Source organism: Dryobates pubescens, chromosome Z (assembly GCF_014839835.1).
Source record: "Dryobates pubescens isolate bDryPub1 chromosome Z, bDryPub1.pri, whole genome shotgun sequence".
Classification (NCBI taxonomy): Eukaryota; Metazoa; Chordata; class Aves; order Piciformes; family Picidae; genus Dryobates; species Dryobates pubescens.
Window position 1 is genome coordinate 14,036,112 of NC_071657.1, and position 69,481 is coordinate 14,105,592.

The 69,481-nt window shown below is 49.4% G+C and overlaps 3 protein-coding genes and 1 long non-coding RNA gene across 5 annotated transcripts; all 4 read right to left on the minus strand.

Annotated features, from left to right (window-relative positions):
• Positions 1-6,782: 6,782 nt before the first annotated feature.
• LOC128899500 (uncharacterized) lies at positions 6,783-8,651 on the minus strand. Of its 2 annotated transcripts, XR_008463112.1 has the most exons (4): positions 8,573-8,651; positions 8,050-8,093; positions 7,368-7,513; positions 6,783-6,902 (listed from the first exon to the last, which is right to left on the minus strand). It is a non-coding gene; the product is annotated as an uncharacterized LOC128899500 (long non-coding RNA). The 2 variants fall into 2 exon arrangements; XR_008463111.1 differs by lacking the exon at positions 8,573-8,651 and having other exon boundaries at positions 8,050-8,172.
• A 12,282-nt stretch (positions 8,652-20,933) lies between these two features.
• Positions 20,934-29,971, minus strand: LOC128899520 (inositol 1,4,5-trisphosphate receptor-interacting protein-like 1). The gene is made up of 4 exons (XM_054178989.1): positions 29,676-29,971; positions 28,970-29,360; positions 22,774-24,352; positions 20,934-21,082 (listed from the first exon to the last, which is right to left on the minus strand). Exons 1-4 carry the CDS (start codon positions 29,969-29,971, stop codon positions 20,934-20,936), a joined length of 2,415 nt encoding a protein of 804 aa, XP_054034964.1.
• Positions 29,972-30,398: 427 nt separating this feature from the next.
• On the minus strand, positions 30,399-38,963 carry LOC128899521 (inositol 1,4,5-trisphosphate receptor-interacting protein-like 1). Its single transcript, XM_054178990.1, has 5 exons — positions 38,668-38,963; positions 38,126-38,353; positions 35,698-35,719; positions 32,240-33,818; positions 30,399-30,547 (listed from the first exon to the last, which is right to left on the minus strand). The coding sequence occupies exons 1-5, from the start codon at positions 38,961-38,963 to the stop codon at positions 30,399-30,401; spliced, it is 2,274 nt and encodes a 757-aa protein (XP_054034965.1).
• Positions 38,964-39,576: 613 nt separating this feature from the next.
• Positions 39,577-43,001, minus strand: LOC128899522 (inositol 1,4,5-trisphosphate receptor-interacting protein-like 1). Its single transcript, XM_054178996.1, has 2 exons — positions 41,426-43,001; positions 39,577-39,725 (listed from the first exon to the last, which is right to left on the minus strand). The coding sequence occupies exons 1-2, from the start codon at positions 42,999-43,001 to the stop codon at positions 39,577-39,579; spliced, it is 1,725 nt and encodes a 574-aa protein (XP_054034971.1).
• Positions 43,002-69,481: the final 26,480 nt, after the last annotated feature.

Genomic DNA, 69,481 nt, shown 5'->3' on the forward strand with positions numbered 1-69,481 from the left:
AGTGTGGCCACAGCTACCAGTGCAGCCACGGGGGCCCAAACAAGGGAAGCCTTAAAACAATGCTTCAGTGTCTTGCCTATGCCTGAGTGTATCCAGAGTGACAAGGGATCACACTTCACTGCGGGCACAGTACAAGGTTGGGCTCCAGTGGAAGGGATTAAATGGGTGTTCATTTAAAAGGGTTGAATGGGTGTTACCCACAGGCAAATGGTAGTGTTGAAAGGACAAATGGCCTCATCAAGAAACATGCAAATGTCTCCCAGAACATCTGGGGCACGCCCTTGGCCCAGGCAGTTTTTATCATCAATAACCGGTGGGGAAGTCATGGAAGCCCCAAAAGCAAAGCCTTTTGTCCTACTGAACCGGTAATAGATATCAATCATGTACCAAACGGGCCAAAGGATAAATCCCTATCCCAGATACAGGTGGGCCAACGTGTACTGGTGAAGAGGTCATCCATTGGCATTGCGGCCATGACTCTGGCCAAACCCAGAGGCTTATATGCATGGGAGGCTTTGGATGGGAATGGGAAGGCACCACATCAGTGTGCAGTGGATAGTCCCCGGTTATTAACTGCCCAGCCCAGTTTCTTTTCACCACAGCCACTTTTGTCTCCTTAGCAGATTGAGACTATATTGAAGACATGGCCCCAGTGAAGCCACTAGCTCCCAGAAGAATGAAGAACACACACCAGTAGGGTGGCATAAGAGCCTCAAGAAAAGGACTCAGGGCAATTGATGCTCCATTTCCAAAAAGGACTCAAAGCCATGAATTTGATGCTCTATTACTGAACTCGATTCAGAGCAATTGATGCTCTACTAGCAGGCTTGAGCCAGAGCAATTGCTGCTCTACTACCAGACTGATTCAGAGCAATCGATGTTCTTGACCTGGACTCAACTCGGAGCAATCATTGCTCGGCTGGGATTGCCCTGGTCATACAGAATTCTTGTTACGTTGTTGTATGTAACGTCCACTGTCTCATCATAGAGCGATTTCATTGTATGTATTGCACACAGAGACCCAGGTTAAATGTGCTTATTTGGTCTATACTGGAAAATAGATCATCCATGAGGAGCACAAACAAGCCCTACTAACCCACAGCTGCTTTTAACTTTGGAGGCAAGAGGCACTTGTCCACCACTCCAAGGGGCCGTGGCCAATGTTGTGTCCAAATGCCAACAGGGTGGAATGGGGAATCTGGTGATGCATCCAAAACTTCCCCCCACTTTGTCACCCCCATGGAGTCAGGGTGGGGGTGAAGATGAGAAATATGGAAAAAGGGGTAAGGAGGAAGGCACCTCCTGGTGTTTCAAGGCTGTCTCAGCTGAAACCTGGGCCCCTTTCCCCAAGTCACATGTCAGGGGCAGACCCCAGGGCCAGCACAAACCTAGACAATGCAGACCCTGACACTGATCAGTTTCCTGCCCTCTTATGGCCCGTGAAATAGGATCTGTGGCATTTGTGACAGGGGACATTTAAGCCCTGAGCTGATAGAAAATGGGGCTGCTAGAAAGCACTAGAGACTCTTCTTGGGATTTTCTCCCCTGCACATGTGGATCACACATCACAGTCCAGAAGGATTCCTCAAAAAAACAGAGACACCAAGAGGACAACTCACAACTGGAACCTGCCTAAGCCTCCAGGGAATACCTTTTCTTGTTAGTAGGGGCAATATACTGCTCTTGGATTCTATCACTTTTCAAATAGCGATCTTTAACCATTTGTACCTGCTCCTGTACTCTGGGAGGTATTGTGCAAGCAAGGAACCTAAAAATTCTCTTGTTCTACATGTGTACATAAGTTACATGGGTAGCGGGACTGCTACATTAATACATAATTCATAGCTTTTATTAATTCCCTGCCTGCACCCCTTTGTTGGCAACACCTTGGTGAAATAGCATTTGTCAAGTTCCAAGTCAAAGACTTCTAGAAACCTGCACTTCCTCAAATTATGTACTGGGCTACACATTCCAGCTATTTGCTCATGTGAATGAGGTTTGAAAAGGATTTCTTGCCTCTGCTTCAAGTGGTGACACCTCTGCACTACTCACAAGTTGGAGGGTTTTCAAAAAAGGAGAGTGGACTTGTGGAATGAAATCTCTTTTTACTAAGTTGATAAACAGGACTTAAAACATCACTGCATTTACATTAGACTTTCTGTGAAGCTTCAGCAATTACTCCATTATTCCTAAACTTTCCATCTCCACACACGTTTAAAATACAACGTGCCACACAAGAGACTACTACAGCAATGTTATCTCTATTCTTAACCAAAAATTATCAGATCCTTTCCAAAAACCGTAAGAAAGCATTATAAAAAATGGAATTAATTTTGGTTTGGACTTTTACATCTTTTGGTTGTCTTGGTTCTGTTGGGGTTTGTTTGTTTGTTTGCTTTTCTTTACTCTTTGGTTGGTTTGGGTTGGGTTTTGGGGGGAATGCCGGGCCTGAAGGATGAAAACATGCACATTTCAGAATACTTCAAAAGTTTCCAGCAAAGACTCTTTAGCTAGTTTGCAGAGATGCCTTTCAACAGCTGAACATGTCTATCCTGAAGTATTTGAAGTTAATACTTGCAGGAGTTATTTCCTGCAAATTCAGTGCTTTTCTCTACTGAAAACCAATGTCCGTTAAGTCTGTAACGTCTAGTAGAACCAAAGATGTTCAGAACTGTTCAGCAAAATTTATCATATGTATTCTAGCAGAATTTGGGTTTTGTTTAAACTGCCCCTTACACAGACTCACCTACCCCTATAAAAGCACTGAAAATAGTTCCCTATGACACTACGAGAAATAGTTCACTATCAAAGCACTAAAAACAGTTCCTTCTAGAAGTATGAGAAGTAGCTCCTTATGAAACTACTAACAGATTCCTATACATGTACTAAAAATAGTTCCTTATTAAATGACTAGAACCACTTTCTCATAAAACTACTAAGAGTTGCCTACAAAGGTATTAAAAATAGTCTCTTATGAAACAACTAATAATAGTTCCCTATGAATACAGTATAATTCCTTATTAAACTACTGATACATTCCTATGAATGTACTAAAAATAGTTCCTTTTAAAAGTACTATAAACATTTTCTCATGAAACTACTACTGATAGTTCCCTATCAGTGTACTCAAAGATACAACAGCTCAAAAAATAGTTCCTTATGAAACCACTCAAAGTCGTTCCTTCTGAAAGCACCAAAAATAGCTCCCTATAAAATAAAAATGCTTGCTAATAAATGTACTCAAAATAGTTCCTTCTGAAAGCACTGACAATAGTCCCTTCTAAAAGTATTAAACCCAATTCCTTCTAAAAGTGCAAAAGCTACATCCTTTTAAACATACTAATGATACTTCCTTATAAATCTACTAATAGTTCCCTATAAAAGTACTAGCAATAATTGCTTACAAATGCACTTACAGTAGTTCCTTAAAAATCTACTAAAAATTGTTCCTTGTAAGAGTACTAAAACCAGCTTCTTTTAAAACAACTAGTAATAGTTCCCTACAAAAGTAGTAAAAATAATTCCTTTGAAATGTACTAGAGAGAGTTCCTAAAAGTAGTTCCCTCTTGAAGTCCTAACTAGAGTTCCTTCTAAATGGATTAAAAATAGTTCCATCTGGAAGTACTATAAGTGGTTCCTTCTGAAAGGACTTGTAATAGCTTCTCAAAGGACTAAAGTGACTTCCTTTTAAAGATACTAAAGATGGTTCCCTGGAAATGTAGTAAACCCAGATCCTTATAACAACAATAATTTCCTGTTAAAGTACTAAGAGTAGTTACTTTTGACAGCACTAAAAATAGTTACTTGTAAAAGTAACAAATATAGTTCCTTAAAAAATTACTAAGAGAAGGTCCTTCCAAAAATTCTGAAAATACTTAGAAAACTACTTAGAAATATTTCCCTATGGAAGCACTGAGTTACCTGTAAGAGTTCTAAAAATACTTTGGAAAAAACAGATCCTTCTACAAGTACGTGTAATAGTTCCTTATAAAATACTACAACCAGTTCCTAATACAACTACTATTAATGGTTCCTTCTACAAGGGCTGAGAAAATGGTTTCTTCTAAAAGAAATACAAATAGTTGCTTGCAGAAGCAATAAAAATAGTTCTCTCTAAAATTACTAAAAATGGTTCCTTCTGAAAGTACCAAAACTAGTTCCCTATAAAATTAATAAAAACTGTTCCTTCTACAGGTACTAAAAATAGTTTCTGTTAATAATACTAAAATGTAGTTCCTTCTAAAAGTACTCAAAGTAGTTCCTTCAGAAAGGACTAATCATAGTTTCTTCTAAAATAACAAAAACTACTGCCTTTTAAATGTACTACTGTTAGTTCCCTATAAATGTACTAAAACTACTTCCTTATAAAACTGCTAAAAATAGTTCTCTATAAAAGTGCTAAGAATAGCTACTTCTAGAAATACTAAGAATAGTTACTGGACATGGTGATGCCACACAACCTGCTCTGAGTGATCCTGTTTTGGGGATCTCCAGAGGTACCTTCTGAGCCCCACCATACCGGGATTCTCTCACTGCCTCTGGTACCTCTTGAGAGTCTGTCTCATGCTTGTACAGCAACCTGAACTCTACTCCATGGTGGGAATCTGGAGCCACCCACTTGCAAAACAAGCAATGTGACTGACCCTTCCCCTCTCAGCATGCTGCCTAACCACCAGGCTTTGAAAACCACTTAACCTGGTGAGCTCTATGGTTTCTCTGAAGATGTGGGAAGCTGATCTGGGTGCTGGTGCATCCCATTCCAAGCCCATCCCGTATTCAGTAAAGAAAAGGGCAGCATCCAGATACTGGATGCCCTTGCCAATGAATTTGGGCTGTTGGGAAGAAAATGAGCATTTTTCAACTCCCATAAAAACTGCTTCTCTCACTTGTGCTTGAAGATCTTTTGCCTCCCTTGTTAGGCAAGAGTTGATGAAAGTCAGGCCTCTACCTGCTATCTCAGAGGTTCTCAGTAGAACCCCTCATGTGCTCCTAGACATCAGATTTGTGCTCTCTGGATGGTTGTATGGAGTCAGAGAATGGTTCTGGCTGGAATAGTCCAACCATTATCTAACTCTAGCAAGCCAAGTGCCAAACCATGTCCCAGATCTCTGTGTCTTTTAAATAGCTCTGGTAATGGGGATCCCATCACCTCCTTGGGGAAACCTATGCCACTGTTGGAGAACCCTTCCAGTGGAGAAGTTTCTTCTAATATCCAACCTGAACTTCTCTTGGGGCAACTGGAGGAGGTGGGCCATTTCCTCTCCTTCTAGTAGCTGGTGCAAAGGAGGAGACTATCCCTTCCTCTTGTGCAGTCTTTGCCTTGAGTAATTGCTGATCTTTGTATTTTTTAATGTCTCTGTCTGGTCTCTCATGAATGGCAGATGGAGCTTTCCCACTGCAGTATTCCCTCACCTCATTTCACAGATAAGTGGCAAGCAGCAAATGTCCATTATCTGACTTGGCAAAAAAAAATAAAAAGGTGTGTTCCTTCATACATGCTGTTCAGCTGCATGGGGTGGAGAAAGTCATTTCCATCTGCAAAGGCCACTTCCAAGTCTTGCTCACCAGCAACACAATTAGCCTCAGAACCCTTCTTCACATGCACACACGGAGCAGATCCAAATGCAAGAGCTGGTTAGCATTTTCAGCACAGGGCCAAGGCTTACCATGGCATCAGCTTTGTCCTTCAGCCTCTTCATCTCTCCTGTGTAGTATTTTACCAGTATTTGTAGTATTTTGACCATTCCTCACACTCTGGCTGCTAACCCCTCTCATTGCCTGACTGAACCAAAGCATGCCAAAAACAACTAATTTGAAAACAGCTCCTGTTTAATGAACAAAAAATCGGCTTGAAGTGTGGGCCAAGACTCCAGAAGGTAGAGGGCCCCAAGAGGCCTGCTTAATATGCAAACGTCACAGAGCCTGACTTGATTCGGAGGAAAGGAATCCCCCCTAATGTATCCTGATCCTTCCCAATCCCACAGCCATAACAGGGCTTAAAGGGGGTCTCAGCTTCAGTGACAAAGAGGGTGGAAACATCTCCACAATTCAAGCTCTTCCATTATTACCACACCTGAAATACCCCTGCACACAGCTACATCTCAGTCCCAACCTCACAGCTGCGAGTAGCCAAGAGCACAGCAAAGCTTGGAAGCACTGCTGTGGCTGCACAGAACCACATTGCTCATATTGTTTGCTCAAGGAACCTCAGTGCTCCAGACCACTCCAAGCCACCAACTCCCACCCAAGCCACAAGCAAGAATTGAATGCAGTAGCCCATAATGGACACATAGGCCTCCTCTCTCAGAGCACTGCCCACTGGACATTACATGAAGATGTGCTCTTGGAAGCACTGGCTCCAGCAAAGGCCTAGCCAAAACTAATAATAACAGTTCCCTATGAAAGTACCAAGAAGAGTTTCTTATAGAATTACTGAGAATAGTTCCTTATAAATGTGCTGAAAATTGTTCCATACAAATGAACTAAAAATTGTTCCTTATAGGAGTACTAAGACCAGTTTCTTTTAAAACTACTACTTTTATTTCCCTATAAAAGTACTAAGAACAGTTACATATAGAAATACTAAGAATATTTCATTATAAAAGCACTTAAAGTACTTTCCTATAAATGTACTGAAATAGTTCCTTACTAAAACACTAAAAATGGTTTGCTTATAAAACTACTAAAAATAGATCCTTTTAAAAGCAAGTCCAGCATCTCCCTAGGTCTGGCTTTGGAGGATGTTTCTTCCATCACACAGGCCATACTTTTGAGCTCCAGTCAGGGTGTATTAGTCTCCCGTCTCAGCCACCGTAAAGCCTGTCTAGTGTAGCGGACCAGCTCCCTCATGCTGCTGTTCAGAGCCAGACTGCCTGCCGCTGCGCTGAGTTCAGCAAAAAGCTCTGCAAAAGGGGCAGGCAGAGAGAAAACAGTTGGTGGGTTTCACACAACAGGCACATGTGAGAGACAAGGGGAGGACAAGGAAGGACAACAGCAGCATGCTGTACTTGGCCAGCAAGGACCCCAGTTCGAGTGCTGCTCAGCTGCTCCATTAAAGAGAGAAGCCAGCTTCACTCTTTGCAAGACAAAAGCACCTGGATGTCTGACAAACAAACTAAACCACAGGGTGCCGTGCAGAAGGCTGATCTTCCAAGAAGGGGCACCAACTCCAAAGAGGGAAGTGCCCCAAAGGGAAAAACAAACACCAACCCCCCTCAGGCTTCTTGTGTTACCATGAGGCCAGGTGGCTGGTTTCCTGCACTTGATACCCTCACCCCCTAGCTCGCAGACATGAGGATGCCAGGACAGCCTTTCCGTTGAGACGCACACAGCATGCAGGAGAGAAAGGCTGGAGGACCAAGGCTTACCCTTGTTCTTCCTGGCCAGGGCTTCAGCCTCTTCCCAGATATCACAGGCAGAGAAGATGCTGGAAGTGATCTCAAGGTAGGAAGAGGTGATGAGGGGTACATGAGTGGGAACCGTGACTGATGATTCATTTCTGGTGGCACTGGAGCTGACAAAAGAAAAGGTGAGACCGGGGATCAGAATGGGCCACCCATCCACCACACCACTGCAGGCAGCCTCATTTTAGTCACTGGCAAGAGAGGCCTTCTACCAAGGCTCCTGGGAGACTATGAAATAGACTACACTGTGCAAGGGGACAGAGGCCTGGGAGATGGGGATGGTACCCCAGGAAGCATCAAGGGATCTTAAACAGAATACAGATGACAACAACAGAGGCCCTGACACAGCACAGGCACAGTGTCATCTTCGCTCTGCTCCACCTGTGTTTGTTTGTGCTGGAGAACTGCTCTGCTTGATAGACACATCCTGGACCTAGTGACAAAAAATGCCCAACAATCTTTTCCAACAAGGAAATACAGGAAAGAGAGAGCAGAAGCATCCTCATGTCCCATAACACTGTGATGTCGGTGGCAAGAAAAGAGCGAGTGGGGAAGCACTCCCGGACGCGGCCTGCAACTCCCACAGCTCCTCTTTTCACTCACACCCACACGGGCACTTTACAAGGTCTGTAGTTTGAAACCTTACCTTGCAGCACTGGGAGAAGGTGCTCGTGTTGCTCTGGAAGAACTCTGCAGCAAGGAACAGAACTCTTGTTAGCTCTGGGCTGTTCTGCCACCATCAGTTCCTCCTGCAGCCATCCAGCTGGCAGCTCAGGAACACAGGCCTGCCCTACCTCGAAATGGTGACTCAGGATCCTGCAATACTTCATTGCTGTGTTTCTTTTGTGCTGCAGCATGGCCATGTGCAGGAGAGACTGACAACGCATGCTGTGGACAGAAACACAGCCAAGCCTCAGCGTTCAGGCTCAGCACTGCTCAGCCTCGTGGCACAGAGGCAGGCACACATCAGCTGTGCTGCACAGCCAAGAAAGCTCAGGTTTCCCCTCCTGCTCCTCCTCATCGCAGAAAAAGGCTCTGGGAAATCAGTCCCAAGGGAGGAAAACGCAGAACCGAAACCAAAGGAGGAAGGGCCATGCCTGCTCTTTCACATAAAGAGGTGCCCAGCCTCCTAGAGGTGCCCACGGCTGAGTGAGCCCCCAGGTACGCACCACAACAGCAGAAGGATTTCTTCATGTGGAGATGATGAGGAGTCCACAAAGGATTTCATCGTTGTGATTAATCTAAGGAAAGAAAACAAACAGAATCCTGTCAGCCACCAGTGCTCTCAAGTCTCACTGTCTATGAGATCTCCTTATCCCACAAGTCAGGAGACCTGCCCTGAGTCCTGGCACCAAGTGCTCTCTGTGATCTTGAGCAGAGGACTGTGTCTCTCAATGCCATCTTTTCCATGCAGTGGGGGACAGATGGGGCCTCTGTGTGACTCACTCTCCTCAGGCCCAGTCAGCATGGGTTTATGACAGGCAGCTCCTGCTTGACTAACCTGGTCTCCTTCCATCACAAAGTGACCTTCTTAATGGAAGAGGGGAAAGCCATGCATGTGTCTGCCTGCACTTCAGTAAAGCTTTTGACACAGTCCCAAAGCATTCTGCTACACAAACTGGCTGCTCATGGCCTGGACGGGCATGCACTCTGCTGGATGCAACACTGGCTGGATGGCTGGGCCCAGAGAGTGGTGGCAATGGAATTCAATGCCAGGTGGCCAGGCACAAGTGCTGTGCCCCAGGGCTCAGCACTGGGTCCAGCTCTCTTTAATATCTCTATCAAGGATCTGGATGAGGAGATTGAGTGCACCCTCAAGAAGTTTGCAGATGACACTGCCACGTGTCATCTGGGCATGAGTGTTGTTCTGCTTGAGGGGAGGAAGCTCTGCAGAGGGACCTGGACAGCATGAATCAATGCACTGAGGACAGCTGTATGAGACTGAACAAGGCCAAGTGCCAGGTCCTGCACTAGGCTCACAATAACCCCAGACCAGACTCTTTTCAGTGGTGCCCAGTGACAGGACAAGAAGCAAGGGGAACTAGAACACAGGAAGTTCCACCTAAACACAAGGAAAATCTTCTTTGCTGTGAGGGTGCCAGAGCCCTGGAGCAGGCTGGCCAGGGAGGCTGGGGAGTCTCCTTCTCTGCAGAGACTCCAAAGCCTTCCTGGACGTGGTGATGCCACACAACCATTTCTGAGTGATCCTGCTTTGGTGATCTCCAGAGGTCCCTTCTGAGTCCCACCATACCGGGATTCTCTCACTGCCTCTGATACCTCTTGAGAGTCTGTCTGTCTTATGCTTGTACAGCAACCTGACCTCTACTCCATGTTGGGAATCTGGAGCCACCCACTTGCAAAACAAGCAATGTGACTGACCCTTCCCCTCTCAGCATGCTGCCTAACCACCAGGCTTTGAAAACCACTTACCTGATGAGCTCTATGGTTTCTCTGAAGATGTGGGAAGCTGATCTGGGTGCTGGTGCATCCCATTCCAAGCCCATCCCGTATTCAGTGAAGCAAAGGGCAGCATCCAGGTACTGAATGCCCTTGCCAATGAAGCTGGGCTGTTGGGAAGAAAATTAGCATTTTTCAACTCCCATAAAAACTGCTTCTCTCACTTGTGCTTAAAGCCTCCCTTGTTAGGCAGGAGTTGAAGAAAGTTGAAGAAAGTCAGGCCTCTACCTGCTGTCTCAGAGGTTCTCAGCAGAACCCCTGATGTGCTCCCAGAACTCCAACCATTATCTAACTCTAGCAAGCCAAGTGCCAAACCATGTCCCAGATCTCTGTGTCTTTTAAACAGCTCTGGTAATGGGGATTCCACCACCTCCCAGGAGAACTTCTGCCACTGCTGGAGAACCCTTCCAGTGGAAAAGTTTCTTCTACTATCTGACCTAAACTTCTCCTGGAGCAACCAGAGGAGGTAGGCCATTTCCTCTCCTCCTAGCAGCTGGTGCAAAGGAGGAGAATATCTCTTCCTCTTGCTCAGTCTTTTCCTTCAGGATGTTTCTGTCTGGTCCTGGAAGCCTGCCTTGTGAACGGCAGATGGAACTTTCCCACTGCAGTATTCCCTCACTTCACAGATAAGTGGCAAGCAGCAAATGTCCGTTATCTGACCTGGCAAAAAATAAATATGTTCATTCATACATGCTGTTAGCTGCATGGGGTGGACAAAGTCACTTCCATCTGCAAGGGTCACTTCCAAGTCTTGGTCACCAGGAACACAATTTGCCTCAGGGCCCTGACATTTCAGAGGGAACTGTCTTAAAACTGACTGCCTGTCTCTCTGACAAGGACTTTGAGGCAGCTCTGCAAAGACAACAGGCCTGCTAACCTCAGACAGCATCCACTCTGAATGCCCTTGCCTTGCCATGTTCTCTAGATGTGTTTGTCAAAAAGGGAAATGTCTGAACAGCTGGCAAATGAAGACAGGCTCCTGACGCGGGAGCTGACCGTCCTCCAAGTATGGCAGTGACCTCACCCAGACGCTCTTCTTCACATGCACACACGCAGCGGGTCCGAATGCAAGAGCTGGTTAACATTTCCAGCACAGGGCCAAGACTTACCATGGCATCACCTTTGTCCTTCAGCCTCTTGATCTCTGCTTGGTAGTATTTTACCTGCTGCTTCCTGAATTGGAGACACAGAGAAGAAAAATAGAAGAGGGATAAAGAGGGTGCAATAATGATCAGTTCAAACTTCACATCTAGAGGAGTACAAGCATCTTGAGCATCTTGGGTCAGAAGGGACCTTACAGATCATCTAGTTACGTAGGCAGGGACATCTCCTACCAGGCCAGCTTGCTCAAGGCCCCATCTAACCGGGCCATAAACATTTGCAGGCTTGAAGCCTCTGAAACATCTCTGTTCAACCTTGGTCCAGTGCCTCACCACCCTGACAGGCAAGAGATGCATCAAATCTCAATTCAGCTTCTCCCAGTTTGAAGCCATTAATCCCTTGTCCTGTCACTACATGCCTTTTGAAAAACTCCATCCCCAGGGCTCCTGTAGTAGCCCCCTTCAGATCCTGGAAGGCTGCTCACAAGGTCTCTCCAGAGCCTTCTCTTCTCCAGGCTTAACACGACCAACACTCTCAGCCTGACTTCTCAGGAGAGGTGCTTCAGCTCTCACATCATCTTTGTGGTCCACCTCTGCCAATGCCCAGAGAGTACACAGCTCCTCTCAGACAGCTCTCTTTCCTCCCCAGAAGGTACTCCTTAAATAGCAGAAGCCAGGGTGGCTGCAGGGCCAGCCTTGCCTGGCATGTTCAGAAAGTATGGATGAGGAGTGGGAAACAAAAACTTACTGCGCAGCCTTGAGGAGAGGTCTTGAGAGCCTGGAGCTACATTGAGGCTGTGGGTAAGGCTTTGTGACATACCCTGGGGATCCCTGAAAAATCACAGAGCAGAGATAAAGCTTCTTAGAGGGATCAATCTTGAAACCATTTCAAATTCTGGCGTTCCAACATATCCAAAATTTCAAGACAAGATATTTAATTGGGCCCACGAGGATGATTAGAGGGCTGGAGCACTTGTCCTGTGAGGACAGACTGATGGAGTTGGAACAGAAAGCCTCACAATCATTTGCTACAAGCCAGGACACTGGAAAGGAAACTGTAAAAGACACTGCAAGAAACAGCACTTCTCAGTCAGTGCTACTGACACCACACCTGCTGGTGGCCAAAACATTCCAGGACCTCCTGTTCTGTGGAAAACCGTGGTTTCAAGAAAAGGTAGAGAAAATTCTTAAAAACCAAAGCATTTCTTAGACAGCTGACAGGGCTTTCCATCTGCTGGGCAGGTGCCCTGTGACCAACATTAAGCATCTGTGGACACTTTGGACACATATTCCCTTTCGATGGTTGATGAGGCCTTTAAAGGAGGAGCATCCTGAGTCTACTCCAACCTGGGAAAGCAGAAATGAGCTCTCCCAAGGGGCATTTCCGACAACCCCTTGGTCCTGCTACAAACCCAGCTCCACCTCTCACCTTCTTCATTTCAAGAGGCTTGACAGAAGAGTCTTTTGGTGTTGCCATGAAGAGCTGCCTCTGTGCACTGGGTTGTTTCTTGGCCTCTCCTATCTCCTGCTGATTGCCTTCTGCAGGGAGCTGAGGGCCACTAGAGAGTGAGAGGAGAAAAGAAGGGAAGAGTTGGAGAAGTACACCTCCGATTCACAGGCAAAATCCAGCATCCCAGCCTCATTCTTTTGTAACTGAATCTTCAGGGTGCCTTCCAACCCAAACCTCTCTCTCCTCCTTCTTGTAGGAAATGCTAAATGCTGCAGCAGCTGAAGGAGCTGACAGCATCAGCATGCACTCCTGACCTTTCTCTTTCATTAGGCCCTGCTCAATTAAGGAAACAGCAACGATCACCAGGTGAAAATTGATGGACATCCAGTTACTCAATTCAATACCCTTTCTGCCAGCCCACTGCTCAGTACTCACTTCCGTTCACTGGAGATGTTGGTAGCTGCACACACCACTGATATGGCTTCTTTTTCTGACCTGAGCTTCTTCCTAGCAGCCTCCTCCTCCTTTTCCCTCTAGCGTGTAGAGTAAAAAGGAAAAGGAAAAATCTGCTCAGGTTTTGAAAGCTCACATGAAGTGCTGATCTGCACAGCTGTATTTCATGGCTTCTGGTTAAAAACAAGTGTGGAACCAACATGGAAGAAATACAGGGATCAGTGGCTGCAGATGTCTGGGTCACTGACCAGCATCACACCGTGACATTTTATCTCCTTTTGCTTGGAGAAATGAATTCTTTTGTACTGGTGGGGATGGAACTGCTAAACCTCTTGTTGCTAAAACCACCTGAAGTCAGGGGATGGAAAAAATTGCACTCACAGCAGGGTTGATCACCCAGGTTCCCCAGGGGAGGAGGGGTTTTGGTTTTCTTAACCACAATTTGATACAGGTGACATTTACACAGTCACCTCAAATCACAGCCCTTGTCTGCCAGAGGAACAGGCACCAGGAACGCAGAGTGGTAATAAATGACAACTTGAATTGCATTCCATAGATCTCACAGCACAAAGTGTGCAAATCACCAGCTTACCTGGTCCTCATTCTCTTCTAACTGGAACTTTCTATGCCACCCCAGGCAACTAAAAGAAAATAAACAAACTCCAGAGACACTAGCAGCCCTTACTCCCCCTCCCCACCTGTAGAAAATAGTTAGATCTTCCTTCTGATTTGGTCTAGCCAGAAGTTTGGGAATAGACCTATGATTGGAGTAGCAAGCAATGTTGGTGGCTTTTCAACAACCTCCTTTGCCTACAAATACAAAGAGGAGAAAGGGAGGAAATGGTTAGCTGGAGGATCCCAGCACAACAGAACAAGGTGTTTCAAGGCAGATCTGTGGGAGCAGTGTACAAACTATCTACAACTCACTTTGGGCTTCGCTGCTCTCTTCGCTGTCACTTAGGTGCACCTCCTTCACAAGCATACTGAAAGACAACCAGAAGACAGGGATCAGCCAAGGCAGGCACATTTTCAGGCAGCAGACCTTGACAAAGAATTGCTGTATGGTCCACAAGAAACCAGCCTCCCACATCCTTTTTGACCATTCCTCACACTCTGGCTGCTAACCCCTCTCATTACCTGCTTGAACCAGAGAATGCCAAAGACAACCCAGGACTGCCTGGGCACTTCCCAGTTGATCTCAATACAATTTTCCATGCAGCTCAGTACCACACCTTATAACCACTCAAGACTTCAAGGGCAGACAAAGAGAGATTCCCCCAAAGCAGTTTCCAACTAATTTGGAAATAGCTCCTGTTTAAGGGAAAACAATCAGCTTGAATCGTGAGCCAAGACCCTAGAAGGTAGAGGGCCCCAAGAGGCCTGCTTAATATGCAAACGTCCCAGACCCTGACCTGATTCAGAGCAAAGGAATCCCCCCTAATGCATCCTGATCATTCCCACTCCCAAAGCCACAACAGGGCTACAAGGGGGGCTCAGCTTCAGTGACAAAAAGGGAGGAAACATCTCCACAATTCAAGCTCTTCCATTATTACCACACCTGAAATACCCCTTCACACAGCTACATCTCAATCCCTGCCTTTTAGATGTGGGTAGCCAAGAGCACAGCAAATCTCTCTGCACAGAACCACTTTGCTCATATTGTCTGCTCAAGGAACCTCAATGCTCCGCACCAGTCCAAGCCAATAACTGCTCCCAAGCCCCAAGCAGGAACTGAATGCAGTAGCCCAGGACTGACACACGAGCCTGCTCTCTCGGAGCACTGCCCACTGGACGACACATGAAGATGTGCTCTTGGAAGCACTGGCTCCAGCAAAGGCCTAGCCAAAATGCTGGCAATGCACTAGTGTGAGGTTATGGGATCATAAGTTTCAGCAGATCTGCCAGAAACACTTTTGCCAATCCTGGAACTGTTGGAAAACAGCTTGGATGAGGCCTTGAGAACGCCGGCCTAGCAGGAGGGGTCCCCCTGCCTATGGCATCATCTTTACAACTAGATGATCTTCAGGGTCCCTTTCAACCCGAGGGGTCAGTACTGGGTCCAGTCTTCTTCAAGATTTTCATCAATGACCTGGGTGAGGGGACAGAGTGTATCCTCTGCAAGTTTGTTGGTGATATGCAGCTTGGAGGACTGGCTGACATGCTGCCAGGCAGCAGCCATTCAGTGAGTCCTGCACAGAGTGGAGAGCTGGGAAAAGAGGAACCTCATGAGGTTCAGCAAGAGTAAGTTTAAAGCCCTGCACCTGTGGAGGAACAACAGCATGTATTAGGGGTTGACCTGCTGGAAAGCAGCTCCATGGAGAAGGGCCTGGTGGTCAAGAAGTTAGCCATGGGGCAGCAATATGCCCTGGTGGCCAGGAAAGCCAATGGGCTCCTGGGGTGCACTAAGAAGACTGGTGCCAATAGGTAAAGGGAGGTTCTCTTCCCTCTCTGCTCTGCCCTAGTGAGACCACATCTGGAGTAGAGTGTCCAGTTCTTAAGCTGCCCAGTTGAAGTGGGACAGAGGTATCCTGGAGGGACTCCAATGGAGGGCTCTGCGCATGATTAAGGGAGTGGAATGTCTGTCTTAGGAGGAAAGGCTGAGACACCTGGGGCTCTTTAGTCCAGAGAGGAGAATGCTGAGAGGGGATCTTGATAATGTTTCCAACTCTCTGCAGGGTGACTGTCAAGGAGGGGCCAGTCTCCTTTTAGTGGTATCCTGTGATAGCATGTGGGACCTGGAACACAGCAAGTTCCACTTCAACTTCTGGAATAAAGTTCTTTACTGTGAGCTTGCCAGAGCCCTGGACCAGGCTGCTCAGAGAGGTTTTGGAGCCTCCTTCTCTAGAGACTTTCAGCACCCTCAGGGACGTGTTCCTGTGTGACCTGCCCCAAATGATCCTGCTTTGGAGAGGGGGTTGCACTTGATCTCCAGACGTCCCCTCCAACCCCTACCATTCTGTGATTCTATGAGTAATTTTAATGCTTTGACTAGCTTAGGAGTATAATAGGTGCCAAAGTTTCATTGGCAGGATGTGATCGTTTGTTTCTTATATACACACCATTGGTCTCCAAAACTGTTTTAAAAGAGCAAAAAGCAGCCCTGAAATTGTTCTGTCTTGCCAAACAGCCCCACAGAAAGCACAGTCTGGTCCCTCTCTTCCAGCTGGCTTAAAGATGCATCACTGAGAAGGAGTCTGGCATCTCCCCATTTCAAAGAGAGACTTTGCATAAAGATGATAGATGTGGCATGGCTGAAGACAAAAGTCTGGAGCAGTTGAAAGCAGGATTCTTATTTGTGCAATGCAAATTGGCAGATAATCTCCAGGAGGAGCAAGCTGGTGGGGAAGAAGGAGGAGCAAAAGAAAGACTGGATTCTGGGAATAGTTGACTGCTCACTGAGACTATCCCACACTCCCAGCCAGAGAGGGAGCCCCTGCATGATGCTGGAACAGGATGAAAAGGGTTGTTCGAGAGAGCTTAAAGAGCTTGAAGATTCCTCTTTCTCGGCTCAGGGTTTGACACTGCCCGGCACAGCATCCTGGTCCCTAAATGGGAAGGATCTGGATTTGATGGACCACCTGGTGGGTAAGGAGTGGGCTAGGTTGCCTCTATCAAAGAGTTGCAGTCAATGGCTCAGTGTCCAGATGGAGACCTGTGACAAGTGGAGTCCCTCAGGGATCTGTCCTGGGAGTGCTGCTGAGTAAGGTCTTTGTCAGCGGCACTGAGTGCATGCTCAGCACATTTGCCAACAACACCAAGTTGCGTGGTGTGGTTGACAAAGGAAGGGATGGCCTCCAGAGGCACTTGTCCAGGCTGGAGAGGTAGGCCCATGCCAGCCTCATGAAGTTCAACAAGGCAAAGCGCAAGGTCCTGCACCTGGCTCCGGGCAATGCCAACAACAAATACAGGCTGGGTGGATTGAGGGCAGCCTTGCCCAGAAGGACTTGGGCTGCTGCTGGGCCAGGCACTTGACATGAGCCACCAGAGCATGCTGGCAGCCACTAAAGCCAACCGTGTCCTGGGCTGCATCAAGATGCATGGCCAGCACCTCAAGGCAGGGGATTCTGCCCCTCTACTCTGCTATGGGGAGACCTTAACCCTTAACTAGAGAATGCATCCAGCTCTGGAGACACCAAGATCAGAAGGATATGGATCTCTTGGAGGTGGTCCAGAGGAGGGCCACAAAGATTATCAGAGGGCTGGAGTACCTCTCCTGTGAGGACAGGCTGAGGGAGTGGGGTCTCTTCAGCCTGGAGAAGAGAATGCCTTGAGGAGGCCTTCTAGCAGCCTTGCGGTAGCAGAAAGGGGTCTACAGGAACGCTGGAGCAAGACTAGTTTGAAGGGGCAATGGGTTTCAACTAGAGCAGGGTAGCTTTCGAGTCAGCATTAGGAAGAAGTTCTTTACTCTGAACATGGTGAGACACTGGAATGGGATGCCCAGCAAAGCTGTGGATGTGTTAAAGATCAGGCTTCATGAGGCTTTGAGCATCCTGGCCTTGTGGGAGGCATCCCTGCCCATGGCAGGGGTTTTGGAACCAGATGATCCAACTCAAGTCATTCTAGGATTCTATGAAAACATGCAGCTGTGTGCTGCTGCTGCTGCTGCTCTTCCCTCCCACTGTGTGTGCCTTGGGGTGAGCCAAGGCAGGACCAGCTGCTTTGTGCCTACAACCAGTGTGTGGCCCTGCTTTTCTGGATGGCTCAGTGCTACCCTTTCTGGGGAGGAATCCTTAGCCCTTCAGGACCTCTTTATTGCTCTGGGATGGGTGCTTCAGCTAAGGGGACTTTTGCTCTTGACTTGTGTAATGATCTCCTCTTTGCCTCAGCTTGCAGAGCTTGCTCCTGTCACTGCTCTCAAGCTTCTCTCTAGCTTCTGAAGCTGTGCTCAGGGTACCCAAGGCACAGCAGGGCCTTCTGTTTTCTTTTTATTCCCTTTTTGAAGGGAAACCCTAAACTGTTTTTGTTTCTGGGAACTGCTGTCCCATATGTACTTCGCATCCACCTCCCCCATGCCAACTCCCTGCAAAAGATACAAATAGAAGGATTTTTTAAAAATCAAAACCAGGTTTGAAGTACTCTGTCATTCATTGCAGCTAGTAATAGAATTAACCAGCTTGGAAAAGACCTTTGAGATCATCAGGAAAAACTCATCACCCAACACCATCTTATCAACTAAACCATGGCACCCAGTGCCTCATCCAGTCTCCTTTTAAACACCTCCAGTGATGGTGACTCCATCACCTCCCTGGGCAGCTCATTCCAATGGTAAATCTCTCTTTCTGTGAAGAACTTCTTCCTAACATCCAGCCTAATCCTCCCCTGGCCCAGCTTGAGACTGTGTCCTCTTGTTCTGGTGCTGGTTGCCTGGGAGAAGAGACCAACCCTCACCTGGATACAACCTCCCTTCAGGTAGTTGTAGACAGCAAGAAGGTCACCCCTGAGCCTCCTCTTCTCCAGGCTAAGCAACCCCAGCTCCCTCAGCCTCCCCTCACAGGGCTTCTGCTCCAAACCTTCCAGCATCTCAACAGCTTTCCTAAACTGAGGGGCCCAGAACGGGACACAGGACTCAAGGTGTGGCCTAACTAGTGCTGAGTACAGGGGCAGAATGACCTCCCTGCTCCTGCTGGCCACACTGTTCCTGATCCAGGCCAGGACGCCATTGGCCCTCTTGGCCACCTGGGCACACTGCTGGCTCATGTTTAGCCTACTATCAACCAGAAACCCCAGGTCCCTTTCTGCCTGGCTGCTCTCCAGCCACTCTGACCCAAGCCTGCAGCGCTGCATGGCCTTGTGGCCAGTGTGTAGAACCTGGCACTCAGATGTGTGAAATCTCATGCCATTGCCCATCTGTCCGGCCTTTTAAGTGCTGCTGCAAAAAAAGAAGATCTCTTCAGTGTCCTGGTTAAAACACAGATGCCTTCTCCTTCTGTACCATGGATTTGACATGTAGCACTTGTGTGTTGCGTGTTTGATACCCAATTTACTCCCTAGAAACACACACACACGTACACATTAGCACATCACATTGCAAACATTCTCCCTTGCATTCTAGATTAGAATCAGAATAGAAATATTGGCATGAAATACTGCTGAATGCAGCACCCAAGCAGAAGAGGTTTATTGTCCAGTTTGGCTACAAAGCACTGCATAATTCTGTGTCTGAGAGAATGACTTCATTTTTACCTTTAGGTCTTGCAGAGAAGATAAATTTCTCAATCAGACAGAGAAAGAAGCAATCTGAGCAGTTACACAAAAGCTTACTCTGCAGGAATATTGACCTGCAAAACCACGCACCAGACAAGCACAGATCTTTACCATCATAACTGTCCTTCAATAGTAAAAAGATTGCTGACCACGTCTTAAAAATGCAACAGCCATGTAGAATAGCTGGGCTGTTGCACTTGTTCTGATCTTGCTTCTTAAAGACTAGTCTGGTTTTATGCCCATGCATTCTCAAAAGTGCCAAATAACAGAGGAGAGCTTAGGTTGGTGGTGGAGGTTTTATTTCTTTGGGTGTCTGTGTGTGCCTCTGTGGTTTTTTTAATAAGCAATTACAACATTTCCTAAAGAGGCCAAAACCTTGTAAAACTGTCTGAAACCATCTGAAATGACTTCTCCAGTGGGAGAGCTGTTGCTCCATCTGCAATGGGATGGAAGGATGGAGAGTGTCTGCTTTCCTGGAGGGTCTGCTGGTGTTCTGTGATCTTCACTGCCGGTCTGGTGTGGCTTCATCTCGACTCACGCCTTTGGCAGCCGAGCAGAGAGCTCGCTGTGGACATGAACCCTGCTCGGCCCGTGGCCACGGCCCATTAACCTGGGTGGTGATGCAGGGGAGTCCCCAAAGCTGCCGTGGTCTCCAGAGATGTTGGGCGGTCTCCATGGCCTCTGCCCATCTCCGACGGTCTCCAGAGGTCCGCACCGGCGTCGCTCGTTGCACTGCCTTGGCCCCACGGCCAGGCCCCAGCGTAGCCTGGGTGGAGGGGCAGGGCAGGGCAGCCCAGCAGGCTCCGGTGGGCTCCGCCGCCCTCCGATGGTGTCCGGCGGTATCGATGGGCTGCGGTGTTGCCTTGGGTTGCCTTCGCTCTCCAGCGGAGTGGCGCCGGTGCAGTGGGGCTGGCCAGCAGCAGATGGCAGCCGCTCTCCTCACCTCTTCCCCAGGGCTCAGGGCAGAGCATGTCCTGATGCCCTTCCTGCGGGACGGGCTAGGGGGTGTCACGGCAGGGCTCCACTGCGGCCGGCCGAGGTCTGGGAGGCGCCCGACGCCGCTGAGCCTGGGCCTGCCTACAGCCGTCGGAGGAGCCGTCGGAGGGGCCGCTGCTCCTTGTTTAGAGCCAGGGGCTTAGCGGGTATCTGGGAGCCCCCGGCGGTCCTCCGGCTCTTTGGGCCCCGTGGTGCATGAGCCAGGGTGGAGTAGTGCCCTGTGAAGCTAGATATGAGCGAGGAGGATGGATCCACCGGCATTGCCTGGGGCTGGTTTTGAAGGGAATCCTCCTCCATGGCCCCTCGATGCTCTGAAGGTGCAGTCATCCCTGTGTTCACCTCCATGGGCTCATGGCCATTCTCTGGGGGTTTGATTTCCATGGGCTGGATGCACTTGCTGGAGCTGTTGCTGCTCTTATCAGCCCTCTGCGGGCCTCTCACCCTGCCTGAGACGTTCCAGTCACCCCTTCTCAATCATCCACCTGACTGTGGCCTCTCAGTCTCATTTCAGAGGCTCCGATGGTCTCTTCCCAATGGCAGCACACTGACTGAGGGCTCTCGGTGGTGTTTCAGAGGCTCCAACACCCTGTTCTCAATGGCTGCACACTGACCATGGGCTCTCCATGGTGTTTCAGAGGCTCCAATGCAATGTTCTTTGTGGCACCACACTGACTGTGGGCTCTCCATGGTGTTTCAGAGGCTCCAATGCAATGTTCTTTGTGGCACCACACTGACTGTGGGCTCTCGGTGGTGTTTCACAGGCTCCAATGCCATGTTCTCCATGGCTGCACACTGACCGTGGGCACTCCATGGTGTTTCAGAGGCTCCAATGCCCTGTTCTCTCATCTCACTGTCTTTGGGCTCTTGCTCTCACTTGGCTTTGCCAGATCCTCCTCTCCCAAGCATGTTTGGTGTCAAGAGTATGGGTGCACAGCAGTGGAAATTCCTGTGGCTCAGGGGGTAGAAGGCCCCACTGGTAGTGATCCTTGAAGGCCCCACTGGAGGAAGCCATTTAATACCTGAAGGCAATCAAGAAGAGGTATAGATACAGCAGTTAATTTTGAGAAGGTGAATAATGAACTATTTTTGTGTAATAGAGCCTACATGGCATGCATGTAGGGGGTTCAGGGTTAAAGCAGACATAGGGAACTGCTTCTTCAAATTAGAAGATGAAACAAAATTATCAAACCAATGCCAGGAGATGTTTCAGAGATCCCAACATTGTGTTCCAAGAGAGGTCAGATAAGTGAGTGAGTTTTCAAAGCTGTGCCTCACTGGGATGCCCATTCTCTTGGAAAAGTATGCTTGAAGAGGAGGCATTCTCTTTTTGTTCTGGGACTGATAGACTGTCTCCAAATATTTTGACACTTCTGCACTTCTGAGCATACAGAAATGTTTAGATTAAACGACAAGAGATTGATATCCTCTGGTATCATTGGTAAAGCCTTTGTCAATACATAGGGGGTGGTATGACCAATTGATTCTTCCAAGGAGGAGCTGTCCTTGAATTTCTTCCCCTCACAGCTGTGTACCTGCTGTGTGCACACAACAGACAGACTCTGCTGTTCCTTCTCCTAATCTGACTGCCTGTTGCCTGATGCAGAGGATGCTAAGCACAAGCAAAGGCCGCCTGAGAAGCACAAGCAAAGAGAGGTTATTCTCTGCTTACCATCAGCAGATGATCTTGGGGCACTCTCGGCAAGCAGGGTTCTGTGCCTAGCAGTGGCTCTGACGGACAGACGCCACGGACACCACACTTCCTTCTTTCACTTCATGTAGACATCAGAGCTGGCCTCAACACGGCACTGCCAAGAAGGATCAAGAGATCATAAATGTGCTTTCCTATATGTGGCCTGAAATACAGTCAGAGTACTTAGGAAGTGGAGCAGGACCTGGATTCTGATAAAAAAGCTTCCCAGAGCTGCCAAAATCTTACGAACAAGGCTACAGGAGGCAGCGTGAGCTGACCGCTGACCCAAGCTAGGCCTGCTGCCAAAAAAGGAGAGCAGGCGTTGTAGAGCAGGGCTCTTGTGGAGCCTGCAACAGCCAGGCCCCCTGAGCTGACGGACTCTGATCGCTCCTCACACTGATCAAAGATCTTGGCAGTGTTCAGCCATAGGCTGTCACTGGATTTCCATTGGGGGTGTCCCAGATGCAGCCTTGAGGAGCGCCTCTTGCACTACACAACTGCCGTTAGGCCACTGCTCCGCCAGAATGTGGCACGGACAGATGAGCGTGTGCCTTGAATTGCATTGCCCAAGGGTCATGCTGTAGGGTTCTAGGGGCTTGCTTTGCCTGTGACTCCCCATGACAGACTTGAGGAACCCACTTGGCAGTTCCTGCCTGCACAGGCAACACAGAGACCTGAGGAGAGTCAGAGTATCTTGTGATTGCCCCATGGCAGGAACCCAAGGTCAGGGAGCCTTACTTACAAAACTGGTGAAATGAAATCCCTTCACCTCAGCTCTTCTGCCAAGGTGCTCAGCCCAATGCTGCGGCAGGTGAGCAGTGCTCAGCCCAACTCTGGGGGAGCTGAGCAGTCAGCAAACTATGCCCATGCTTCCCTGCAAATAAAACACACAGATACAGATGCAGCATTTGCTCAGACACAACAATTATTTACATCTATGAAGAGAGGGGAAAAGATCCCTGAAAAAATGGATGCTGTGGAAGAGGCAAGGACAGTCACATCCCTGGTGGTGATACAGACCTGTGGGGGGCACAGCTCTCTGCATGACTCTAGATGCTCGTCTGGTCTTGGAGACCCCCTGGTACAGCCTCTCCATGAGCCTGTGCTGAATCTCCTCAAACTGTCTCAATGCTTTGGTATGGGCAGCCTGATCCTGCACAAGGTGCTCCAAGAGGTTGGCTGGTTTGTACGTTTGGAAGTCTGGAGGCAAAATGATCTCCTTGGGCATCTCAGCGTTGCCAAAGAAGAAGAAGTTGAGCTGCTTCTGTTCCAGACAGCGGTGCAGGTAGTTCATGATATCTGCCAGGCGTATGATGCAGTCCTGTCTGCACCATCCTGACACGGGTGTGGTGTTGAGGAGGTGCATGACAACTGTCTTGAGCATATAGAGGGAAATGTCCGTGCCCTCCAGGATGGAGGTGCAGAGATGAAGGCATTTGAAGTGGAAGCTGCCTTGTGGGACCTGTTTGGCCATGTGGCTGAAGAACTTCTTCTCTGCCACAAGGTAGTTCGTTGTCCACACGGTGCTTGGGCTGTCCGCTGCAGGAAGACTGCTGAGGAAGATATCTGAGTCACCTTGTTGCACTCCAAACAAGATCTCAACAATGAGGCTACTCCCAGAGTCACTTTTCAGCTGCAGCAGGCAGGTGGTCTGGCTGTAGGGCAGCACATTCACCTTGTAGTGTGACCGAGGCAATGCCGTCCAGGCTTTCTTCACCAAATCCTGAAACCACTCTGCAACTTTTGCCGCGTCTAGGTATGAGCGGGTACAGAGGATGTCTAGGACCTTGGGTGCCTTCTTTATCCTCCTCAGCTGCTTCTTAGTGCTGTGGAGGAAGCACAGACTGTTCTGTCCCCCACAGCTGCATTCCAGCTCCACATGGATGTGGGAGACCATGGCTGGAATCTGGCACCTGCCGCACAGTGGCTGTAGCCAGAACTTGTGGCCAGTGGGGGCCTTCAGGGGCACAAGTATGTGGTACATAACTTTATCAACCTCATAGGGACTCCATCCTTCAAACGAGCTGCCCACACCAATGGCCTCCTGCAGCACTGGCATAAAAGTACTTGACAGGTGAATTCGCAAGACCTGCAGGAGCTCATCCACCAGGCCCTTTACCACCTCACTCCTGGAGATTATTTTCTGCACAGGCCACTGGAGATGCCTGTCATGGGATGAAAGGATGGCAAAACTTCTGTCTTCTGCATCAGTTTCTTTCTCATCCCCCTCAACTGTGCTGCTGATTGAGATCTCACTCGTGCTGCGCACTGAGTCTGTCTTACGGCGCCTTGTCCTGAGCCACCAGCAGAGCCAAAACAGGAGGACTAGCACTCCAGCAATGGCAGCAAAGAGCACAGCTCCCCAGGTTGTGATGCTCTGCTCCTGAGACCTCTGCTGCAGGATCGTGGGCACCAGGCTCCACTGAGGTTGGCTTCTCCTCTCCATCTCCTCCATCAGACGAGTCATCTCCCGGTTCATCTCCTTCTCGCGCTCCTCCATGCGCTTCCATGCGGCCTCATCCAGCTTCTCGTGAACCTTCACTGAGAACAGGATAAAGCCTTGCAGAAGCAAAGCGAAGAGCTTTGTAGCAGCCATGGCCTGCAGGAAAAGGGAGAGAAAGAATTCAGTGGGGCTGGGAAGGAGGGAGTTATTTTTTGACAGCAAGTAGAGGAGCTGCAGGAACTGGGGAGAGGTAGGACCTCACGGGCTGCAGGCAGCTGGAACGCCGCAAGGGTCTACATCCAGCCCCAGCATCAGCAGCACTCAGCTCAGGGTGCTCCTGTGAGCACGTGGTGCCTTAGTGCAGGGTGAGGCCTCCTATGCCCCAGGGAGCTACCCCTCTGCCTTGGCTCTCATCCACCCTGCCCTCCCTACACCCACACTTACCGTTAGCCGAAGCTCTACTGAGGCACTGCTGCCCAGTGCCGCGTTTATAGCTGCTCACCCATTGTGATGTCACAAACCACACAAGGTGGAGTTGCCACGCCCACTGGCCCAGTTCAGTGACTCACAGCCCCCCAAGGCAGCCAAACCCCTGACCCCTACAAAGTGCAAAGCCACCATGGAGGATGTGGTACCCAGGGACTCCTCTTCCCAGGCAGAGAGACCTCAAAGAGCCTTACAAAAACTCAGATCAGGTGACACAATCCTGGGACCTGGTGTTGCTCCTTGAGGTGCCATCCAAAGAGCTGGAATCGTCTCCCTTGGTGCTGGCCCCTTTGATTGTGGTTGTGGCTGTGCTCTTGGTGCCATCATAACACAAATGGTGCCATGCTGGTGGTGTGTCATGTGATGGCAGGATGGGACCTGAGAGCAGGAGGCAGCACGATCAAAGATCTTGTCAGTCTTTGGCCTCATATTGTCATTGTATTTGCACTTCAGGTGCCCCAAAATGCAGCTATGAGAGCACCTCTTCCACTACGCAACTGCTGTTAGTGCCCTGCCTCTCCAAAACGTGGCAGAGACAGAGTGCGTGTGTGCCTTGGATTGCAACCACACTGATGGATGATCTTGCCACCTCACGGGGGTTGCCCAAGGGTCATGCTGTAGGGCTCCAAGGCCTTGCTTTGCCTATGGAACCCACTTCAGACTTTCTGCCTGCACAGGCAATGGTGTAAAGCTGTGGAAGGACAGATTTTCTTGGCATTGCCCCATGGCAGAGGCACGGTGCGGGCAGGGAACCTTACGTGCAGAACTGGTGAAGCCTCAGCCTGAACCACCTCAGCTCTTCTGCCAGCGTGCTCAGCCTGACTCTGTGGCAGCTGAGCAGTCAGCAACCTGTGCCCACATTTCCCAATACAACAAAGCACAGACACAGGTGCAGCATTTGCCCAAACACAACATCTACTCCCAGCTGTGCACAGAGGAAGGAGTGGAAGGCCTGGAAGGGGCTGGGGTGGTCACTGTCCAGGTGATGACTGGAGTCTCTCTCACAAGCCTCCTTGCAATGGCCTCTTCTGCTGCATCAGTCCAGAATTCACACAACACTTAGAGGATGGCCAAGGGATCAGGCCCAGCCAGCATGGGTATAGGAAGAGCAGGTCCTGCCTGACCAACCTGATCTCCTTCTATGATCAGGTGACCCGCCTGGTGGATGTGGGGTGGCCCGTGGATGTAGTCTACCTGGACCTCAGCAAGGCCTTTGACACCGTTCCCCATAGCAAACTCCTGACCAAGATGTTAGCCCATGGCTTGGATGGGAGCACACTGCGATGGGTTAGGAACTGGCTGGAGGGCCGAGCCCAGAGAGTGGTGGTGAATGGTGCCACATCCAGCTGGCAGCCAGTCACTAGTGGTATGCCCCAGGGATCAGTGCTGGGCCCCATGCTCTTTAACATCTTTATTGATGATCTGGACGAGGACATTGAGTCCATCATCAGTAAATTTGCTGACGACACCAAGCTGGGGGCAGGAGTTGATCTGCTGGAGGGTAGAGAGGCTCTGCAGAGGGACCTCGACAGGCTGGGCAGATGGGCAGAGTCCAACGGCATGAGATTGAACACATCCAAGTGCCGGGTTCTGCACATTGGCCACAGCAACCCCATGCAGAGCTACAGGCTGGGGTCAGAGTGGCTGGAGAGCAGTCAGGCTGAGAGGGACCTGGGGGTGCTGGTTAATGGTAGACTGAACATGAGCCAGCAGTGTGCCCAGGTGGCCAAGAGGGCCAATGGCATCCTGGCCTGGATCAGGAACAGTGTGGCCAGCAGGAGCAGGGAGGTCATTCTGCCCCTGTACTCAGCACTAGTTAGGCCACACCTTGAGTCCTGTGTCCCGTTCTGGGCCCCTCAGTTTAGGAAAGCTGTTGAGATGCTGGAAGGTTTGGAGCAGAAGCCCTGTGAGGGGAGGCTGAGGGAGCTGGGGTTGCTTAGCCTGGAGAAGAGGAGGCTCAGGGGTGACCTTCTTGCTGTCTACAACTACCTGAAGGGAGGTTGTATCCAGGTGGGGGTTGGTCTCTTCTCCCAGGCAACCAGCACCAGAACAAGAGGACACAGTCTCAAGCTGGGCCAGGGGAGGATTAGGCTGGATGTTAGGAAGAAGTTCTTCACAGAAAGAGAGATTTGCCATTGGAATGAGCTGCCCAGGGAGGTGATGGAGTCACCATCACTGGAGGTGTTGAAAAGGAGACTGGATGAGGCACTGGGTGCCATGGTTTAGTTGATAAGATGGTGTTGGGTGATGAGTTTTTCCTGATGATCTCAAAGGTCTTTTCCAAGCTGGTTAATTCTATTACTAGCTGCAATGAATGACAGAGTACTTCAAACCTGGTTTTGATTTTTAAAAAATCCTTCTATTTGTATCTTTTGCAGGGAGTTGGCATGGGGGAGGTGGATGCGAAGTACATATGGGACAGCAGTTCCCAGAAACAAAAACAGTTTAGGGTTTGCCTTCCAAAGGGGAAAAAAAGAAAACGGAAGGTTAGGGAAGGGAAGGTTTGGGAAGGGAAGGTTTGGGTAGGTGGGGGAAGGTTTGGGAAGGGAAGGTTTGGGAAGGTTAGGGAAGGTTTGGGAAGGTTTGGGAAGGGAACGTTTAGGGAAGGGAAGGGAAGAAAAGGGAAGGGAACAGAAAAGAAAAAAGAAAAGAAAAGAAAAGAATAAAGAAAAGAAAAGGAAAGGAAAGGAAACGAAAAGAAAAGAAAAGAAAAGAAAAAGAAAGGAAAAGAAAAGAAAAGAAAAGAAAAAAGAAAAGAAAAGAAAAGAAAAGAAAAGAAAAGAAAAGAAAAGAAAAGAAAAGAAAAGAAAAGAAAAGAAAAGAAAAGAAAAAAGAAAAGAAAAGAAAAGAAAAGAAAAGAAAAGAAAAGAAAAGAAAAGAAAAGAAAAGAAAAGAAAAGGAAAAGCAGATGAAGGAAATAATCCACCACACACTCTTATAGTTTTCTTGAAGGATCTGTTCTCCTTTATGCAGTTTACTATATCTTCAGACAAGCTGTTTTAATAGAGGTAGAATCAAACTTTAATTGTTGTATTTTAGACAGGATATTCTGAACTGTTTTCCTTCATCCTGCCCCCAGTATAACCAATTCGTTCATCAAGGTAAGGACAGATCCTACTTTATGAAAGAAAGGTACACGTGTTTTCCTTTGGCCTTGGCAATTTTTATCGTTTAATATTTTTTGTACACAGCAATGATTGTGCCCTGCTTTTCATCATCAAGAGTATTGCTTTCAGAGTTGAGCACCTTTGGTCTCCGACAGATTGGAGCTACTGGATTTCCCTGCTTCCATCCTGCCCCGCCCACTGACAAGAGAGTTAAAGGTGACATCACATGCCTGGACTTTTGCTTGATTACTGCTTCTAGCATACAACAAACTCTGAGGCAGCCCACACAAGCTCCGCCTACTATCAACCAGAAACCCCAGGTCCCTTTCTGCCTGGCTGCTCTCCAGCCACTCTGACCCAAGCCTGTAGCGCTGCATGGCCTTGTTGTGGCCAGTGTGTAGAACCTGGCACTCACATGTGTGAAATCTCATGCCATTGCCCATCTGTCCGGCCTTTTAAGTGCTGCTGCAAAAAAAGAAGATCTCTTCAGTGTCCTGGTTAAAACACAGATGCCTTCTCCTTCTGTACCATGGATTTGACATGTAGCACTTGTGTGTTGCGTGTTTGATACCCAATTTACTCCCTAGACACACACACACACGTACACATTAGCACATCACATTGCAAACATTCTCCCTTGCATTCTAGATTAGAATCAGAATAGAAATATTGGCATGAAATACTGCTGAATGCAGCACCCAAGCAGAAGAGGTTTATTGTCCAGTTTGGCTACAAAGCACTGCATAATTCTGTGTCTGAGAGAATGACTTCATTTTTACCTTTAGGTCTTGCAGAGAAGATAAATTTCTCAATCAGACAGAGAAAGAAGCAATCTGAGCAGTTACACAAAAGCTTACTCTGCAGGAATGTTGACCTGCAAAACCACGCACCAGACAAGCACAGATCTTTACCATCATAACTGTCCTTCAACAGTAAAAAGATTGCTGACCACGTCTTAAAAATGCAGCAGCCATGTAGAATAGCTGGGCTGTTGCACTTGTTCTGATCTTGCTTCTTAAAGACTAGTCTGGTTTTATGCCCATGCATTCTCAAAAGTGCCAAATAACAGAGGAGAGCTTAGGTTGGTGGTGGTGGTGGTGGTTTTATTTCTTTGGGTGTCTGTGTGTGCCTCTGTGGTTTTTTTAATAAGCAATTACAACATTTCCTATAGGGCCAAAACCTTGTAAAACTGTCTGAAACCATCTGAAATGACTTCTCCAGTGGGAGAGCTGTTGCTCCATCTGCAATGGGATGGAAGGATGGAGAGTGTCTGCTTTCCTGGAGGGTCTGCTGGTGTTCCGTGATCTTCACTGCCGGTCTGGTGTGGCTTCATCTCGACCCACGCCTTTGGCAGCCGAGCAGAGAGCTCGCTGTGGACATGAACCCTGCTCGGCCCGTGGCCACGGCCCATTAACCTGGGTGGTGATGCAGGGGAGTCCCCAAAGCTGCCGTGGTCTCCAGAGATGTTGGGCGGTCTCCATGGCCTCTGCCCATCTCCGACGGTCTCCAGAGGTCCGCACCGGCGTCGCTCGTTGCACTGCCTTGGCCCCACGGCCAGGCCCCAGCGTAGCCTGGGTGGAGGGGCAGGGCAGGGCAGCCCAGCAGGCTCCGGTGGGCTCCGCCGCCCTCCGATGGTGTCCGGCGGTATCGATGGGCTGCGGTGTTGCCTTGGGTTGCCTTCGCTCTCCAGCGGAGTGGCGCCGGTGCAGTGGGGCTGGCCAGCAGCAGATGGCAGCCGCTCTCCTCACCTCTTCCCCAGGGCTCAGGGCAGAGCATGTCCTGATGCCCTTCCTGCGGGACGGGCTAGGGGGTGTCACGGCAGGGCTCCACTGCGGCCGGCCGAGGTCTGGGAGGCGCCCGACGCCGCTGAGCCTGGGCCTGCCTACAGCCGTCGGAGGGGCCGTCGGAGGGGCCGCTGCTCCTTGTTTAGAGCCAGGGGCTTAGCGGGTATCGGGGAGCCGCCGGCGGTCCTCCGGCTCTTTGGGCCCCGTGGTGCATGAGCCAGGGTGGAGTAGTGCCCTGTGAAGCTAGATATGAGCGAGGAGGATGGATCCACCGGCATTGCCTGGGGCTGGTTTTGAAGGGAATCCTCCTCCATGGCCCCTCGATGCTCTGAAGGTGCAGTCATCCCTGTGTTCACCTCCATGGGCTCATGGCCATTCTCTGGGGGTTTGATTTCCATGGGCTGGATGCACTTGCTGGAGCTGTTGCTGCTCTTATCAGCCCTCTGCGGGCCTCTCACCCTGCCTGAGACGTTCCAGTCACCCCTTCTCAATCATCCACCTGACTGTGGCCTCTCAGTCTCATTTCAGAGGCTCCGATGGTCTCTTCCCAATGGCAGCACACTGACTGAGGGCTCTCGGTGGTGTTTCAGAGGCTCCAACACCCTGTTCTCAATGGCTGCACACTGACCATGGGCTCTCCATGGTGTTTCAGAGGCTCCAATGCAATGTTCTTTGTGGCACCACACTGACTTTGGGCTCACCATGGTGTTTCAGAGGCTCCAATGCAATGTTCTTTGTGGCACCACACTGACTGTGGGCTCACCATGGTGTTTCAGAGGCTCCAATGCCCTGTTCTCTCATCTCACTGTCTTTGGGCTCTTGCTCTCACTTGGCTTTGCCAGATCCTCCTCTCCCAAGCATGTTTGGTGTCAAGAGTATGGGTGCACAGCAGTAGAAATTCCTGTGGCTCAGGGGGTAGAAGGCCCCACTGGTAGTGATCCTTGAAGGCCCCACTGGAGGAAGCCATTTAATACCTGAAGGCAATCAAGAAGAGGTATAGATACAGCCGTTAGTTTTGAGAAGGTGAATAATGAACTATTTTTGTGTAACAGGGCCTACATGGCATGCATGTAGGGGTTTCAGGGTTAAAGCAGACATAGGGAACTGCTTCTTCAAATTAGAAGATGAAACAAAATTATCAAACCAATGCCAGGAGATGTTTCAGAGATCCCAACATTGTGTTCCAAGAGAGGTCAGATAAGTGAGTGAGTTTTCAAAGCTGTGCCTCACTGGGATGCCCATTCTCTTGGAAAAGTATGCTTGAAGAGGAGGCATTCTCTTTTTGTTCTGGGACTGATAGACTGTCTCCAAATATTTTGACACTTCTGCACTTCTGTGCATACAGAAATGTTTAGATTAAACGACAAGAGATTGATATCCTCTGGTATCATTGGTAAAGCCTTTGTCAATACATAGGGGGTGGTATGACCAATTGATTCTTCCAAGGAGGAGCTGTCCTTGAATTTCTTCCCCTCACAGCTGTGTACCTGCTGTGTGCACACAACAGACAGACTCTGCTGTTCCTTCTCCTAATCTGACTGCCTGTTGCCTGATGCAGAGGATGCTAAGCACAAGCAAAGGCCGCCTGAGAAGCACAAGCAAAGAGTGGTTATTCTCTGCTTACCATCAGCAGATGATCTTGGGGCACTCTTGGCAAGGAGGGTTCTGCGCCTAGCAGTGGCTCTGAAGGACAGACGCCACGGACACCACACTTCCTTCTCTCACTTCATGTAGACATCAGAGCTGGCCTCAACACGGCACTGCCAAGAAGGATCAAGAGATCATAAATGTGCTTTCCTATATGTGGCCTGAAATACAGTGAGAGTACTTAGGAAGAGGAGCAGGACCTGGATTCTGATAAAAAAGCTTCCCAGAGCTGCCAAAATCTTACGAACAAGGCTACAGGAGGCAGCGTGAGCTGACCGCTGACCCAAGCTAGGCCTGCTGCCAAAAAAGGAGAGCAGGCGTTGTAGAGCAGGGCTCTTGTGGAGCCTGCAACAGCCAGGCCCCCTGAGCTGACGGACTCTGATCGCTCCTCACACTGATCAAAGATCTTGGCAGTGTTCAGCCATAGGCTGTCACTGGATTTCCATTGGGGGTGTCCCAGATGCAGCCTTGAGGAGCGCCTCTTGCATTACACAACTGCCGTTAGGCCACTGCTCCGCCAGAATGTGGCACGGACAGATGAGCGTGTGCCTTGAATTGCATTGCCCAAGGGTCATGCTGTAGGGTTCTAGGGGCTTGCTTTGCCTGTGACTCCCCATGACAGACTTGAGGAACCCACTTGGCAGTTCCTGCCTGCACAGGCAACACAGAGACCTGAGGAGAGTCAGAATATCTTGTGATTGCCCCATGGCAGGAATCCAAGGTCAGGGAGCCTTACTTACAAAACTGGTGAAATGTAAATCCCTTCACCTCAGCTCTTCTGCCAAGGTGCTCAGCCCAATGCTGCGGCAGGTGGGCAGTGCTCAGCCGAACTCTGGGGGAGCTGAGCAGTCAGCAAACTATGCCCATGCTTCCCTGCAAATAAAACACACAGATACAGATGCAGCATTTGCTCAGACACAACAATTATTTACATCTATGAAGAGAGGGGAAAAGATCCCTGAAAAAATGGATGCTGTGGAAGAGGCAAGGACAGTCACATCCCTGGTGGTGATACAGACCTGTGGGGGGCACAGCTCTCTGCATGACTCTAGATGCTCGTCTGGTCTTGGAGACCCCCTGGTACAGCCTCTCCATGAGCCTGTGCTGAATCTCCTCAAACTGTCTCAATGCTTTGGTATGGGCAGCCTGATCCTGCACAAGGTGCTCCAAGAGGTTGGCTGGTTTGTACGTTTGGAAGTCTGGAGGCAAAATGATCTCCTTGGGCATCTCAGCGTTGCCAAAGAAGAAGAAGTTGAGCTGCTTCTGTTCCAGACAGCGGTGCAGGTAGTTCATGATATCTGCCAGGCGTATGATGCAGTCCTGTCTGCACCATCCTGACACGGGTGTGGTGTTGAGGAGGTGCATGACAACTGTCTTGAGCATATAGAGGGAAATGTCCGTGCCCTCCAGGATGGAGGTGCAGAGATGAAGGCATTTGAAGTGGAAGCTGCCTTGTGGGACCTGTTTGGCCATGTGGCTGAAGAACTTCTTCTCTGCCACAAGGTAGTTCGTTGTCCACACGGTGCTTGGGCTGTCCGCTGCAGGAAGACTGCTGAGGAAGATATCTGAGTCACCTTGTTGCACTCCAAACAAGATCTCAACAATGAGGCTACTCCCAGAGTCACTTTTCAGCTGCAGCAGGCAGGTGGTCTGGCTGTAGGGCAGCACATTCACCTTGTAGTGTGACCGAGGCAATGCCGTCCAGGCTTTCTTCACCAAATCCTGGAACCACTCTGCAACTTTTGCCGCGTCTAGGTATGAGCGGGTACAGAGGATGTCTAGGACCTTGGGTGCCTTCTTTATCCTCCTCAGCTGCTTCTTAGTGCTGTGGAGGAAGCACAGACTGTTCTGTCCCCCACAGCTGCATTCCAGCTCCACATGGATGTGGGAGACCATGGCTGGAATCTGGCACCTGCCGCACAGTGGCTGTAGCCAGAACTTGTGGCCAGTGGGGGCCTTCAGGGGCACAAGTATGTGGTACATAACTTTATCAACCTCATAGGGACTCCATCCTTCAAACGAGCTGCCCACACCAATGGCCTCCTGCAGCACTGGCATAAAAGTACTTGACAGGTGAATTCGCAAGACCTGCAGGAGCTCATCCACCAGGCCCTTTACCACCTCGCTCCTGGAGATTATTTTCTGCACAGGCCACTGGAGATGCCTGTCATGGGATGAAAGGATGGCAAAACTTCTGTCTTCTGCATCAGTTTCTTTCTCATCCCCCTCAACTGTGCTGCTGATTGAGATCTCACTCGTGCTGCGCACTGAGTCTGTCTTACGGCGCCTTGTCCTGAGCCACCAGCAGAGCCAAAACAGGAGGACTAGCACTCCAGCAATGGCAGCAAAGAGCACAGCTCCCCAGGTTGTGATGCTCTGCTCCTGAGGCCTCTGCTGCAGGATCGTGGGCACCAGGCTCCACTGAGGTTGGCTTCTCCTCTCCATCTCCTCCATCAGACGAGTCATCTCCCGGTTCATCTCCTTCTCGCGCTCCTCCATGCGCTTCCATGCGGCCTCATCCAGCTTCTCGTGAACCTTCACTGAGAACAGGATAAAGCCTTGCAGAAGCAAAGCGAAGAGCTTTGTAGCAGCCATGGCCTGCAGGAAAAGGGAGAGAAAGAATTCAGTGGGGCTGGGAAGGAGGGAGTTATTTTTTGACAGCAAGTAGAGGAGCTGCAGGAACTGGGGAGAGGTAGGACCTCACGGGCTGCAGGCAGCTGGAATGCCGCAAGGGTCTACATCCAGCCCCAGCATCAGCAGCACTCAGCTCAGGGTGCTCCTGTGAGCACGTGGTGCCTTAGTGCAGGGTGAGGCCTCCTATGCCCCAGGGAGCTACCCCTCTGCCTTGGCTCTCATCCACCCTGCCCTCCCTACACCCACACTTACCGTTAGCCGAAGCTCTACTGAGGCACTGCTGCCCAGTGCCGCGTTTATAGCTGCTCACCCATTGTGATGTCACAAACCACACAAGGTGGAGTTGCCACGCCCACTGGCCCAGTTCAGTGACTCACAGCCCCCCAAGGCAGCCAAACCCCTGACCCCTACAAAGTGCAAAGCCACCATGGAGGATGTGGTACCCAGGGACTCCTCTTCCCAGGCAGAGAGACCTCAAAGAGCCTTACAAAAACTCAGATCAGGTGACACGATCCTGGGACCTGGTGCTGCTCCTTGACGTGCCATCCAAAGAGCTGGAATCGTCTCCCTTGGTGCTGGCCCCTTTGATTGTGGTTGTGGCTGTGCTCTTGGTGCCATCATAACACAAATGGTGCCATGCTGGTGGTGTGTCATGTGATGGCAGGATGGGACCTGAGAGCAGGAGGCAGCACGATCAAAGATCTTGTCAGTCTTTGGCCTCATATTGTCATAGTTTTGCACTTCAGGTGCCCCAAAATGCAGCTATGAGAGCACCTCTTCCACTACGCAACTGCTGTTAGTGCCCTGCCTCTCCAAAACGTGGCAGAGACAGAGTGCGTGTGTGCCTTGGATTGCAACCACACTGATGGATGATCTTGCCACCTCACTGGGGTTGCCCAAGGGTCATGCTGTAGGGCTCCAAGGCCTTGCTTTGCCTATGGAACCCACTTCAGACTTTCTGCCTGCACAGGCAATGGTGTAAAGCTGTGGAAGGACAGATTTTCTTGGCATTGCCCCATGGCAGAGGCACGGTGCGGGCAGGGAACCTTACGTGCAGAACTGGTGAAGCCTGAGCCTGAACCACCTCAGCTCTTCTGCCAGCGTGCTCAGCCTGACTCTGTGGCAGCTGAGCAGTCAACAACCTGTGCCCACATTTCCCAATACAACAAAGCACAGACACAGGTGCAGCATTTGCCCAAACACAACATCTACTCCCAGCTGTGCACAGAGGAAGAGGTGGAAGGCCTGGAAGGGGCTGGGGTGGTCACTGTCCAGGTGATGACTGGAGTCTCTCTCACAAGCCTCCTTGCAATGGCCTCTTCTGCTGCATCAGTCCAGAATTCTATCCGTGCTAGCCCTGGAGGATCAGCTGATCTTCTTGAGGGGTTCAGAGGGGTCCTTTACTGGTGTCCCTGAAGATGCCTCTCTCACTTCAGAAGAGGTGCAAGTTAAACCATGAACCCCCATGGAAAAGAGCATTTTTTTCCTGACCACTGCAAGCCTTAAGCCTCTTGTGAAGATTTTTGCCACAAAGGAGATTGGAGAGCTTGTGTGGGCTGCCTCAGAGTTTGTTGTATGCTAGAAGCAGTAATCAAGCAAAAGTCCAGGCATGTGATGTCACCTTTAACTGTCTTGTCAGTGGGCAGGGCAGGATGGAAGCAGGGAAATCCAGTAGCTCCAATCTGTCGGAGACCAAAGGTGCTCAACTCTGAAAGCAATACTCTTGATGATGAAAAGCAGGGCACAATCATTGCTGTGTACAAAAAATATTAAACGATAAAAATTGCCAAGGCCAAAGGAAAACACGTGTACCTTTCTTTCATAAAGTAGGATCTGTCCTTACCTTGATGAACGAATTGGTTATACTGGGGGCAGGATGAAGGAAAACAGTTCAGAATATCCTGTCTAAAATACAACAATTAAAGTTTGATTCTACCTCTGTTAAAACAGCTTGTCTGAAGATATAGCAAACTGCATAAAGGAGAACAGATCCTTCAAGAAAGCTATAAGAGTGTGTGGTGGATTATTTCCTTCATCTGCTTTTCCTTTTCTTTTCTTTTCTTTTCTTTTCTTTTCTTTTCTTTTCTTTTCTTTTCTTTTCTTTTCTTTTCTTTTCTTTTCTTTTCTTTTCTTTTCTTTTCTTTTCTTTTCTTTTCTTTTCCTTTTCTTTTCTTTTCTTTTCTTTTCTTTTTTTTCTTTTCCTTTTCTTTTCTTTTCTTTTGTTTCCTTTTTCTTTTTCCTTTTCTTTTCTTTTCTTTTTTCTTTTCTTTTCTTTTCTTTTCCCTTCCCTTTTTTCACTTCCCTTCCCAAATACTCCCATCCCAAACCTCCCCAAACCTTCCCTTCCCAAACCTTCCCTAACCTTCCCAAACCTTCCCTTCCCAAACCTTCCCCCACCTACCCAAACCTTCCCTTCCCAAACCTTCCCTTCCCTAACCTTCCGTTTTCTTTTTTTCCCCTTTTGAAGGCAAACCCTAAACTGTTTTTGTTTCTGGGAACTGCTGTCCCATATGTACTTCGCATCCACCTCCCCCATGCCAACTCCCTGCAAAAGATACAAATAGAAGGATTTTTTAAAAATCAAAACCAGGTTTGAAGTACTCTGTCATTCATTGCAGCTAGTAATAGAATTAACCAGCTTGGAAAAGACCTTTGAGATCATCAGGAAAAACTCATCACCCAACACCATCTTATCAACTAAACCATGGCACCCAGTGCCTCATCCAGTCTCCTTTTAAACACCTCCAGTGATGGTGACTCCATCACCTCCCTGGGCAGCTCATTCCAATGGCAAATCTCTCTTTCTGTGAGGAAATTCCTCCTAACATCCAGCCTAATCCTCCCCTGGCCCAGCTTGAGACTGTGTCCTCTTGTTCTGGTGCTGGTTGCCTGGGAGAAGAGACCAACCCCCACCTGGATACAACCTCCCTTCAGGTAGTTGTAGACAGCAAGAAGGTCACCCCTGAGCCTCCTCTTCTCCAGGCTAAGCAACCCCAGCTCCCTCAGCCTCCCCTCATAGGGCTTCTGCTCCAAACCTTCCAGCATCTCAACAGCTTTCCTAAACTGAGGGGCCCAGAACGGGACACAGGACTCAAGGTGTGGCCTAACTAGTGCTGAGTACAGGGGCAGAATGACCTCCCTGCTCCTGCTGGCCACACTGTTCCTGATCCAGGCCAGGATGCCACTGGCCCTCTTGGCCACCTGGGCACACTGCTGGCTCATGTTTAGCCTACTATCAACCAGAAACCCCAGGTCCCTTTCTGCCTGGCTGCTCTCCAGCCACTCTGACCCAAGCCTGTAGCGCTGCATGGCCTTGTTGTGGCCAGTGTGTAGAACCTGGCACTCACATGTGTGAAATCTCATGCCATTGCCCATCTGTCCAGCCTTTTAAGTGCTGCTGCAAAAAAAGAAGATCTCTTCAGTGTCCTGGTTAAAACATAGATGCCTTCTCCTTCTGTACCATGGATTTGACATGTAGCACTTGTGTGTTGCGTGTTTGATACCCAATTTACTCCCTAGACACACACACGCACGTACACATTAGCACATCACATTGCAAACATTCTCCCTTGCATTCTAGATTAGAATCAGAATAGAAATATTGGCATGAAATACTGCTGAATGCAGCACCCAAGCAGAAAAGGTTTATTGTCCAGTTTGGCTACAAAGCACTGCATAATTCTGTGTCTGAGAGAATGACTTCATTTTTACCTTTTAGTCTTGCAGAGAAGATAAATTTCTCAATCAGACAGAGAAAGAAGCAATCTGAGCAGTTACACAAAAGCTTAATCTGTAGGAATGTTGACCTGCAAAACCACGCACCAGACAAGCACAGATCTTTGCCATCATAACTGTCCTTCAATGGTAAAAAGATTGCTGACCACGTCTTAAAAATGCAACAGCCATGTAGAATAGCTGGGCTGTTGCACTTGTTCTGATCTTGCTTCTTAAAGACTAGTCTGGTTTTATGCCCATGCATTCTCAAAAGTGCCAAATAACAGAGGAGAGCTTAGGTTGGTGGTGGTGGTTTTATTTCTTTGGGTGTCTGTGTGTGCCTCTGTGGGTTTTTTAATAAGCAATTACAACATTTCCTAAAGAGGCCAAAACCTTGTAAAACTGTCTGAAACCATCTGAAAGACTTCTCCAGTGGGAGAGAGCTGTTGCTCCATCTGGAATGGGATGGAAGGATGGAGAGTGTCTGCTTTCCTGGAGGGTCTGCTGGTGTTCCGTGATCTTCACTGCCGGTCTGGTGTGGCTTCATCTCGACTCACGCCTTTGGTAGCCAAGCAGAGAGCTCGCTGTGGACATGCACCCTGCTCGGCCCGTGGCCACGGCCCATTAACCTGGGTGGTGATGCAGGGGAGTCCCCAAAGCTGCCGTGGTCTCCAGAGATGTTGGGCGGTCTCCATGGCCTCTGCCCATCTCCGACGGTCTCCAGAGGTCCGCACCGGCGTCGCTCGTTGCACTGCCTTGGCCCCACGGCCAGGCCCCAGCGTAGCCTGGGTGGAGGGGCAGGGCAGGGCAGCCCAGCAGGCTCCGGTGGGCTCCGCCGCCCTCCGATGGTGTCCGGCGGTATCGATGGGCTGCGGTGTTGCCTTGGGTTGCCTTCGCTCTCCAGCGGAGTGGCGCCGGTGCAGTGGGGCTGCCAGCAGCAGATGGCAGCCGCTCTCCTCACCTCTTCCCCAGGGCTCAGGGCAGAGCATGTCCTGATGCCCTTCCTGCGGGACGGGCTAGGGGGTGTCACGGCAGGGCTCCACTGCGGCCGGCCGAGGTCTGGGAGGCGCCCGACGCCGCTGAGCCTGGGCCTGCCTACAGCCGTCGGAGGAGCCGTCGGAGGGGCCGCTGCTCCTTGTTTAGAGCCAGGGGCTTAGCGGGTATCGGGGAGCCGCCGGCGGTCCTCCGGCTCTTTGGGCCCCGTGGTGCATGAGCCAGGGTGGAGTAGTGCCCTGTGAAGCTAGATATGAGCGAGGAGGATGGATCCACCGGCATTGCCTGGGGCTGGTTTTGAAGGGAATCCTCCTCCATGGCCCCTCGATGCTCTGAAGGTGCAGTCATCCCTGTGTTCACCTCCATGGGCTCATGGCCATTCTCTGGGGGTTTGATTTCCATGGGCTGGATGCACTTGCTGGAGCTGTTGCTGCTCTTATCAGCCCTCTGCGGGCCTCTCACCCTGCCTGAGACATTCCAGTCACCCCTTCTCAATCATCCACCTGACTGTGGCCTCTCAGTCTCATTTCAGAGGCTCCGATGGTCTCTTCCCAATGGCAGCACACTGACCGAGGGCTCTCGGTGGTGTTTCAGAGGCTCCAACACCCTGTTCTCAATGGCTGCACACTGACCATGGGCTCTCCATGGTGTTTCAGAGGCTCCAATGCAATGTTCTTTGTGGCACCACACTGACTGTGGGCTCTCCATGGTGTTTCAGAGGCTCCAATGCAATGTTCTTTGTGGCACCACACTGACTGTGGGCTCTCCATGGTGTTTCAGAGGCTCCAATGCAATGTTCTTTGTGGCACCACACTGACTGTGGGCTCACCATGGTGTTTCAGAGGCTCCAATGCAATGTTCTTTGTGGCACCACACTGACTGTGGGCTCTCGGTGGTGTTTCACAGGCTCCAATGCCATGTTCTCCATGGCTGCACACTGACCGTGGGCACTCCATGGTGTTTCAGAGGCTCCAATGCCCTGTTCTCTCATCTCACTGTCTTTGGGCTCTTGCTCTCACTTGGCTTTGCCAGATCCTCCTCTCCCAAGCATGTTTGGTGTCAAGAGTATGGGTGCACAGCAGTGGAAATTCCTGTGGCTCAGGGGGTAGAAGGCCCCACTGGTAGTGATCCTTGAAGGCCCCACTGGAGGAAGCCATTTAATACCTGAAGGCAATCAAGAAGAGGTATAGATACAGCAGTTAATTTTGAGAAGGTGAATAATGAACTATTTTTGTGTAACAGAGCCTACATGGCATGCATGTAGGGGGTTCAGGGTTAAAGCAGACATAGGGAACTGCTTCTTCAAATTAGAAGATGAAACAAAATTATCAAACCAATGCCAGGAGATGTTTCAGAGATCCCAACATTGTGTACCAAGAGAGGTCAGATAAGTGAGTGAGTTTTCAAAGCTGTGCCTCACTGGGATGCCCATTCTCTTGGAAAAGTATGCTTGAAGAGGAGGCATTCTCTTTTTGTTCTGGGACTGATAGACTGTCTCCAAATATTTTGACACTTCTGCACTTCTGAGCATACAGAAATGTTTAGATTAAACGACAAGAGATTGATATCCTCTGGTATCATTGGTAAAGCCTTTGTCAATACATAGGGGGTGCTGTGACCAATTGATTCTTCCAAGGCGGAACTGTCCTGGAATTTTGCTGGGCCCTTCCCCTCACAGCTGTGTACCTGCTGTGTGCACACAACAGACAGACTCTGCTGTTCCTTCTCCTAATCTGACTGCCTGTTGCCTGATGCAGAGGATGCTAAGCACAAGCAAAGGCCGCCCGAGAAGCACAAGCAAAGAGAGGTTATTCTCTGCTTACCATCAGCAGATGATCTTGGGGCACTCTCGGCAAGCAGGGGTCTGCGCCTAGCAGTGGCTCTGAAGGACAGACGCCACGGACACCACACTTCCTTCTCTCACTTCATGTAGACATCAGAGCTGGCCTCAACACGGCACTGCCAAGAAGGATCAAGAGATCATAAATGTGCTTTCCTATATGTGGCCTGAAATACAGTCAGAGTACTTAGGAAGTGGAGCAGGACCTGGATTCTGATAAAAAAGCTTCCCAGAGCTGCCAAAATCTTACGAACAAGGCTACAGGAGGCAGCGTGAGCTGACCGCTGACCCAAGCTAGGCCTGCTGCCAAAAAAGGAGAGCAGGCGTTGTAGAGCAGGGCTCTTGTGGAGCCTGCAACAGCCAGGCCCCCTGAGCTGACGGACTCTGATCGCTCCTCACACTGATCAAAGATCTTGGCAGTGTTCAGCCATAGGCTGTCACTGGATTTCCATTGGGGGTGTCCCAGATGCAGCCTTGAGGAGCGCCTCTTGCACTACACAACTGCCGTTAGGCCACTGCTCCGCCAGAATGTGGCACGGACAGATGAGCGTGTGCCTTGAATTGCATTGCCCAAGGGTCATGCTGTAGGGTTCTAGGGGCTTGCTTTGCCTGTGACTCCCCATGACAGACTTGAGGAACCCACTTGGCAGTTCCTGCCTGCACAGGCAACACAGAGACCTGAGGAGAGTCAGAATATCTTGTGATTGCCCCATGGCAGGAACCCAAGGTCAGGGAGCCTTACTTACAAAACTGGTGAAATGAAATCCCTTCACCTGAGCTCTTCTGCCAAGGTGCTCAGCCCAATGCTGCGGCAGGTGAGCAGTGCTCAGCCCAACTCTGGGGGAGCTGAGCAGTCAGCAAACTATGCCCACGCTTCCCTGCAAATAAAACACACAGATACAGATGCAGCATTTGCTCAGACACAACAATTATTTACATCTATGAAGAGAGGGGAAAAGATCCCAGAAAAAATGGATGCTGTGGAAGAGGCAAGGACAGTCACATCCCTGGTGGTGATACAGACCTGTGGTGGGCACAGCTCTCTGCATGACTCTAGATGCTCGTCTGGTCTTGGAGACCCCCTGGTACAGCCTCTCCATGAGCCTGTGCTGAATCTCCTCAAACTGTCTCAATGCTTTGGTATGGGCAGCCTGATCCTGCACAAGGTGCTCCAAGAGGTTGGCTGGTTTGTACGTTTGGAAGTCCGGAGGCAAAATGATCTCCTTGGGCATCTCAGCGTTGCCAAAGAAGAAGAAGTTGAGCTGCTTCTGTTCCAGACAGCGGTGCAGGTAGTTCATGATATCTGCCAGGCGTATGATGCAGTCCTGTCTGCACCATCCTGACACGGGTGTGGTGTTGAGGAGGTGCATGACAACTGTCTTGAGCATATAGAGGGAAATGTCCGTGCCCTCCAGGATGGAGGTGCAGAGATGAAGGCATTTGAAGTGGAAGCTGCCTTGTGGGACCTGTTTGGCCATGTGGCTGAAGAACTTCTTCTCTGCCACAAGGTAGTTCGTTGTCCACACGGTGCTTGGGCTGTCCGCTGCAGGAAGACTGCTGAGGAAGATATCTGAGTCACCTTGTTGCACTCCAAACAAGATCTCAACAATGAGGCTACTCCCAGAGTCACTTTTCAGCTGCAGCAGGCAGGTGGTCTGGCTGTAGGGCAGCACATTCACCTTGTAGTGTGACCGAGGCAATGCCGTCCAGGCTTTCTTCACCAAATCCTGGAACCACTCTGCAACTTTTGCCGCGTCTAGGTATGAGCGGGTACAGAGGATGTCTAGGACCTTGGGTGCCTTCTTTATCCTCCTCAGCTGCTTCTTAGTGCTGTGGAGGAAGCACAGACTGTTCTGTCCCCCACAGCTGCATTCCAGCTCCACATGGATGTGGGAGACCATGGCTGGAATCTGGCACCTGCCGCACAGTGGCTGTAGCCAGAACTTGTGGCCAGTGGGGGCCTTCAGGGGCACAAGTATGTGGTACATAACTTTATCAACCTCATAGGGACTCCATCCTTCAAACGAGCTGCCCACACCAATGGCCTCCTGCAGCACTGGCATAAAAGTACTTGACAGGTGAATTCGCAAGACCTGCAGGAGCTCATCCACCAGGCCCTTTACCACCTCGCTCCTGGAGATTATTTTCTGCACAGGCCACTGGAGATGCCTGTCATGGGATGAAAGGATGGCAAAACTTCTGTCTTCTGCATCAGTTTCTTTCTCATCCCCCTCAACTGTGCTGCTGATTGAGATCTCACTCGTGCTGCGCACTGAGTCTGTCTCACGGCGCCTTGTCCTGAGCCACCAGCAGAGCCAAAGCAGGAGGACTAGCACTCCAGCAATGGCAGCAAAGAGCACAGCTCCCCAGGTTGTGATGCTCTGCTCCTGAGACCTCTGCTGCAGGATCGTGGGCACCAGGCTCCACTGAGGTTGGCTTCTCCTCTCCATCTCCTCCATCAGACGAGTCATCTCCCGGTTCATCTCCTTCTCGCGCTCCTCCATGCGCTTCCATGCGGCCTCATCCAGCTTCTCGTGAACCTTCACTGAGAACAGGATAAAGCCTTGCAGAAGCAAAGCGAAGAGCTTTGTAGCAGCCATGGCCTGCAGGAAAAGGGAGAGAAAGAATTCAGTGGGGCTAGGAAGGAGGGAGTTATTTTTTGACCGCAAGTAGAGGAGCTGCAGGAGCTGGGGAGAGGTAGGACCTCACGGGCTGCAGGCAGCTGGAATGCCGCAAGGGTCTACATCCAGCCCCAGCATCAGCAGCACTCAGCTCAGGGTGCTCCTGTGAGCACGTGGTGCCTTAGTGCAGGGTGAGGCCTCCTATGCCCCAGGGAGCTACCCCTCTGCCTTGGCTCTCATCCACCCTGCCCTCCCTACACCCACACTTACCGTTAGCCGAAGCTCTACTGAGGCACTGCTGCCCAGTGCCGCGTTTATAGCTGCTCACCCATTGTGATGTCACAAACCACACAAGGTGGAGTTGCCATGCCCACTGGCCCAGTTCAGTGACTCACAGCCCCCCAAGGCAGCCAAACCCCTGACCCCTACAAAGTGCAAAGCCACCATGGAGGATGTGGTACCCAGGGACTCCTCTTCCCAGGCAGAGAGACCTCAAAGAGCCTTACAAAAACTCAGATCAGGTGACACGATCCTGGGACCTGGTGCTGCTCCTTGAGGTGCCATCCAAAGAGCTGGAATCGTCTCCCTTGGTGCTGGCCCCTTTGATTGTGGTTGTGGCTGTGCTCTTGGTGCCATCATAACACAAATGGTGCCGTGCTGGTGGTGTGTCATGTGATGGCAGGATGGGACCTGAGAGCAGGAGGCAGCACGATCAAAGATCTTGTCAGTCTTTGGCCTCATATTGTCATTGGATTTGCACTTCAGGTGTCCCAAAATGCAGCTATGAGAGCACCTCTTCCACTACGCAACTGCTGTTAGTGCCCTGCCTCTCCAAAACGTGGCAGAGACAGAGTAAGTGTGTGCCTTGGATTGCAACCACACTGATGGATGATCTTGCCACCTCACTGGGGTTGCCCAAGGGTCATGCTGTAGGGCTCCAAGGCCTTGCTTTGCCTATGGAACCCACTTCAGACTTTCTGCCTGCACAGGCAATGGTGTAAAGCTGTGGAAGGACAGATTTTCTTGGCATTGCCCCATGGCAGAGGCACGGTGCGGGCAGGGAACCTTACGTGCAGAACTGGTGAAGCCTGAGCCTGAACCACCTCAGCTCTTCTGCCAGCGTGCTCAGCCTGAGCACTGTGGCAGCTGAGCAGTCAGCAACCTGTGCCCACATTTCCCAATACAACAAAGCACAGACACAGGTGCAGCATTTGCCCAAACACAACATCTACTCCCAGCTGTGCACAGAGGAAGGAGTGGAAGGCCTGGAAGGGGCTGGGGTGGTCACTGTCCAGGTGATGACTGGAGTCTCTCTCACAAGCCTCCTTGCAATGGCCTCTTCTGCTGCATCAGTCCAGAATTCTATCCGTGCTAGCCCTGGAGGATCAGCTGATCTTCTTGAGGGGTTCAGAGGGGTCCTTTACTGGTGTCCCTGAAGATGCCTCTCTCACTTCAGAAGAGGTGCAAGTTAAACCATGGACCCCCATGGAAAAGAGCATTTTTTCCTGACCACTGCAAGCCTTAAGCCTCTTGTGAAGATTTTTGCCACAAAGGAGATTGGAGAGCTTGTGTGGGCTGCCTCAGAGTTTGTTGTATGCTAGAAGCAGTAATCAAGCAAAAGTCCAGGCATGTGATGTCACCTTTAACTGTCTTGTCCGTGGGCGGGGCAGGATGGAAGCAGGGAAATCCAGTAGCTCCAATCTGTCGGAGACCAAAGGTGCTCAACTCTGAAAGCAATACTCTTGATGATGAAAAGCAGGGCACAATCATTGCTGTGTACAAAAAATATTAAACGATAAAAATTGCCAAGGCCAAAGGAAAACACGTGTACCTTTCTTTCATAAAGTAGGATCTGTCCTTACGTTGGTGAACAAATTGGTTATACTGGGGGCAGAATGAAGGAAAACAGTTCAGAATATCCTGTCTAAAATACAACAATTAAAGTTTGATTCTACCTCTGTTAAAACAGCTTGTCTGAAGATATAGCAAACTGCATAAAGGAGAACAGATCCTTCAAGAAAGCTATAAGAGCGTGTGGTGGATTATTTCCTTTTTTCTTTTCTTTTCTTTTCTTTTCTTTTCTTTTCTTTTCTTTTCTTTTCTTTTCTTTTCTTTTCTTTTCTTTTCTTTTCTTTTCTTTTCTTTTCTTTTCTTTTCTTTTCTTTTCTTTTCTTTTCTTTTCTTTCCTTTCCTTTCCTTTCCTTTCCTTTCCTTTCCTTTCCTTTTCTTTCCTTTCATTTAATTTTCTTTCCTTTTCCTTTCATTTCCGTTTCTTTTCTTTATTCTTTTCTTTTCTTTTCTTTTCTTTTCTTTTCTTTTCTTTTCTTTTCTTTTCTTTTCTTTTCTTTTCTTTTCTTTTCTTTTTTCTTTTCTTTTCTTTTCTTTTCTTTTCTTTTCTTTTCTTTTCTTTTCTTTTCTTTTCTTTTCTTTTCTTTTCTTTTCTTTTCTTTTCTTTTCTTTTCCTTTCTTTTTTCTTTTCTGTTCCCTTCCCTTTTCTTCCCTTCCCTTCCCTAAACGTTCCCTTCCCAAACCTTCCCTAACCTTCCCAAACCTTCCCTTCCCAAACCTTCCCCCACCTACCCAAACCTTCCCTTCCCTAACCTTCCGTTTTCTTTTTTTCCCCTTTTGAAGGCAAACCCTAAACTGTTTTTGTTTCTGGGAACTGCTGTCCCATATGTACTTCGCATCCACCTCCCCCATGCCAACTCCCTGCAAAAGATACAAATAGAAGGATTTTTTAAAAATCAAAACCAGGTTTGAAGTACTCTGCCATTCATTGCAGCTAGTAATAGAATTAACCAGCTTGGAAAAGACCTTTGAGATCATCAGGAAAAACTCATCACCCAACACCATCTTATCAACTAAACCATGGCACCCAGTGCCTCATCCAGTCTCCTTTTCAACACCTCCAGTGATGGTGACTCCATCACCTCCCTGGGCAGCTCATTCCAATGGCAAATCTCTCTTTCTGTGAGGAAATTCCTCCTAACATCCAGCCTAATCCTCCCCTGGCCCAGCTTGAGACTGTGTCCTCTTGTTCTGGTGCTGGTTGCCTGGGAGAAGAGACCAACCCCCACCTGGATACAACCTCCCTTCAGGTAGTTGTAGACAGCAAGAAGGTCACCCCTGAGCCTCCTCTTCTCCAGGCTAAGCAACCCCAGCTCCCTCAGCCTCCCCTCATAGGGCTTCTGCTCCAAACCTTCCAGCATCTCAACAGCTTTCCTAAACTGAGGGGCCCAGAACGGGACACAGGACTCAAGGTGTGGCCTAACTAGTGCTGAGTACAGGGGCAGAATGACCTCCCTGCTCCTGCTGGCCACACTGTTCCTGATCCAGGCCAGGATGCCACTGGCCCTCTTGGCCACCTGGGCACACTGCTGGCTCATGTTTAGCCTACTATCAACCAGAAACCCCAGGTCCCTTTCTGCCTGGCTGCTCTCCAGCCACTCTGACCCAAGCCTGTAGCGCTGCATGGCCTTGTTGTGGCCAGTGTGTAGAACCTGGCACTCACATGTGTGAAATCTCATGCCATTGCCCATCTGTCCGGCCTTTTAAGTGCTGCTGCAAAAAAAGAAGATCTCTTCAGTGTCCTGGTTAAAACACAGATGCCTTCTCCTTCTGTACCATGGATTTGACATGTAGCACTTGTGTGTTGCGTGTTTGATACCCAATTTACTCCCTAGACACACACACGCACGTACACATTAGCACATCACATTGCAAACATTCTCCCTTGCATTCTAGATTAGAATCAGAATAGAAATATTGGCATGAAATACTGCTGAATGCAGCACCCAAGCAGAAAAGGTTTATGGTCCAGTTTGGCTACAAAGCACTGCATAATTCTGTGTCTGAGAGAATGACTTCATTTTTACCTTTTAGTCTTGCAGAGAAGATAAATTTCTCAATCAGACAGAGAAAGAAGCAATCTGAGCAGTTACACAAAAGCTTAATCTGCAGGAATATTGACCTGCAAAACCACGCACCAGACAAGCACAGATCTTTGCCATCATAACTGTCCTTCAATGGTAAAAAGATTGCTGACCACGTCTTAAAAATGCAACAGCCATGTAGAATAGCTGGGCTGTTGCACTTGTTCTGATCTTGCTTCTTAAAGACTAGTCTGGTTTTATGCCCATGCATTCTCAAAAGTGCCAAATAACAGAGGAGAGCTTAGGTTGGTGGTGGTGGTGGTGGTTTTATTTCTTTGGGTGTCTGTGTGTGCCTCTGTGGGTTTTTTAATAAGCAGTTACAACATTTCCTAAAGAGGCCAAAACCTTGTAAAACTGTCTGAAACCATCTGAAATGACTTCTCCAGTGGGAGAGCTGTTGCTCCATCTGCAATGGGATGGAAGGATGGAGAGTGTCTGCTTTCCTGGAGGGTCTGCTGGTGTTCCGTGATCTTCACTGCCGGTCTGGTGTGGCTTCATCTCGACTCACGCCTTTGGCAGCCGAGCAGAGAGCTCGCTGTGGACATGAACCCTGCTCGGCCCGTGGCCACGGCCCATTAACCTGGGTGGTGATGCAGGGGAGTCCCCAAAGCTGCCGTGGTCTCCAGAGATGTTGGGCGGTCTCCATGGCCTCTGCCCATCTCCGACGGTCTCCAGAGGTCCGCACCGGCGTCGCTCGTTGCACTGCCTTGGCCCCACGGCCAGGCCCCAGCGTAGCCTGGGTGGAGGGGCAGGGCAGGGCAGCCCAGCAGGCTCCGGTGGGCTCCGCCGCCCTCCGATGGTGTCCGGCGGTATCGATGGGCTGCGGTGTTGCCTTGGGTTGCCTTCGCTCTCCAGCGGAGTGGCGCCGGTGCAGTGGGGCTGCCAGGAGCAGATGGCAGCCGCTCTCCTCACCTCTTCCCCAGGGCTCAGGGCAGAGCATGTCCTGATGCCCTTCCTGCGGGACGGGCTAGGGGGTGTCACGGCAGGGCTCCACTGCGGCCGGCCGAGGTCTGGGGGGCGCCCGACGCCGCTGAGCCTGGGCCTGCCTACAGCCGTCGGAGGAGCCGTCGGAGGGGCCGCTGCTCCTTGTTTAGAGCCAGGGGCTTAGCGGGTATCTGGGAGCCCCCGGCGGTCCTCCGGCTCTTTGGGCCCCGTGGTGCATGAGCCAGGGTGGAGTAGTGCCCTGTGAAGCTAGATATGAGCGAGGAGGATGGATCCACCGGCATTGCCTGGGGCTGGTTTTGAAGGGAATCCTCCTCCATGGCCCCTCGATGCTCTGAAGGTGCAGTCATCCCTGTGTTCACCTCCATGGGCTCATGGCCATTCTCTGGGGGTTTGATTTCCATGGGCTGGATGCACTTGCTGGAGCTGTTGCTGCTCTTATCAGCCCTCTGCGGGCCTCTCACCCTGCCTGAGACGTTCCAGTCACCCCTTCTCAATCATCCACCTGACTGTGGCCTCTCAGTCTCATTTCAGAGGCTCCGATGGTCTCTTCCCAATGGCAGCACACTGACCGAGGGCTCTCGGTGGTGTTTCAGAGGCTCCAACACCCAGTTCTCAATGGCTGCACACTGACCATGGGCTCACCATGGTGTTTCAGAGGCTCCAATGCAATGTTCTTTGTGGCACCACACTGACTGTGGGCTCACCATGGTGTTTCAGAGGCTCCAATGCAATGTTCTTTGTGGCACCACACTGACTGTGGGCTCACCATGGTGTTTCAGAGGCTCCAATGCCTTGTTCTCCATGGCTGCACACTGACCGTGGGCACTCCATGGTGTTTAAAGAGGCTCCAATGCCCTGTTCTCTCATCTCACTGTCTTTGGGCTCTTGCTCTCACTTGGCTTTGCCAGATCCTCCTCTCCCAAGCATGTTTGGTGTCAAGAGTATGGGGGCACAGCAGTGGAAATTCCTGTGGCTCAGGGGGTAGAAGGCCCCACTGGTAGTGATCCTTAAAGGCCCCACTGGAGGAAGCCATTTAATACCTGAAGGCAATCAAGAAGAGGTATAGATACAGCAGTTAATTTTGAGAAGGTGAATAATGAACTATTTTTGTGTAACAGAGCCTACATGGCATGCATGTAGGGGTTTCAGGGTTAAAGCAGACATAGGGAACTGCTTCTTCAAATTAGAAGATGAAACAAAATTATCAAACCAATGCCAGGAGATGTTTCAGAGATCCCAACATTGTGTTCCAAGAGAGGTCAGATAAGTGAGTGAGTTTTCAAAGCTGTGCCTCACTGGGATGCCCATTCTCTTGGAAAAGTATGCTTGAAGAGGAGGCATTCTCTTTTTGTTCTGGGACTGATAGACTGTCTCCAAATATTTTGACACTTCTGCACTTCTGAGCATACAGAAATGTTTAGATTAAATGACAAGAGATTGATATCCTCTGGTATCATTGGTAAAGCCTTTGTCAATACATAGGGGGTGCTGTGACCAATTGATTCTTCCAAGGAGGAGCTGTCCTTGAATTTCTTCCCCTCACAGCTGTGTACCTGCTGTGTGCACACAACAGACAGACTCTGCTGTTCCTTCTCCTAATCTGACTGCCTGTTGCCTGATGCAGAGGATGCTAAGCACAAGCAAAGGCCGCCCGAGAAGCACAAGCAAAGAGAGGTTATTCTCTGCTTACCATCAGCAGATGATCTTGGGGCACTCTCGGCAAGCAGGGTTCTGTGCCTAGCAGTGGCTCTGAAGGACAGACGCCACGGACACCACACTTCCTTCTCTCACTTCATGTAGACATCAGAGCTGGCCTCAACACGGCACTGCCAAGAAGGATCAAGAGATCATAAATGTGCTTTCCTATATGTGGCCTGAAATACAGTCAGAGTACTTAGGAAGTGGAGCAGGACCTGGATTCTGATAAAAAAGCTTCCCAGAGCTGCCAAAATCTTACGAACCAGGCTACAGGAGGCAGCGTGAGCTGACCGCTGACCCAAGCTAGGCCTGCTGCCAAAAAAGGAGAGCAGGCGTTGTAGAGCAGGGCTCTTGTGGAGCCTGCAACAGCCAGGCCCCCTGAGCTGACGGACTCTGATCGCTCCTCACACTGATCAAAGATCTTGGCAGTGTTCAGCCATAGGCTGTCACTGGATTTCCATTGGGGGTGTCCCAGATGCAGCCTTGAGGAGCGCCTCTTGCACTACACAACTGCCGTTAGGCCACTGCTCCGCCAGAATGTGGCACGGACAGATGAGCGTGTGCCTTGAATTGCATTGCCCAAGGGTCATGCTGTAGGGTTCTAGGGGCTTGCTTTGCCTGTGACTCCCCATGACAGACTTAAGGAACCCACTTGGCAGTTCCTGCCTGCACAGGCAACACAGAGACCTGAGGAGAGTCAGAATATCTTGTGATTGCCCCATGGCAGGAACCCAAGGTCAGGGAGCCTTACTTACAAAACTGGTGAAATGAAATCCCTTCACCTGAGCTCTTCTGCCAAGGTGCTCAGCCCAATGCTGCGGCAGGTGAGCAGTGCTCAGCCCAACTCTGGGGGAGCTGAGCAGTCAGCAAACTATGCCCACGCTTCCCTGCAAATAAAACACACAGATACAGATGCAGCATTTGCTCAGACACAACAATTATTTACATCTATGAAGAGAGGGGAAAAGATCCCAGAAAAAATGGATGCTGTGGAAGAGGCAAGGACAGTCACATCCCTGGTGGTGATACAGACCTGTGGTGGGCACAGCTCTCTGCATGACTCTAGATGCTCGTCTGGTCTTGGAGACCCCCTGGTACAGCCTCTCCATGAGCCTGTGCTGAATCTCCTCAAACTGTCTCAATGCTTTGGTATGGGCAGCCTGATCCTGCACAAGGTGCTCCAAGAGGTTGGCTGGTTTGTACGTTTGGAAGTCCGGAGGCAAAATGATCTCCTTGGGCATCTCAGCGTTGCCAAAGAAGAAGAAGTTGAGCTGCTTCTGTTCCAGACAGCGGTGCAGGTAGTTCATGATATCTGCCAGGCGTATGATGCAGTCCTGTCTGCACCATCCTGACACGGGTGTGGTGTTGAGGAGGTGCATGACAACTGTCTTGAGCATATAGAGGGAAATGTCCGTGCCCTCCAGGATGGAGGTGCAGAGATGAAGGCATTTGAAGTGGAAGCTGCCTTGTGGGACCTGTTTGGCCATGTGGCTGAAGAACTTCTTCTCTGCCACAAGGTAGTTCGTTGTCCACACGGTGCTTGGGCTGTCCGCTGCAGGAAGACTGCTGAGGAAGATATCTGAGTCACCTTGTTGCACTCCAAACAAGATCTCAACAATGAGGCTACTCCCAGAGTCACTTTTCAGCTGCAGCAGGCAGGTGGTCTGGCTGTAGGGCAGCACATTCACCTTGTAGTGTGACCGAGGCAATGCCGTCCAGGCTTTCTTCACCAAATCCTGGAACCACTCTGCAACTTTTGCCGCGTCTAGGTATGAGCGGGTACAGAGGATGTCTAGGACCTTGGGTGCCTTCTTTATCCTCCTCAGCTGCTTCTTAGTGCTGTGGAGGAAGCACAGACTGTTCTGTCCCCCACAGCTGCATTCCAGCTCCACATGGATGTGGGAGACCATGGCTGGAATCTGGCACCTGCCGCACAGTGGCTGTAGCCAGAACTTGTGGCCAGTGGGGGCCTTCAGGGGCACAAGTATGTGGTACATAACTTTATCAACCTCATAGGGACTCCATCCTTCAAACGAGCTGCCCACACCAATGGCCTCCTGCAGCACTGGCATAAAAGTACTTGACAGGTGAATTCGCAAGACCTGCAGGAGCTCATCCACCAGGCCCTTTACCACCTCGCTCCTGGAGATTATTTTCTGCACAGGCCACTGGAGATGCCTGTCATGGGATGAAAGGATGGCAAAACTTCTGTCTTCTGCAACAGTTTCTTTCTCATCCCCCTCAACTGTGCTGCTGATTGAGATCTCACTCGTGCTGCGCACTGAGTCTGTCTCACGGCGCCTTGTCCTGAGCCACCAGCAGAGCCAAAACAGGAGGACTAGCACTCCAGCAATGGCAGCAAAGAGCACAGCTCCCCAGGTTGTGATGCTCTGCTCCTGAGACCTCTGCTGCAGGATCGTGGGCACCAGGCTCCACTGAGGTTGGCTTCTCCTCTCCATCTCCTCCATCAGACGAGTCATTTCCCGGTTCATCTCCTTCTCGCGCTCCTCCATGCGCTTCCATGCGGCCTCATCCAGCTTCTCGTGAACCTTCACTGAGAACAGGATAAAGCCTTGCAGAAGCAAAGCGAAGAGCTTTGTAGCAGCCATGGCCTGCAGGAAAAGGGAGAGAAACAATTCAGTGGGGCTGGGAAGGAGGGAGTTATTTTTTGACCGCAAGTAGAGGAGCTGCAGGAACTGGGGAGAGGTAGGACCTCACGGGCTGCAGGCAGCTGGAACGCCGCAAGGGTCTACATCCAGCCCCAGCATCAGCAGCACTCAGCTCAGGGTGCTCCTGTGAGCACGTGGTGCCTTAGTGCAGGGTGAGGCCTCCTATGCCCCAGGGAGCTACCCCTCTGCCTTGGCTCTCATCCACCCTGCCCTCCCTACACCCACACTTACCGTTAGCCGAAGCTCTACTGAGGCACTGCTGCCCAGTGCCGCGTTTATAGCTGCTCACCCATTGTGATGTCACAAACCACACAAGGTGGAGTTGCCACGCCCACTGGCCCAGTTCAGTGACTCACAGCCCCCCAAGGCAGCCAAACCCCTGACCCCTACAAAGTGCAAAGCCACCATGGAGGATGTGGTACCCAGGGACTCCTCTTCCCAGGCAGAGAGACCTCAAAGAGCCTTACAAAAACTCAGATCAGGTGACACGATCCTGGGACCTGGTGCTGCTCCTTGAGGTGCCATCCAAAGAGCTGGAATCGTCTCCCTTGGTGCTGGCCCCTTTGATTGTGGTTGTGGCTGTGCTCTTGGTGCCATCATAACACAAATGGTGCCATGCTGGTGGTGTGTCATGTGATGGCAGGATGGGACCTGAGAGCAGGAGGCAGCACGATCAAAGATCTTGTCAGTCTTTGGCCTCATATTGTCATTGGATTTGCACTTCAGGTGTCCCAAAATGCAGCTATGAGAGCACCTCTTCCACTACGCAACTGCTGTTAGTGCCCTGCCTCTCCAAAACGTGGCAGAGACAGAGTGAGTGTGTGCCTTGGATTGCAACCACACTGATGGATGATCTTGCCACCTCACTGGGGTTGCCCAAGGGTCATGCTGTAGGGCTCCAAGGCCCTGCTTTGCCTATGGAACCCACTTCAGACTTTCTGCCTGCACAGGCAATGGTGTAAAGCTGTGGAAGGACAGATTTTCTTGGCATTGCCCCATGGCAGAGGCACGGTGCGGGCAGGGAACCTTACGTGCAGAACTGGTGAAGCCTGAGCCTGAACCACCTCAGCTCTTCTGCCAGCGTGCTCAGCCTGACTCTGTGGCAGCTGAGCAGTCAGCAACCTGTGCCCACATTTCCCAATACAACAAAGCACAGACACAGGTGCAGCATTTGCCCAAACACAACATCTACTCCCAGCTGTGCACAGAGGAAGGAGTGGAAGGCCTGGAAGGGGCTGGGGTGGTCACTGTCCAGGTGATGACTGGAGTCTCTCTCACAAGCCTCCTTGCAATGGCCTCTTCTGCTGCATCAGTCCAGAATTCTATCCGTGCTAGCCCTGGAGGATCAGCTGATCTTCTTGAGGGGTTCAGAGGGGTCCTTTACTGGTGTCCCTGAAGATACCTCTCTCACTTCAGAAGAGGTGCAAGTTAAACCATGAACCCCCATGGAAAAGAGCATTTTTTCCTGAGCACTGCAAGCCTTAAGCCTCTTGTGAAGATTTTTGCCACAAAGGAGATTGGAGAGCTTGTGTGGGCTGCCTCAGAGTTTGTTGTATGCTAGAAGCAGTAATCAAGCAAAAGTCCAGGCATGTGATGTCACCTTTAACTGTCTTGTCAGTGGGCGGGGCAGGATGGAAGCAGGGAAATCCAGTAGCTCCAATCTGTCGGAGACCAAAGGTGCTCAACTCTGAAAGCAATACTCTTGATGATGAAAAGCAGGGCACAATCATTGCTGTGTACAAAAAATATTAAACGATAAAAATTGCCAAGGCCAAAGGAAAACACGTGTACCTTTCTTTCATAAAGTAGGATCTGTCCTTACCTTGGTGAACAAATTGGTTATAGTGGGGGCAGGATGAAGGAAAACAGTTCAGAACATCCTGTCTAAAATACAACAATTAAAGTTTGATTCTACCTCTGTTAAAACAGCTTGTCTGAAGATATAGCAAACTGCATAAAGGAGAACAGATCCTTCAAGAAAGCTATAAGAGTGTGTGGTGGATTATTTCCTTCATCTGCTTTTTCTTTTCTTTTCTTTTCCTTTCTTTTCTTTTCTTTTCTTTTCTTTTCTTTTCTTTTCTTTTCTTTTCTTTTCTTTTCTTTTCTTTTCTTTTCTTTTCTTTTCTTTTCTTTTCTTTTCTTTTCTTTTCTTTTCTTTTCTTTTCTTTTCTTTTCTTTTCTTTTCTTTTCTTTTTTCTTTTCTTTTCTTTTCTTTTCTTTTCTTTTCTTTTCTTTTCTTTTCTTTTCTTTTCTTTTGTTTCCTTTTTCTTTTTTCTTTTCTTTTCTTTTCTTTTTTCTTTTCTTTTCTTTTCCCTTCCCTTTTTTCACTTCCCGTCCCAAATGTTCCCATCCCAAACCTCCCCAAACCTTCCCTTCCCAAACCTTCCCTAACCTTCACAAACCTTCCCTTCCCAAACCTTCCCCCACCTACCCAAACCTTCCCTTCCCAAACCTTCCCTTCCCTAACCTTCCGTTTTCTTTTTTTCCCCTTTTGAAGGCAAACCCTAAACTGTTTTTGTTTCTGGGAACTGCTGTCCCATATGTACTTCGCATCCACCTCCCCCATGCCAACTCCCTGCAAAAGATACAAATAGAAGGATTTTTTAAAAATCAAAACCAGGTTGAAGTACTCTGTCATTCATTGCAGCTAGTAATAGAATTAACCAGCTTGGAAAAGACCTTTGAGATCATCAGGAAAAACTCATCACCCAACACCATCTTATCAACTAAACCATGGCACCCAGTGCCTCATCCAGTCTCCTTTTCAACACCTCCAGTGATGGTGACTCCATCACCTCCCTGGGCAGCTCATTCCAATGGCAAATCTCTCTTTCTGTGAGGAAATTCCTCCTAACATCCAGCCTAATCCTCCCCTGGCCCAGCTTGAGACTGTGTCCTCTTGTTCTGGTGCTGGTTGCCTGGGAGAAGAGACCAACCCCCACCTGGATACAACCTCCCTTCAGGTAGTTGTAGACAGCAAGGAAGGTCACCCCTGAGCCTCCTCTTCTCCAGGCTAAGCAACCCCAGCTCCCTCAGCCTCCCCTCATAGGGCTTCTGCTCCAAACCTTCCAGCATCTCAACAGCTTTCCTAAACTGAGGGGCCCAGAACGGGACACAGGACTCAAGGTGTGGCCTAACTAGTGCTGAGTACAGGGGCAGAATGACCTCCCTGCTCCTGCTGGCCACACTGTTCCTGATCCAGGCCAGGATGCCACTGGCCCTCTTGGCCACCTGGGCACACTGCTGGCTCATGTTTAGCCTACTATCAACCAGAAACCCCAGGTCCCTTTCTGCCTGGCTGCTCTCCAGCCACTCTGACCCAAGCCTGTAGCGCTGCATGGCCTTGTTGTGGCCAGTGTGTAGAACCTGGCACTCAGATGTGTGAAATCTCATGCCATTGCCCATCTGTCCAGCCTTTTAAGTGCTGCTGCAAAAAAGAAGATCTCTTCGGTGTCCTGGTTAAAACACAGATGCCTTTTCCTTCTGTACCATGGATTTGACATGTAGCACTTGTGTGTTGCGTGTTTGATACCCAATTTACTCCCTAGACACACACACGCACGTACACATTAGCACATCACATTGCAAACATTCTCCCTTGCATTCTAGATTAGAATCAGAATAGAAATATTGGCATGAAATACTGCTGAATGCAGCACCCAAGCAGAAGAGGTTTATGGTCCAGTTTGGCTACAAAGCACTGCATAATTCTGTGTCTGAGAGAATGACTTCATTTTTTACCTTTTAGTCTTGCAGAGAAGATAAATTTCTCAATCAGACAGAGAAAGAAGCAATCTGAGCAGTTACACAAAAGCTTAATCTGCAGGAATATTGACCTGCAAAACCACGCACCAGACAAGCACAGATCTTTGCCATCATAACTGTCCTTCAATAGTAAAAAGATTGCTGACCACGTCTTAAAAATGCAGCAGCCATGTAGAATAGCTGGGCTGTTGCACTTGTTCTGATCTTGCTTCTTAAAGACTAGTCTGGTTTTATGCCCATGCATTCTCAAAAGTGCCAAATAACAGAGGAGAGCTTAGGTTGGTGGTGGTGGTGGTGGTTTTATTTCTTTGGGTGTCTGTGTGTGCCTCTGTGGGTTTTTTAATAAGCAGTTACAACATTTCCTAAAGAGGCCAAAACCTTGTAAAACTGTCTGAAACCATCTGAAATGACTTCTCCCAGTGGGAGAGCTGTTGCTCCATCTGCAATGGGATGGAAGGATGGAGAGTGTCTGCTTTCCTGGAGGGTCTGCTGGTGTTCCGTGATCTTCACTGCCGGTCTGGTGTGGCTTCATCTCGACTCACGCCTTTGGCAGCCGAGCAGAGAGCTCGCTGTGGACATGCACCCTGCTCGGCCCGTGGCCACGGCCCATTAACCTGGGTGGTGATGCAGGGGAGTCCCCAAAGCTGCCGTGGTCTCCAGAGATGTTGGGCGGTCTCCATGGCCTCTGCCCATCTCCGACGGTCTCCAGAGGTCCGCACCGGCGTCGCTCGTTGCACTGCCTTGGCCCCACGGCCAGGCCCCAGCGTAGCCTGGGTGGAGGGGCAGGGCAGGGCAGGGCAGCCCAGCAGGCTCCGGTGGGCTCCGCCGCCCTCCGATGGTGTCCGGCGGTATCGATGGGCTGCGGTGTTGCCTTGGGTTGCTCTCCAGCGGAGTGGCGCCGGTGCAGTGGGGCTGGCCAGCAGCAGATGGCAGCCGCTCTCCTCACCTCTTCCCCAGGGCTCAGGGCAGAGCATGTCCTGATGCCCTTCCTGCGGGACGGGCTAGGGGGTGTCACGGCAGGGCTCCACTGCGGCCGGCCGAGGTCTGGGAGGCGCCCGACGCCGCTGAGCCTGGGCCTGCCTACAGCCGTCGGAGGAGCCGTCGGAGGGGCCGCTGCTCCTTGTTTAGAGCCAGGGGCTTAGCGGGTATCGGGGAGCCGCCGGCGGTCCTCCGGCTCTTTGGGCCCCGTGGTGCATGAGCCAGGGTGGAGTAGTGCCCTGTGAAGCTAGATATGAGCGAGGAGGATGGATCCACCGGCATTGCCTGGGGCTGGTTTTGAAGGGAATCCTCCTCCATGGCCCCTCGATGCTCTGAAGGTGCAGTCATCCCTGTGTTCACCTCCATGGGCTCATGGCCATTCTCTGGGGGTTTGATTTCCATGGGCTGGATGCACTTGCTGGAGCTGTTGCTGCTCTTATCAGCCCTCTGCGGGCCTCTCACCCTGCTATGTAGGGAAAATAGTTCAGAATATCCTGTCTAGAATACAAAATTAAAGTTTTGGTTCTACCAAACTTGCTGTTAAAACAGCAAGACATAAACATATGAAGACATAGCAAACTGCATAAAGGGGAATAGATCCTTCAAGAAAGCTATAAGAGTGTGTGGCAGATTGGCCTTGCCTGGGGGCCAAGTGCCCCCCAAAGCCACTCTATCACTCCCCTTCTTAGATGGCCAGGGGAGAGGGGAAAAATTAGCAAGTGGCTGGTAATAAGGTAGGAGCAATTTAATAATGGTAAGCACAAGCAAAGGCCATGCGTGGAAGCAAAGGGAAAGAGAGAAGTTATTCTCTTCTGCCCATCAGCAGATGCTCTTTGGTCACTCTTGGGAAGCAGGGTTATGCTATAGCAGTTTCTCTGGAGGACAGACACCTCCACAGATGTCCTCACCCTTCCTTCTTTCACTTGGTATAGATATCTGAGCTGAAATCATATGGCATGGTATGCCCCTTTGGGTCGGCTGGTCTGGCTGTGTCCTCTCCCAAGATCTTGCTCACCCTTCTGCCTCCTGTTGGGGTGGGTAAACATTGGAAAAGCACAGCCTGGATGCTCATTCATCAGTATACACTGCTGTGTTATCAACAGGCAGCTACAGCACTGCAAAACAGCACTGGAAAGATGCTCTGAGGAGAATTAAGTCCAGCTCAGCCAAACCCAAGACCACATTTTATGTAGTGATTTTCTATACTCGTGATCTTTCAGTGATGTAATCCTTGTGTCTGCACAGGATCTGTTAACTGCCAAGTGTTGGAGTACATCCCACTACCGCTAGGTGCTCACAGCTGTTGTGTGATCCTTTCTGGGGCTAATGCATGTCATAAACCTGGTATTCTTATTTAGACATTTTAAATCTTTGGTTTTAAACTATTTCTCATATATACAGATGAATTTAAGGCAGATGCTTTGAAATTACATAGATAAAATACATATGAGGAATGTACATATGTCCCTATGATGAAACCTAGACTCATGAGCACTAATCTTCTCCAGTTTTCACAGAATCACTAAGGTTGGAAGAGACCTCAAAGATCATCAAGTCCAACCTGTAACCACAGACCTCATGACTAAACCATGGCACCAAGTGCCATGTCCAATCCCCTCTTGAATACCTCCAGGGATGGTGATTCCACCATCTCCTGGGGCAGCACATTTGAATGGCTAATTACTCTTTCTGTGAAGAACTTTCTCCTCACCTCTGGCCTAAAATTCCCCTGGCACAGCTTGGGACTATATCCTTTTGTTCTGGTGCTGGTTGCCTGGGAGAAGTGACCAACCCCCTCCTGGCTACAACCTCCCTTCAGGTAGTTGTAGACAGCAAGAAGGTCTCCCTGAGCCTCCTCTTCTCCAGGCTAAACAATCCCAGCTCCCTCAGCCCTCTCTAACATAGGGCCTGTGCTTGATGACTCTCCTCAGCCTTGTTGCCCTTCTCTGGACACGTCCAAGAGTCTCAATGTCCTTCTTAAACTGAGGGGCCCAGAGCTGGACACAGTACTCAAGGTGTGGCCTAACCACTGCAGAGTACAGGGGCACAATGACTTCCCTGCTCTTGCTGGCCACACTATTCTTGATGCATGCTAGGATGCCATTGGCCTTCTTGGCCACCTGGGCACACTGCTGGCTCATGTTTGGATCTGGTATCATGCTGCATTGTGGGAGCCACAGTGAAAACACTCCAACTCTGATCCTTTGGTTTCTGCCTCTCTGGAGTCCATCAACCATGATGCAGAGCAAGTTGTCTTTTCTGAGTTCTGTCTGTATTGTATTTTTCCTCTAGCCTTGAAATTTCAGTATTTAATTCACATTCTTGGCCCCCTTTTTTAGTGTTAAAGTGTGAATGAAATAGAGATGCTTCATATCACCTTTTCCTTTCCTTTCTTCATAGTGTTTGTTTAGGCTGCCGCCACTGTATTTCACTGATGTCCTGCAGGCCTTCGGATAAATAAATCAGGTTTTTTGTTCCATGTTTGTTTTTATGCACATCCATTCTTTCCTCCTGCTGAAAATGAGAGGTAGGTAGGAAGTAGTTTTAGGTTCCAATAAGGAACACTAATGGGAAGGTGTCTCCTCACAACATGATACCTGGGCATGGCTAGGATACCTACTCAAAGAATATCGGTGTTCAGTGTATGTGCTTGTGTCTGCACCTTCCAGTTTGTGTGTATGCATCAGTCAGTTGGCCACAGTAGAGAATGTGACATTTAGTGAGCAGACCATGTATCTGCAGCTTTATCTGAATTTTGGAACGTTTGTTTTTGATTGGGTGGAAAGCTTTATAGCTTGTCTTCTTCATACTTTTTCCATCTAGTGAGAAATGTGTAGATGTGGAACCTGTAGAACCACTGAGGGTAGTGGCTGAGAATGTGTACTAGATCCATCGCAACATCTGGTGGATCCATCGTAACACAGATGAAAACTGGGTAAATATAGGTGGCAAGGAGATGCCACCATCTATTGTTCCCTCTGTTCCTGAGAGCACAGAGTAGCACTGCCATTTGGGGATAGTTAAATAACCATGTTTAAGTGATATGTCCTGTATATAATCTGGTTTATGCTATAGCTAGCATTGAAAGGTATCTTTGCTCACAGAGCTGCTGCTGTTCTGCATTTCAGAAGCACAGTGTGACTGTGGTTTTGTTGCAGCATTAACACCACTCCTGCAGGCCTTTTAACAGAGCTTTCCCTTTGCACACATGAGTGGCAGTTTTTGAAATGCAAGATCTTGCTTGTGCGGTTTTTAGCGTTGGAAGAATCCCAGTATCACTGAATAGATTCAAGCTGCTCCCCTGCTAGAGGAGTTTTGTTTTCAAGGATATTTGGTTTCTGTGGCAAAGTTTTGGTAGTGAGGAGCTGCAAAAGCTTCCCCTGTCTCCGACAGAGTCCGTTCCGGATGACTCCAAGGCACACTCAGCCCTGGCCAAGACTGAGCCCATCAGTGACATCGGTAGCACCTCTGTGAGAACCTGTTTAAAAAGGGTTTAAAACTGCTGCACAACAGCAACTGGGAGAAAGCAGTGAGAATATGTGAGAGAAACATCCCCCCAGACACAAGGTAACTGAAGAAAGAGCTGGAGGAGGTGCCCGAGGTGAAGTTCCCCGGCAGAAGGCCATGGTGAAGACCAGGCCTCACTGCAGCCCATGGAGGCCTGTGGTGGAGCAGATACTTAGCCTGCAGCCTGCAGAGGACCTCCCAGCAGGTGTACATAGCACAAAGGAATCTGCAGCTCATGGAGAGGAGCCCATGCTGGAGCAGGTTTTCTGGCAGGATCAGTGACCCCACAGGGGATCCACGCTGAAACAGCCCATTCCTGAGGGACTTAACATAGTGGAAAGGACTCATGCTGGAATAGTCTGTGAAGAGCTGCAGCCTGTGAGAGCAAACCATGTCTCCTTTGCACTGGAGCACTCCTTCCTTTCTCACTTGCACAGGGGAAGAGCATGAGAGGTAGGAAGTGGCAGAGCAAAATGGTATGACCAGACTGTAGTCCTCACTCTCCATCCCTCAGGCACTGTGGGTGGGAGAAGAGGTAGAAGTGCTGTGTGTAAAATTGAGCCTGGGAAGAAAGAAGAGATGGCAGAAATATGGTTTTAGTTTGGTTCTCATTTCTCACTATCCTACTCTGCTATTAATTGGCAATAAATTAAATTGAATTCCCCAAGTCAAGCCTGTTTTGCCCTGGACAGTATTGAGTAAGTGATCCATCTGTCATTTTCTCCACCCACCAGCTTTTCTATTGTATTTCCTCCCCAGGTCCTGTGGAGGAGTGGGAGTGATAGAGCACCTGGGTGAACACCTGGCAGGTGGTCAGCTCACCAAAGAGGCCATAAAAAAACCCCTGGTAGTCATGAGATGCTCTTTTTAAGTTACTGTGATTTCCATCTGTGTGTGTGTGTGTAATCCACACATGAGTTGTAGCATACTTACACTGTAGATGCGCAGTCTTCTAATGGCTGTGTGTGTTCTGTGTCTTTACTGAGGTATCATTTCTGGTCCAAACTATAATTTCATTAGCTGGGATTTTTTTTTTTTCTTTTTCTGTGATTAGATTCTAATTTTTCTCAGTTTTCCTTTTTTGCTTTTTCTTTTCAGTTTGCTTTGTAAATAAAGATTTCTAAGTACGTCTGTTGTAAATGGACAGCAAGTAATGCAGGCACCACAAGTAATGAGTGTTTTATATTCAGAACTGAGCTTCATTGTTTAATTCTGACTGATGATGGAAATCACTTAGCTTTTTTCAGTTCTTTAAAAGTAAGGCTTTATAGTCTCTATCTCATTGTTCTAGATAATAAATTCCCTTCAATATTGCTTTTATACATGATAAATAAAGTAAACAAAATAGACTATGTTTGCCACTGGTGTAATCGTAGTGGGAAACAACATGAGCCACCTGCTTGGCCAGGTGAATTCATGAAGCTTTTGTCCCATCTCCTAGGGCCTACTGCAAATACACCTTATCACACTAATTTTTTATTTTTTTTTTCAGTTACTAGGAAAAAAGTGTTGGAATAAATAATTCACCTCTTGACAACGTAAGTGCCAGCAAAATCCCCGAAGTAACTCATAACTTAATGCAATAAATTATGTGCTAACTGAATCCTGCTAGCTGCTGATGATAATGCAAGAAAATCAAATTTAGTGCTGGTAATTTTTGGTTTCAGGTGATATTTTGTCCTCTTTGTGAGCAGTGAAAGTGTGTCTTTAGAATAAATATTAGGTATGGGAGGAGCACTACTCTGTAAGGAATAATGAAAGAATTTTCTTCCCCCTTTCTTGAAAAGTTCCTTTTTGGAATCGTTCTAAATCTTCTGCAAGAGATAAATTCTGAGCTGTTCCTCCGGTGGTTAATTTTCTTGACAGAATGAGCCAAATCTGGTGATACCACACTTGTTTACACATCAGGAATCAGTGGGCACTAAGGATTAAAAAAAAAAAATGTACAGATACTGTTGAGAATTAAGTGAAGTAGTACTTTAAAAATATTTAGCATGCTAAATTTCATGTTCTTTTCTTTTTCCTCATATAATAAAGCTGATACTAGCTAATTCTGTATTTGCAGTGTTGATTCTGGATCTTGAAAGGGCTGCCTGTGAATAGAAGACAGATCACAGACACTTTTTTTTGCTTGGCTGTTGTCAGCTGTCAGAGAGGAGGGCTTTTTGCAGCTGCTGCCAGCTAAGAATATGGATGTTAGGTAGTGAAAACAGCCTTCTCTGTTCCTTGTGACCAGGTATCTGCAAGAACATGTTATGTTTTCTGTATAGGATCTGCTCAGATGAAGATTTTGGTGAAAAATAAAAGAGAAGAGAGAAGAGAAGCAATCAGAAGCATGAAGAAGTAGACACCAAGCTATCTGGCAATGTGCCCGTGTGGCCAAACGGGCCAGTGGTATCTTGGGGTGCATCAAGACAAGTGTGGCCAGTATGTCGAGGGAGGTTCTCCTCCCCTTTTGCTCTGCCCTGGTGAGACCACACCTGGGATACTGTGTCAAGTTTTGGGCTCCACAATTCAAGAGAGACAGGGATCTAGGGGAGAGAGCTCAGCAGAGAGCTACAAGGATGATGAAGGCACCTGAACATCTCTCCTGTGAGAGACCTGGGGCTGTTTAGGTCTTGAGAAGATTGAAAGCAGATCTTATCAAGGTCTATAAATATCTCATGGGTGGGTCTCAAAGTGATGGTTCCAGTCTCTATTTGGTGGTGCCCAGAGACAGGGTAAGGAACAATGGGTACAAGCTAGAACACAGGAGGTTCCACCTCAACACAAGGATACCCTTTTTTACAGTGAGCATGACAAAGCACTGGAACAGGCTGCCCAGAGAGGTCTCCGAGTCTTCTTCTCTAGAGACTTTCACAACCTGCCTGGTTGCATTCCTCTGAGGCCTGCCCTAGGTGATCCTGCTGTGGCAGTGGGGTTGGACTAGGTGATCTCTGGAGGTCCCTTCTAGCTCCTAACATTCTGTGATTCTATCCTTCTCTTATCACAAAAATGTGAGTTGACTTGAAACTGCCTTTTTTCACGCTGAGAGAATTACTTTTTTAATATTTCAAATGGTCTGCAAGGTGCTGGTTCACATCAATTCTTTTGAAACAGCTTTGCCTTTCCTTTGTTTTTGACTAAAGAGAAAGCATCATCAAGTCTTTTTCCCTCTTTCTGTAACTTGGAGTAAAGGAGACTGGTAACTGCCACCTAGAGAACAGACTGCTTTAAAGTAAGAAAAGGTTGGTTCAATTCAGGTCTGGGTCCTTTGTAAAAAATGTTGTTTTAATTGTTTTTCCTGAAGAGTGATTAAAGTGGCACCTACTGTTGTTACCCTAGTAGAACACAAAGAAACTGATGGAGGCACCCCAGTTGCAGATTTACAAGTGAAAGGAAAAGACAAATTGCCTCCTTCTGAGCGTTGCACATTTTGCAGGGAGAGATGACACATTCTCTCTTTTATTGATCTCTTTGTCTACCTTCCACAGTCTTTTCTTGACTGTCAGATAATATTCCCTCTCTTCATCCCTGAAAAGAAGTGATTTACTGCTCTGCTTAGTCACAGAAAGGAAAAGCAAAATCCCTCCTATTGAAGAAGTTTCACTGCTGCAGCAAAGAATATTGGTTTCTCCCTGGATAAAAAATGTCAACATAAGTATGACTCAGTGATTTGGAAAGGAAGAGTCCTATGTTCTGGTCCCCACTGAACCAAGAGTTCACATTTCTTTTGTTAAAGAATCATCATATGTGTCGTAGTCTATAGAACAGGATATTTTAATGTTCAATAAGCAGAGGTATTGTAATTACTCACTGGTCCTGATACCTCGTGGCACACGTGAAGCTCTAGACAAACCAAAATGGCGTCGACCACGTGGAGGCTGCAGGAGCACCCTTTCACTTTCTGTTGGTGCCTGCAGCTTATTGCTGCGGCAGGATTTGCTCCCGAAGGATTTGTAGCTGAAAGCTTTATAGAGAGGAGGTTCCTCGGCTGTAATCCGTTTGCAGCAGCGCTCGCTCCTTGCTCCAGTCAAACAAAACTGTCCTGGGGACTCAGCTCCTCTGGGGTTCCGCCTCTCGGCCCGGCAAGATGCGTGTCTGTTCCCGGGCTTTACAAGGCTGAAAACAGTGAGGGGTCTTTGCTGTCTTGTCTGGGTAAACTGAAACACAGTTCGGCTTCCAAGCAAAGCTTATGGTTCCTTCCAGAGCGTGGGCAATTGCAAGACAAATGCTCTGGCTCTTTGGGCTGGTACTTACAGATTTCCCAAGACAATAATGGCCAGGAGCAACACAGATCAAGGGATAAAACCCTGATATTGCAACCTATGGACAGCCTTCTTTCCAACTGTGGCCAAAAGCACGCCCACCTGGCTCCTTCTGGCTCTGAAACATGTTCAAGCAAGCCTAAAGAACCAGATCTACTGGCTTCTGCCTCATTGTCTGGTTCAGAGCAACTTTGAGGCTTTTTTGTCCATTCAGGACAATCAAACATGCCAGAGCTGCTGAGGATTACATTGAAATTCATTGAGCATTGTGCCCCACAACCCTTCCTGCTAGGTAATTGGAAATGAAAGACAGCAGACACTTCTTGTGCATAGACCAGCATGTGCAAGTGAAGGATCTTCTGGTGCTTGGTGCTCTCAGGAAGCCCTCTGGGTGCTCTATGACTTAACAGGAGATCTAACATTGTCTTCTGAGAGAGCGGTACTGGACCCAGCATGCAGTGCACCTTGCAAAACTGTATCAGGGTTGTCCTAGAAACTGCAGTCTAATACCACAGCAACTGCTCTGAGATCTGCCCTTCAGGTAGAACTGATGTAGAAGCTTGTGTGACAGCCTCCAGGGTGGGTACCTTTTCACAGAATCATAGAATTAACTAGGCTGGAAAAGACCTTTGAGATCATCAAGTCCAACCTACCACCCAACACCATCTAATCAACTAAACTGTGGCTCTAGGGACAGTGACTCCACCCCCTCACTGGGCAGCCCATGCCAATGGCCAACCACTCTGTGAAGGATTTCTTCCTAAAATCCAGCCTAAACCTCCCCTGGTGCAGCTTGAGACTGTGTCCTCTCTTTCTGTTTTCATGAAGTACAGCTACAATTCAGAGTCACTATTGAAGGCATGGTGGCAATAAGGCAGCAGATTTAAGAGGTCCTCAATCTGCTCCTCCTGGCACTGGTAACTGCTGAAAAGCGAAGTTCAAATTGTACTATTGAAATAAACTGGGTTTCCATAATTTATGTGAAGTCAAAATCAGCTTATGAGTGCTTGGAGATGCTCTGTTTGCAGGTTACTGACAGTGGCAGAGTAGAGCTGAAAAAGGAAAGGAGAAGAGGTTGAGGCCTGGACAGAATTGGAGGTCTCCTCTATCCAAGTACATGGAAGAATGCATACCTCTGGACTTACTAGCTAAGAGAAATGTAACACAACTTGAGTGTTACACTGAGACATTGGAAGTAACTCCTCGGGAAAAGAGCCAGCGTGTCCTATGTGTCAGCACTTCGACTAGGTCTAATCCATGCAAGGATACCTTGGTCCAGCAGATGAGCCGAACATCTCACCAACTACCACCCTAGTGCCAGGACCAGCAGCCCCAAGAAAGTCACAGAAAGTGTCCCCCTTGATATATCTCACTGCCTGGAGATCATTAGGCAAACTGTTAACAAATGCATTCACACACTTTTCAAGACCCTTGTAGTAGAGAAGAGAGAATTCATTCAGGGAATGCCTCACATACACATGCAGCCCTCTCACACTGGCTCAGCCTACAGTATCGTGGGAACTAGGCCTCACCCAAGACCACAAATGACAAGGTGGTGACCATGCAGGCTCCCATGCTACAGCTGGCTTGGAGTCAAACAGGGGCATGTCAGGAAGAGACCTTTTGATAACAATCAAGGAGCTGTTACAAAATGAAGTGTTCACAGGAAGGCCTCAAGCTGCACTTTATGCCAAGATAGCACAAAACAGATCTTGAGAGCGTCTGCAACAGGGCAGGGAAAGCACTGGAAATACAGAAACGTGCTACATCCACTCCTCGCCCTCCCTTTGCACAGTCCACTCAAACAGCTTAGTGCTTTACAAGGAAGAACAGGATAAAGCAGAGTCTGCTCTGACAGTCCTGCAGCCAAGATGCAAGAGTGTGAGGGGGGATGGCACAAACCACCTGAACTCAGAGAATCACTAACAGTTGAGTCAGGGGAAAGGAAAGTTTGGCTCTGGGTAGGAGTCAGGCTGCCATGAATAGGAACTTGCAAACTGGCTGATGCATTTCTCAACTAAATGTGCAAATCAGAATGCTCACACTGGCTGTTTGCAAAAGGCAAATAGTCTGGGAGTGACTCAGATCAGGTTTTCAGGCCTTGGAAAGCAGCTGTTCACGAGATCCTGAGAGCAAAGGAAGCCCTGCCCTAACTGAGAGCTGTGCTCCTGTTGGGGGTAGTGCTCCTGCACACTGCCACACCACTGGGCCTTGCAGAGAGGTGCAGCCTGCAAACATCATAAATCTAAGTGTGGAACAGGAGTTCAGGGGCAGAAGTAACCCACAAAATGTTTAAGGATGTGGCTAGATCACGTAGGAAGAAAATTAGAGAGGAAAAAAGCCCATTCAGAGCTTAGACTAGCCCCTGCTGTGAAGGGCAACTAAAAATCCTTCTGTAAATATATTCCTACCAAGAGGAGGAGCAAGGACAACCTCCACTCCTTGGTGGACACAGAGGGAAACATGTTAACAAAGGATGAGGAAAAGGCAGAGGTGCTTAACACCTGCTTTGCCTCAAATTTTAATCGTAGGACAGGTTATCTTCCTGACAATTGGCCTCCTGAACTGGCAGATGCAGGCAGGGAGCAGTATAGTTCCCCTGTGATCCAGGAGGAAGCAGTTAGAGGTCTCCATAGCCATTTACATCCCCACAAGTCCATGGGACCGTATGGAATCCATTCTAGGGTGCTGAGAGAGCTGGCAGATGAGCTGGCCAAGCCACTCTCCAACATTTTTCAGCAGTTCTGCCTCACTGGAGAAGTCCCAGATGACTGGAAGCTGGACAACGTGGTGCCCATCCACAAGAAGGGCCGGTTGGATGAGCCAAGGAATTCCAGGCCTGTCAGCCTGACCTCAGTGCCAGGCAAGATTATGGAACAGGTCATCTTGAGTGCAATCACTCAGCACTTGCAGGATGCCAAGGGATCAGGCCCAGCCAGCATGGATTTAGGAAGGGCAGGTCCTGCCTGACCAACCTGATTGCCTTCTATGATCAGGCAACCTGCCTGGTGGATGTGGGGAAGGCTGTGGATGTAATCTACCTGGACTTCAGCAAGGCCTTTGACACCATCCCCCACAGCAAACTCCTGGCCAGGCTGTCAGCCCATGGCTTGGACAGCAGCGCTGTGCGCTGTGTTAGCAACTGGCTGGAGGGCTCAGCCCAGACAGTGGTGGTGAATGGTGCCACATCCAGCTGGCAGCCAGTCACTAGTGGTGTCCCCCAGAGATCAGTGCTGGGCCCCATGCTCTTTAATATCTTTACTGATGATCTGGAGGAGGGCATTGAGAGCATCATCAGTAAATTTGCAGATGACACTAAGTTGGGGGCAGGTGTTGATCTGTTGGAGACTAGGAAAGCTCTGCAGAGTGACCTTGGCAGGCTGGACAGATGGGCAGAGACCAACACCATGAGATTTAACACATCTAAGTGCCGGGTTCTACACACTGGCCACAACAACCCTGTGCAGTCCTGCAGGCTGGGGTCAGAGTGGCTGGAGAGAAGCCAGGCGGAAAGGGACCTAGGGGTACTGATTGACAGGCAGCTGAACATGAGCAGGCAGTGTGCTCAGGTGGCCGAGAAGGCCAATGGCATCCTAGCCAACAGGTCTAATGAGGCAACACCTCAAGCCCACTGTTCTCTTTTGGGCCCCTCACTCCAAGAAGAGCATTGAGATTGCCAGAGTGTGTCCAAAGAAGGGAAATTAAGCTGGTGAAGGGCCGTGACCACAAGTCCTGCGAGGAGCAGCTGAGGGAACTGGTATTGTTCAGCCTGGAGAAGAGGAGGCTGAGGGAACCTGTCGTCACTCTCTACAACTACCTGAAAGGAGGTTGGAGCAAGCTGGAGATCAGTCTCTTCTCACATTCAACAAGTGACAGGACACAGGATACAGTCTCAAGTCGTGCACAGGAAACATTTCTTCACAGAAAGGGTTAGCAAGCCTGGGAACAGCCTAATGGTTTGCTCTCCTCCGGATACAAATGGGAACCAGAGAAAAGAATCTGATTGGCTTATTCCTTGCATAAACAAACAGAAACATTTGGAACCCCATTTCCAAGACAGACACAGGACTTGCAGAACTAGGTTCTGGAGAAGACATCAGTTGGCAGACAGCAGCTATCTGCAGCTGTACCTTTCAGCACTTGAAAGGCTTTGCACAGAAATTGCCCAGCTGGAGGAACTTGTCACTGAAAAGTTCTTGACATATAGCTCAAAGGGAGTTCAAACCCACAGCAGAAGTGTCAAACCTGGCCCACTGCTGACCTGGCTGAATCTCACTTCTCCTCTGAGGTTCTCTCGTTAACTGAACAAAGCTGATACAGGCTATGGTGCATCTGGTTCAAGCTGACGTGACTGAGATTTTGTCTCATGGCAGGCAGAACACGGGACAGATCAGAAAGAAAGTGGCATCTATTGATTTGCACCTTACCCTTCTACAGGGTTCATCCATGTAAGGAAGATCTCCCTCCACCATTTGGATGGCTGCGACACCAGGAGACCAGACATCAAACTTAAAGCTGTGTGCTTTCTCCTTCCCTGCTTCTGGTGCCATCCATCTCAGAGTTCCAGCTTGTTAAAGCCAGCTAGAATTCTGACACCAAGCAAAAGCAACACCCACCACCTATGTGTCTGAGAACACGTGGAGGAATCTATCTGGAGAAGCAGCCATGCACTGCTTACTCACTGTTGTAGCCAAGGAAATGCTGAACTGGCCACTTAA

What these genes read in the sequence shown, in the direction of transcription:
- LOC128899520 (XM_054178989.1), bottom strand. Translation starts at nt 29,971, where the DNA reads ATGGAAATCAAACCCCCAGAGAATGGCCATGAGCCCATGGAGGTGAAC. An exon ending in CGACGGCCCCTCCGACGGCT is followed by an intron (nt 29,361 to 29,675) that starts GTAGGCAGGCCC and finishes CCCTCCACCCAG; the next exon opens with GCTACGCTGGGGCCTGGCCG. An exon ending in GAGAGCTGTGCCCCCCACAG is followed by an intron (nt 21,083 to 22,773) that starts GTCTGTATCACC and finishes GATTGCCTTCAG; the next exon opens with GTATTAAATGGCTTCCTCCA.
- LOC128899521 (XM_054178990.1), bottom strand. Translation starts at nt 38,963, where the DNA reads ATGGAAATCAAACCCCCAGAGAATGGCCATGAGCCCATGGAGGTGAAC. An exon ending in TCTGCTTGGCTACCAAAGGC is followed by an intron (nt 35,720 to 38,125) that starts GTGAGTCGAGAT and finishes TCCTGCCCCCAG; the next exon opens with TATAACCAATTCGTTCATCA. An exon ending in TAACCAATTCGTTCATCAAG is followed by an intron (nt 33,819 to 35,697) that starts GTAAGGACAGAT and finishes CTTTTCCTGCAG; the next exon opens with GCCATGGCTGCTACAAAGCT.
- LOC128899522 (XM_054178996.1), bottom strand. Translation starts at nt 43,001, where the DNA reads ATGGCTGCTACAAAGCTCTTCGCTTTGCTTCTGCAAGGCTTTATCCTG. An exon ending in GAGAGCTGTGCCCACCACAG is followed by an intron (nt 39,726 to 41,425) that starts GTCTGTATCACC and finishes GATTGCCTTCAG; the next exon opens with GTATTAAATGGCTTCCTCCA.